Source organism: Anopheles stephensi, unplaced genomic scaffold (genome assembly GCF_013141755.1).
Source record: "Anopheles stephensi strain Indian unplaced genomic scaffold, UCI_ANSTEP_V1.0 ucontig431, whole genome shotgun sequence".
NCBI classification, from domain to species: domain Eukaryota; kingdom Metazoa; phylum Arthropoda; class Insecta; order Diptera; family Culicidae; genus Anopheles; species Anopheles stephensi.
In genome coordinates, this window is record NW_023405382.1 from 1 (window position 1) to 51,490 (window position 51,490).

Consider the following 51,490-nt stretch of genomic DNA (forward strand, 5'->3'; position numbering starts at 1 on the left):
GGCGATTTCGATTCCGGGGCGGCCACACTGCATGTGAAAGACCGAGCGCCGCGTGCCTAGACGGTGCGGCCACCGGACCACTTGAGAGAGGTGAAGGAAAGGTAGTGACAAAAAGCGCCAAAGTACATACGGTTGATTACACTGACACATTCTCACTGCGGCGCCGTACGCGAGAGCGTATGCTCTCCTGAGAATGCTCATCGACCGATCGAATGATTGCGAGAGCGAGACCGGTACAGGAATTAGAACGACACAGTCTAGCGAATGCTCTACCGTTGCTGAAAATGTCTCTTCGGAAAGGGGAGGGGGGAGTCGAGAGCGTAAAAAATGGCGAACGCATCGTGTGTAGCTGTTTGCTTCTGTGATTGTTGTTAAATGTAATGTATCGACCTTGGGCAGCTATGACACCATCAATAAAAGCGAGACTGACACGCGGGATCGCGCAGTCGTAGAAAGTAAGCCGCAAGCGACACACGCTGGTGTCTTCCTATTAATTATAACAATTGTAAGCTCATCGAGCAACTCAGCTTTAGTCTAAACGATCCCGTTCAGAAGGCGTTTGAGCAATTCATGGCGGCTTGGCTTCCTAAAATATTATGTCACACCCACGCGTCCGATAACCGTTCAGGCAAGGGAGTTAGCAGAGGTGTACAATAAACGCAACCGGGCCAGGATAGGCAACACCTTTTTATGTACCCATGTCGGCACATAAATAGCCAACGACCAACGACCAACGAGAACGAGGTGGCCATTACGGAGGATTACTTTACCGTTACGTTAGACCATTACGCATTTAAAATAATCAATAAATAGCCACTGCACGGCCACTGTTTCAATTACATAGAAATGTAGTTTTATTTCTATCTAAAGCTAGCTTTGGTTTCCTCCCATTCGCATTCCCATTCCGCATTCCAGGGACCAGCTTTGCCCGTGAACAACACAACACACATGGTTTGGTCTGATAATTGTACACAGTTTTGCGATTGTATCGAAGGATCGAATAAATTGCTTCACAAACTTCACCAACCACCCCCAACCCAGAAGCGGTTCCTTGACTGGGTTTTACCCGTAGCAGCAGTATATGGGCACCTGGGCAATACGCAGTGCCGGACAGACAGCACTGCACAACGAACACAACTTACACATCACCCACACACACACATACACCACACATCATTTGTTTATTTACACCCACACAAATCATTACCTTGCACCGTTCGATATTCAGACATTGTGCGAGAAGCGACCGCGTTGCCGGGCCAGTATGAATGCGGTGCGTTTATAATGCAGTGCTGGGTACGCGCGTGTTTGGCGCACTACTGTGAGGCGAAACTAACAACGACGCCGGTGATTCGCGATGCTGGGAAAAGGTGCGCCAGTGGGAATGATGGCTTGTACAGCGCGCACAGCTGCCAGTACTGCTCGCCGCCTGCGAAGGGCCCGATCAACGCGGCCAGCTTTGTATGGGCGTGCGTCTATACGGCAGTGCTGAAAATTCGTGATTTTTTCGCAACTACCCCCACGGGGGACTAAAAACGACGGCGGCGGGGGCAAAAGGAGTGGCAATGGGCGTGGTCTGGTTGTTTGTACAACGCGTACGTCGGTGCCATCACTGGCACCTGGCACTGGGTACAATAATATTACAATGTGCATGTTCATAGGCGACGACATAGTTTAAAAAAAAAAAGGATGACACTTATCGTCTGAAACCGTCGTCGTTGGTCTAAATAAACGCGTCCTCGAGGCGAAAAGGCGCGCACGCATTAAACGTCGGGTAAAAGGTCGGCCACACATTATGCTTAAGCGGCTGGAAAACAGAAACTCCACATAAAAAAAAAAACAAAAAAAAACAAAACGAAAGTTTCAAAAAAGCTTCAATAGAGTAGTAGTGACGGGATTTGATTCCCGGGGCGGCCCTGCCATGTGAAGACCGGCGCCGCTGTAGCGTCGGCCACCGGACCACTTGAGAGAGGTGAAGGAAAGGTAGTGACAAAAGCGCCAAAGTACATACGGTTGATACACTGACACATTCTCACTGCGGCGCCGTACGCGAGAGCGTATGCTCTCCTGAGAATGCTCATCGACCGATCGAATGATTGCGAGAGCGAGACCGGTACAGGAATTAGAACGACACAGTCTAGCGAATGCTCTACCGTTGCTGAAAATGTCTCTTTCGGAAAGGGGGAGGGGGGAGTCGAGAGCGTAAAAAATGGCGAACGCATCGTGTGTAGCTGTTTGCTTCTGTGATTGTTGTTAAATGTAATGTATCGACCTTGGGCAGCTATGACACCATCAATAAAAGCGAGACTGACACGGCGGGATCGCGCAGTCGTAGAAAGTAAGCCGCAAGCGACACACGCTGGTGTCTTCCTATTAATTATAACAATTGTAGCTCATCGAGCAAACTCAAGCTTTAGTCTAAACGATCCCGTTCAGAAGGCGTTTGAGCAATTCATGGCGCTTGGCTTCCTAAAATATTATGTCACACCCACGCGTCCGATAACCGTTCAGCAAGGGAGTTAGCAGAGGTGTACAATAAACGCAACCGGGCCAGGATAGGCAACACCTTTTTATGTACCCATGTCGGCACATAAATAGCCAACGACCAACGACCAACGAGAACGAGGTGGCCATTACGGAGGATTACTTTACCGTTACGTTAGACCATTACGCATTTAAATAATCAATAAATAGCCACTGCACGGCCACTGTTTCAATTACATAGAAATGTAGTTTTATTTCTATCTAAAGCTAGCTTTGGTTTCCTCCCATTCGCATTCCCATTCCGCATTCCAGGGACCAGCTTTGCCCGTGAACAACACAACACACATGGTTTGGTCTGATAATTGTACACAGTTTTGCGATTGTATCGAAGGATCGAATAAAATTGCTTCACAAACTTCACCAACCACCCCCAACCCAGAAGCGGGTTCCTTGACTGGGTTTTACCCGTAGCAGCAGTATATGGGCACCTGGGCAATACGCAGTGCCGGACAGACAGCACTGCACAACGAACACAACTTACACATCACCCACACACACACATACACACACATCATTTGTTTATTTACACCCACACAAATCATTACCTTGCACCGTTCGATATTCAGACATTGTGCGAGAAGCGACCGCGTTGCCGGGCCAGTATGAATGCGGTGCGTTTATAATGCAGTGCTGGGTACGCGCGTGTTTGGCGCACTACTGTGAGGCGAAACTAACAACGACGCCGGTGATTCGCGATGCTGGGAAAAGGTGCGCCAGTGGGAATGATGGCTTGTACAGCGCGCACAGCTGCCAGTACTGCTCGCCGCCTGCGAAGGGCCCGATCAACGCGGCCAGCTTTGTATGGGCGTGCGTCTATGCGGCAGTGTCGAAAATTCGTGATTTTTTCGCAACTACCCCCACGGGGGACTAAAAACGACGGCGGCGGGGGCAAAAGGAGTGGCAATGGGCGTGGTCTGGTTGTTTGTACAACGCGTACGTCGGTGCCATCACTGGCACCTGGCACTGGGTACAATAATATTACAATGTGCATGTTCATAGGCGACGACATAGTTTAAAAAAAAAAGGATGACACTTATCGTCTGAAACCGTCGTCGTTGGTCTAAATAAACGCGTCCTCGAGGCGAAAAGGCGCGCACGCATTAAACGTCGGGTAAAAGGTCGGCCACACATTATGCTTAAGCGGCTGGAAAACAGAAACTCCACATAAAAAAAAAACAAAAAAAAAACAAAACGAAAGTTTCAAAAAAGCTTCAATAGAGTAGTAGTGACGGGATTTGATTCCCGGGGCGGCCCTGCCATGTGAAGACCGGCGCCGCTGTAGCGTCGGCCACCGGACCACTTGAGAGAGGTGAAGGAAAGGTAGTGACAAAAGCGCCAAAGTACATACGGTTGATACACTGACACATTCTCACTGCGGCGCCGTACGCGAGAGCGTATGCTCTCCTGAGAATGCTCATCGACCGATCGAATGATTGCGAGAGCGAGACCGGTACAGGAATTAGAACGACACAGTCTAGCGAATGCTCTACCGTTGCTGAAAATGTCTCTTTCGGAAAGGGGGAGGGGGGAGTCGAGAGCGTAAAAAATGGCGAACGCATCGTGTGTAGCTGTTTGCTTCTGTGATTGTTGTTAAATGTAATGTATCGACCTTGGGCAGCTATGACACCATCAATAAAAGCGAGACTGACACGGCGGGATCGCGCAGTCGTAGAAAGTAAGCCGCAAGCGACACACGCTGGTGTCTTCCTATTAATTATAACAATTGTAAGCTCATCGAGCAAACTCAAGCTTTAGTCTAAACGATCCCGTTCAGAAGGCGTTTGAGCAATTCATGGCGCTTGGCTTCCTAAAATATTATGTCACACCCACGCGTCCGATAACCGTTCAGCAAGGGAGTTAGCAGAGGTGTACAATAAACGCAACCGGGCCAGGATAGGCAACACCTTTTTATGTACCCATGTCGGCACATAAATAGCCAACGACCAACGACCAACGAGAACGAGGTGGCCATTACGGAGGATTACTTTACCGTTACGTTAGACCATTACGCATTTAAAATAATCAATAAATAGCCACTGCACGGCCACTGTTTCAATTACATAGAAATGTAGTTTTATTTCTATCTAAAGCTAGCTTTGGTTTCCTCCCATTCGCATTCCCATTCCGCATTCCAGGGACCAGCTTTGCCCGTGAACAACACAACACACATGGTTTGGTCTGATAATTGTACACAGTTTTGCGATTGTATCGAAGGATCGAATAAAATTGCTTCACAAACTTCACCAACCACCCCCAACCCAGAAGCGGGTTCCTTGACTGGGTTTTACCCGTAGCAGCAGTATATGGGCACCTGGGCAATACGCAGTGCCGGACAGACAGCACTGCACAACGAACACAACTTACACATCACCCACACACACACATACACACACATCATTTGTTTATTTACACCCACACAAATCATTACCTTGCACCGTTCGATATTCAGACATTGTGCGAGAAGCGACCGCGTTGCCGGGCCAGTATGAATGCGGTGCGTTTATAATGCAGTGCTGGGTACGCGCGTGTTTGGCGCACTACTGTGAGGCGAAACTAACAACGACGCCGGTGATTCGCGATGCTGGGAAAAGGTGCGCCAGTGGGAATGATGGCTTGTACAGCGCGCACAGCTGCCAGTACTGCTCGCCGCCTGCGAAGGGCCCGATCAACGCGGCCAGCTTTGTATGGGCGTGCGTCTATACGGCAGTGCTGAAAATTCGTGATTTTTTCGCAACTACCCCCACGGGGGACTAAAAACGACGGCGGCGGGGGCAAAAGGAGTGGCAATGGGCGTGGTCTGGTTGTTTGTACAACGCGTACGTCGGTGCCATCACTGGCACCTGGCACTGGGTACAATAATATTACAATGTGCATGTTCATAGGCGACGACATAGTTTAAAAAAAAAAAGGATGACACTTATCGTCTGAAACCGTCGTCGTTGGTCTAAATAAACGCGTCCTCGAGGCGAAAAGGCGCGCACGCATTAAACGTCGGGTAAAAGGTCGGCCACACATTATGCTTAAGCGGCTGGAAAACAGAAACTCCACATAAAAAAAAAAACAAAAAAAAAACAAAACGAAAGTTTCAAAAAAGCTTCAATAGAGTAGTAGTGACGGGATTTGATTCCCGGGGCGGCCCTGCCATGTGAAGACCGGCGCCGCTGTAGCGTCGGCCACCGGACCACTTGAGAGAGGTGAAGGAAAGGTAGTGACAAAAGCGCCAAAGTACATACGGTTGATACACTGACACATTCTCACTGCGGCGCCGTACGCGAGAGCGTATGCTCTCCTGAGAATGCTCATCGACCGATCGAATGATTGCGAGAGCGAGACCGGTACAGGAATTAGAACGACACAGTCTAGCGAATGCTCTACCGTTGCTGAAAATGTCTCTTTCGGAAAGGGGGAGGGGGGAGTCGAGAGCGTAAAAAATGGCGAACGCATCGTGTGTAGCTGTTTGCTTCTGTGATTGTTGTTAAATGTAATGTATCGACCTTGGGCAGCTATGACACCATCAATAAAAGCGAGACTGACACGGCGGGATCGCGCAGTCGTAGAAAGTAAGCCGCAAGCGACACACGCTGGTGTCTTCCTATTAATTATAACAATTGTAAGCTCATCGAGCAAACTCAAGCTTTAGTCTAAACGATCCCGTTCAGAAGGCGTTTGAGCAATTCATGGCGCTTGGCTTCCTAAAATATTATGTCACACCCACGCGTCCGATAACCGTTCAGCAAGGGAGTTAGCAGAGGTGTACAATAAACGCAACCGGGCCAGGATAGGCAACACCTTTTTATGTACCCATGTCGGCACATAAATAGCCAACGACCAACGACCAACGAGAACGAGGTGGCCATTACGGAGGATTACTTTACCGTTACGTTAGACCATTACGCATTTAAAATAATCAATAAATAGCCACTGCACGGCCACTGTTTCAATTACATAGAAATGTAGTTTTATTTCTATCTAAAGCTAGCTTTGGTTTCCTCCCATTCGCATTCCCATTCCGCATTCCAGGGACCAGCTTTGCCCGTGAACAACACAACACACATGGTTTGGTCTGATAATTGTACACAGTTTTGCGATTGTATCGAAGGATCGAATAAAATTGCTTCACAAACTTCACCAACCACCCCCAACCCAGAAGCGGGTTCCTTGACTGGGTTTTACCCGTAGCAGCAGTATATGGGCACCTGGGCAATACGCAGTGCCGGACAGACAGCACTGCACAACGAACACAACTTACACATCACCCACACACACACATACACACACATCATTTGTTTATTTACACCCACACAAATCATTACCTTGCACCGTTCGATATTCAGACATTGTGCGAGAAGCGACCGCGTTGCCGGGCCAGTATGAATGCGGTGCGTTTATAATGCAGTGCTGGGTACGCGCGTGTTTGGCGCACTACTGTGAGGCGAAACTAACAACGACGCCGGTGATTCGCGATGCTGGGAAAAGGTGCGCCAGTGGGAATGATGGCTTGTACAGCGCGCACAGCTGCCAGTACTGCTCGCCGCCTGCGAAGGGCCCGATCAACGCGGCCAGCTTTGTATGGGCGTGCGTCTATGCGGCAGTGTCGAAAATTCGTGATTTTTTCGCAACTACCCCCACGGGGGACTAAAAACGACGGCGGCGGGGGCAAAAGGAGTGGCAATGGGCGTGGTCTGGTTGTTTGTACAACGCGTACGTCGGTGCCATCACTGGCACCTGGCACTGGGTACAATAATATTACAATGTGCATGTTCATAGGCGACGACATAGTTTAAAAAAAAAAAGGATGACACTTATCGTCTGAAACCGTCGTCGTTGGTCTAAATAAACGCGTCCTCGAGGCGAAAAGGCGCGCACGCATTAAACGTCGGGTAAAAGGTCGGCCACACATTATGCTTAAGCGGCTGGAAAACAGAAACTCCACATAAAAAAAAACAAAAAAAAAACAAAACGAAAGTTTCAAAAAAGCTTCAATAGAGTAGTAGTGACGGGATTTGATTCCCGGGGCGGCCCTGCCATGTGAAGACCGGCGCCGCTGTAGCGTCGGCCACCGGACCACTTGAGAGAGGTGAAGGAAAGGTAGTGACAAAAGCGCCAAAGTACATACGGTTGATACACTGACACATTCTCACTGCGGCGCCGTACGCGAGAGCGTATGCTCTCCTGAGAATGCTCATCGACCGATCGAATGATTGCGAGAGCGAGACCGGTACAGGAATTAGAACGACACAGGTTAGCGAATGCTCTACCGTTGCTGAAAATGTCTCTTTCGGAAAGGGGGAGGGGGGAGTCGAGAGCGTAAAAAATGGCGAACGCAGCGTGTGTAGCTGTTTGCTTCTGTGATTGTTGTTAAATGTAATGTATCGACCTTGGGCAGCTATGACACCATCAATAAAAGCGAGACTGACACGGCGGGATCGCGCAGTCGTAGAAAGTAAGCCGCAAGCGACACACGCTGGTGTCTTCCTATTAATTATAACAATTGTAAGCTCATCGAGCAAACTCAAGCTTTAGTCTAAACGATCCCGTTCAGAAGGCGTTTGAGCAATTCATGGCGCTTGGCTTCCTAAAATATTATGTCACACCCACGCGTCCGATAACCGTTCAGCAAGGGAGTTAGCAGAGGTGTACAATAAACGCAACCGGGCCAGGATAGGCAACACCTTTTTATGTACCCATGTCGGCACATAAATAGCCAACGACCAACGACCAACGAGAACGAGGTGGCCATTACGGAGGATTACTTTACCGTTACGTTAGACCATTACGCATTTAAAATAATCAATAAATAGCCACTGCACGGCCACTGTTTCAATTACATAGAAATGTAGTTTTATTTCTATCTAAAGCTAGCTTTGGTTTCCTCCCATTCGCATTCCCATTCCGCATTCCAGGGACCAGCTTTGCCCGTGAACAACACAACACACATGGTTTGGTCTGATAATTGTACACAGTTTTGCGATTGTATCGAAGGATCGAATAAAATTGCTTCACAAACTTCACCAACCACCCCCAACCCAGAAGCGGGTTCCTTGACTGGGTTTTACCCGTAGCAGCAGTATATGGGCACCTGGGCAATACGCAGTGCCGGACAGACAGCACTGCACAACGAACACAACTTACACATCACCCACACACACACATACACACACATCATTTGTTTATTTACACCCACACAAATCATTACCTTGCACCGTTCGATATTCAGACATTGTGCGAGAAGCGACCGCGTTGCCGGGCCAGTATGAATGCGGTGCGTTTATAATGCAGTGCTGGGTACGCGCGTGTTTGGCGCACTACTGTGAGGCGAAACTAACAACGACGCCGGTGATTCGCGATGCTGGGAAAAGGTGCGCCAGTGGGAATGATGGCTTGTACAGCGCGCACAGCTGCCAGTACTGCTCGCCGCCTGCGAAGGGCCCGATCAACGCGGCCAGCTTTGTATGGGCGTGCGTCTATGCGGCAGTGTCGAAAATTCGTGATTTTTTCGCAACTACCCCCACGGGGGACTAAAAACGACGGCGGCGGGGGCAAAAGGAGTGGCAATGGGCGTGGTCTGGTTGTTTGTACAACGCGTACGTCGGTGCCACCACTGGCACCTGGCACTGGGTACAATAATATTACAATGTGCATGTTCATAGGCGACGACATAGTTTAAAAAAAAAAACGATGACACTTAACGTCTGAAACCGTCGTCGTTGGTCAAAATAAACGCGTCCTCGAGGCGAAAAGGCGCGCACGCATTAAACGTCGGGTAAAAGGTCGGCCACACATTATGCTTAAGCGGCTGGAAAACAGAAACTCCACATAAAAAAAAAAAAGAAAAAAAAAACAAAACGAAAATTTCAAAAAGCTTCAGTAGAGTTAGTGATGGGATTTGATTCCCGGGGCGGCCCTGCCATGTGACGACCGGCGCCGCTGTAGCGTCGGCCACCGGACCACTTGTGCGAGGTGAAGGAAAGGTACTGAGAAAAGCGCCAAAGTACATACGGTTGATACACTGACACATTCTCACTGCGGCGCCGTACGCGAGAGCGTATGCTCTCCTGAGAATGCTCATCGACCGATCGAATGATTGCGAGAGCGAGACCGGTACAGGAATTAGAACGACACAGTCTAGCGAATGCTCTACCGTTGCTGAAAATGTCTCTTTCGGAAAGGGGGAGGGGGGAGTCGAGAGCGTAAAAAATGGCGAACGCATCGTGTGTAGCTGTTTGCTTCTGTGATTGTTGTTAAATGTAATGTATCGACCTTGGGCAGCTATGACACCATCAATAAAAGCGAGACTGACGCGGCGGGATCGCGCAGTCGTAGAAAGTAAGCCGCAAGCGACACACGCTGGTGTCTTCCTATTAATTCTAACAATTGTAAGCTCATCGAGCAAACTCAAGCTTTAGTCTAAACGATCCCGTTCAGAAGGCGTTTGAGCAATTTATGGCGCTTGGCTTCCTAAAATATTATGTCACACCCACGCGTCCGATAGCCGTTCAGCTAGGGAGTTAGCAGAGGTGTACAATAAACACAACCGGGCCAGGATAGGCAACACCTTTTTATGTACCCATGTCGGCACATAAATAGCCAACGACCAACGAGAACGAGAACGAGGTGGCCATTACGGAGGATTACTTTACTTTACCATTACGATAGACCATTACGCATTTAAAATAATCAATAAATAGCCACTGCACGGCCACTGTTTCAATTACATAGAAATGTAGTTTTATTTCTATCTAAAGCTAGCTTTGGTTTCCTTCCATTCGCATTACCATTCCGCTTTCCAGGGACCAGCTTTGCCCGTGAACAACACAACACACATGGTTTGGTCTGATAATTGTACACAGTTTTGCGATTGTATCGAAGGATCGAATAAAATTGCTTCACAAACTTTACCAACCACCCCCAACCCAGAAGCGGGTTCCTTGACTGGGTTTTACCCGTAGCAGCAGTATATGGGCACCTGGGCAATACGCAGTGCCGGACAGACAGCACTGCACAACGAACACAACTTACACATCACCCACACACACACACACACACACACATCATTTGTTTATTTACACCCACACAATTCATTACCTTGCACCGTTCGATATTCAGACATTGTGCGAGAAGCGACCGCGTTGCCGGGCCAGTATGAATGCGGTGCGTTTATAGTGCAGTGCCGGGTACGCGCGTGTTTGGCGCACTACTGTGAGGCGAAACTAACAACGACGCCGGTGATTCGCGATGCTGGGAAAAGGTGCGCCAGTGGGAATGATGGCTTGTACAGCGCGCACAGCTGCCAGTACTGCTCGCCGCCTGAGAAGGGCCCGCTCAACGCGGCCAGCTTTGTATGGGCGTGCGTCTATGCGGCAGTGTCGAAAATTCGTGATTTTTTCGCAACTACCCCCACGGGGGACTAAAAACGACGGCGGCGGTGGCAAAAGGAGTGGCAATGGGCGTGGTCTGGTTGTTTGTACAACGCGTACGTCGGTGCCATCACTGGTGCCGGTACAATAATATTACAATGTGCATGTTCATAGGCGACGACATAGTTTAAAAAAAAAACGATGACACTTAGCGTCTGAAACCGTCGTCGTTGGTCTAAATAAACGCGTCCTCGAGGCGAAAAGGCGCGCACGCATTAAACGTCGGGTAAAAGGTCGGCCACACATTATGCTTAAGCGACTGGAAAACAGAAACTCCACATAAAAAAAAAAGAAAAAAAATAACAAAACGAAAATTTCAAAAAAAGCTTCAGTAGAGTAGTGATGGGATTCGAATCCCGGGGCGGCCCTGCCATGTGAAGACCGGCGCCGCTGTAGCGTCGGCCACCGGACCACTTGAGAGAGGTGAAGCAAAGATAGTGACAAAAGCGCCAAAGTACATACGGTTGATACACTGACACATTCTCACTGCGGCGCCGTACGCGAGAGCGTATGCTCTCCTGAGAATGCCCATCGACCGATCGAATGATTGCGAGAGCGAGACCGGTACAGGAATTAGAACGACACAGTCTAGCGAATGCTCTACCGTTGCTGAAAATGTCTCTTTCGGAAAGGGGGAGGGGGGAGTCGAGAGCGTAAAAAATGGCGAACGCATCGTGTGTAGCTGTTTGCTTCTGTGATTGTTTTTAAATGTAATGTATCGACCTTGGGCAGCTATGACACCATCAATAAAAGCGAGATTGACGCGGTGGGATCGCGCTGTCGTAGAGAGTAAGCCGCAAGCGACACACGCTGGTGTCTTCCTATTAATTCTAACAATTGTAAGCTCATCGAGCAAACTCAAGCTTTAGTCTAAACGATCCCGTTCAGAAGGCGTTTGAGCAATTTATGGCGCTTGGCTTCCTAAAATATTATGTTACACCCACGCGTCCGATAAACATTCAGCTAGGGAGTTAGCAGAGGTGTACAATAAACGCAACCGGGCCGGGATAGGCAACACCTTTTTATGTACCTAGGATGTCCAAATAAATCGAAGCTCCGAAGGCAAACGCTGTTCTGTTAGGACAAACGCGACGCGGACCTAAACAGGTACAGCCTCCCACGTAGGATCTCACTAACACACTTCACCAATACAATTAATATTGTTAGCCTATAAGGATCTTTTTATCTGTTAGTAAACTTCACATGTAATAGTAATCCACACAGCGACAGTTCATTAGCCGACAGCCAGGCTTGTGCGAGCAGCGAACAAGTTTCAACAAGGAAGTGTTCGTCGAGATTATGGGGTCGTTAGACATCCTTCCACGGACACGGAGCGGAATCCACTAAGCGCAGGGGAGCTGCTTTTGAGCATTGCGCAATCGCTCAACCCACAGCGTGCCCCTGGTGACGGCAACAACATCCCGAACGTGGCCTTCATTGCAGCGATGACGGCCTTTCCCGGTGTCTTCAGGAGAGCGTTCCAGCACTATATTGATTCCCGGACCACTTCCCGGACGAGTGGCGGGATCGGGAGCTGCAACAAACGGACAGTAGTTAAGAACGTGTGGCAGTATTTGGCTGAATTTGCGAAAGTGAACGGTATGTGCGCTCTTACCCGATGCCCAAATCCTTGTTTCGTACATCGTCAAACGACGGCTAGATGTTCCGTTCCTGTGCGTTCCTGCGACGGAGCAAAAAAAAAAAAAAACATCACCGTGAGTATAATCAAGCACATCCGTTGGTGTCCGGAACACTTTGGTTGATGTTATTACCGTCATCGTTAGCGGAATGCGAAACTACTCACCCAACGTATGCACTGGACGTACCGCGCATTCACCATCCAGAAGTATCGTCTAGCAGAAGAGCGTGTGAAACAACAAGTACAGCACACTGCCTCCCCGCCAGACCGGCAGACATCCACGCGCACGAAACACTCTCCACACTCTCGCGATGGCCACTTGCACGCATCTCAGGCAGTCCTGGATGCTGGAGAGACTCAGCACACGCGCGTTGGTAAGCCTGGCAGGATGTGCACAGCAAACACAAATCACTCGCGCGAGCTTTCTTTCGTGTATTCGGTAACTGGATCGAGCGGAGGTAACAGGCTGCCCCCGAATTCTGTCCGGGGGGCAGGCCGCCCGCCTGTGGAGTTTTCAACGCCGAAAGACGTCGAATTAACGTCGAGCATACACTTTCAAACACTGTGTGTAACGGGCGAATGCGAGGCCGGCACACGGAACACGAAACACTAAATTGAAAACATGAGAAACACGGCAAATCTCTGTTTGCCTACTAGACGACATTAGATAATGACAGTGTGAATTGAAAACACATCTCAGCACACATTGGAAACCATCCATAGGAATAATTAATAAGTAAAAGTCAGGCATGCGTTGAAACCATTATTTAGCAAGCTGAAGTGTGCAACAGACGTTTTTTCCACTGTGTCTCATCTCAGCACCATATTTCATCGAAAATGGCCAGCCGTAAGATCGGAAACCGTCGTAATGATACGTCGTTGCACCTGGAACAACTGACGTGTGAACTGAAGAACAAACTGAACGAACTGCCGCGAGTGAGCAACGTGACATCAGATGACAACGGACCATGCACAGCGGCAGATTTAAGGGTTTGGGAGTACAAGAATTTCGTTTTTATGCCAGACGACATGAAGCGTTTTTACCTGTCGACCGATGGGATGCACACGAGCTGGACTTACAATTATTCGAAGCGCGCAAAATTACGTGTAGGCCACCTCTACATACCTAAATTGACGCAAATCCAGAACCTCGAACTGAAAGGACCGGGAACTGTGTTCGAGCTCGACCGCATAGGTGACAGGGGTTTCGTTTTACTCGTGTACAAGACAAACGTTACAACCCGTCCGGAAATTTATTTGTTGGAAGTGGGATCGTGGAAGTGGACACTGTTGGCGGACTCCTTTACGACCTACTTACGCATGAGCATCGAGCATCTCGGGCTACCATGTTGGCAGTTAGCCTTTGCCAGCTGTCGCCTGCCAGGGTGGGCTGAACAGCTGTTTTTGGTGCTGGCTCCACATTTGCTGTTGGACTATGACGAAATGCTAGGAGCGAAGAGCGCGCCGGTATACCAACGAGCGCAGCACCCGCTCAATGTGCTAGATCCGGCTAGATTTTGGACCACGGTACGACGCATGCGCTCGGCACATAAATAGCCAACGACCAACGAGAACGAGAACGAGGTGGCCATTACGGAGGATTACTTTACCATTACGATAGACCATTACGCATTTAAAATAAACAATAAATAGCCACTGCACGGCCACTGTTTCAATTACTGTTGTATCTTGTGATACAATATATATTTTATTCCTTTTCTAATTGTACACGTCTTTTGTGCCCGAGCCTGCAACGAAGAGTGCGCGGTTTTCTTGGCGTCCCCAGAAGCTGTCAAGCTTCAACCCGTTTATAACCCTACGCTCACGTCTCCAACATCCCCCTGCTTTAATTGCGATAATCGCTCATCCAAACAGGCTGCTTCTTTAATCGTGCTGATCGACGTGGAGCTGCATCCGAGCAGGTCTGCTGAGAGTTGTCGTTATCAGGCTCAACATGTTCCGTAGTCGTCGACGGAACTAAAGATGAGGATGCCGGCTCGATACTTCCAGGCATGTCCCAGGCATCCAACAATACATGCAGTGGAAGCTGTGTTTGCTGACGGTCGTCCGCTGCATGTCGTATTCTAAGCTGGTTTACGTGGTATCGTAGAGACCTACCGCAGATGTCAATCATGTACATCACGCTTCCCAGACGATCAGTCACTACTCCGGATACCCACTCCCAGCCATTCCGATGGTATCTTTTCACGTAGACCTTGTCGTTTACGCAGAAATTCCTTCCGACGATAGTGTCATTCACCGCTGGTTGTCTAGCAAAATTACGAGAAGATGGTCGCAAAAGCTCGAGAGCGGTTCGAACTTTCCTATTCAGCATCATCTCCCCCGGCGATTTCTGCTCCAGCGTCTTGTTCGGCGTGGTTCTGTATGCCAACAGAAATTCATCAAGGGCCTCATGCATTCCACCATTTCCTTCGCGGATCTTTTTAACAGCTCGCTTAAAGGTGTCCACGAACCTTTCAGCCTGCCCGTTCGATTGCGGATGATACGGCGCAGTTCGCACATGATGGATACCGTTCTGTATGCAGAAGTCCCCGAACTCCGAACTGGTAAACTGCGTACCATTGTCGCTGACAATCGTCTCTGGCATACCAAACCGTGCACACAGTCCTCGTAATATCTTAACCGTTACTTGTGCAGTTGTATGCTTTGTCGGTATTATTTCTGGCCATTTGGAATACGAGTCTACTGCCAGAAAATAATACTCTCCCTCGATGGGCCCGGCGTAATCAATATGAATACGCTGCCAGGGAGCGGTCGATTTTGGCCAATCCACCGGTGCACAGTGCTCTGGAGACTTCGCTGCACTTGCACACGGTTGACACGTTTTAACAACGTCCTCGATTTCACTGTCCATCTTTGGCCAATAAACGTATCCTCTTGCTAGTGCCTTCATACGAGTTACCCCAGGGTGTCCTCTGTGCAAGAGCTTCAGCACTCGATCTCGCATGTTTGCTGGAATCACAACCCGTTCTCCGAATAAGAGGCAATTTCCCACAGTGGATAAGGCCTCCCGCCGTACGAAGAATTGTTTCAGCTCTACACTTTTCTCTTCACCCATCGGCCAACCATTCTGGACGAACTGGAACACCTTCCGTAACATAGAATCTGTTTGTGTACCACGCTCCAAATCCTTGAAATTCAACGGCAGGGCTTGAGTTGCACTCGTCACCAGATGATTCATATCATCTTCAAGCTGGATACTAGCAATAACGTAATCCTCTTCTGGCTTTTCGTGACGATTCATCAATCTCGAGAGGATGTCCGCATTGCCAAACTTGTCTGTCGCTACGTATTCTATAGTGAAATCGTAAAGAAGAAGCGCTAATGCCCAACGCTGAAGCCTGTTCGCAGTGTACAACGGAATTCCTTTACGTGAGCCGAAGATTCTGAGGAGAGGTTGGTGATCAGTTTGTAGCGTGAATTTACGTCCGAACAGCATGCGGTGGAACTTCGTCACAGCGAACACAATTGCGAGACCCTCGCGATCTGGCTGACTATAGTTCATTTCCACCTTCGTTAACGCTCGCGCGGCATGCTGGATAACCTTTACACGCCCATCCGGAAACCGATGACTGATGGTAGCTCCCAAACCTACTAATGAAGCATCCGCTGACACGATTATATCCTTCGACGGATCATAGTGGGTCAGAAGTAGGTCGGAACTCAAAATCTCCTTAAATCTCTCAAAAGATTTCTGGCATTCGGCTGTCCACTTGAATTCGCCTCCCTTTTGCAACAAAAGGTCTAGAGGATACCGCAGATCTCGCATCTGTGGTACGAATTTCCCATAATAATTTATCGCACCAAGATACGATCGAACCTCACTCAGCTGCGATGGCGCTGGCATTTTCAAAATGGCTTCTATTTTCGACGGGTCCGGTCGTAGGCCTTGCCCATCCAGCAGATGTCCCAGGTATCGTATTTGGGGTTTCAAAAAGGAACATTTTTCCACACGTAGCTTAAACCCAAACTCCTCGATCCTTGACAAAACAGCTTGCAGATTCTTCAGATGGCTTTTCACATCTGCACCACCTACGATGATGTCATCCATATAACCCGCAACACCTTCCAGCCCACTCAACATAGAGTCCACGATCTGCTGGAATGCACCAGGTGCTGTTTTTACCCCCGGCGGTAGTCTGTTGAAACGGTAAAGCCCCTTGTGAGTGTTAATAGTTAACAACTCACGACTTTTCTCGCATACTTCCACTTGCAGGAAGGCCTCAGCCAAATCGATTTGGCTAAACACTACCGACTTCCCAATGGCTGTGAAGATGTCTTGAGGAATCGGCAACGGGTACTGGTGTGGCTGAAGTGCGTCATTAAGACCGGTCGAGTAGTCGCCACAAATTCGAACGGTTCCGTTTGCTTTCCTCACCACTACAATGGGTGCAGCCCATTCTGAGGAATCGGTTGGTGTAATAATACCGAGACGCTCCAACCTTCCCAACTCATCTTCGACCATTGTCTGCATCGCATACGCCACAGGGCGTTTCGGGCGGAAAACAGGGTTAACATTGTCTTTCAGCTGCAAGCTTACTTTTACCTTGTCACACCGACCAAGCTCGCTGGAGAATAACGCAGGAAATTGTTCTAAAACGGCCGCACCAGCATCTTTAGTGGAACTTATGATGTTGCAGAAGGCATCAAGTGGCTGTTTCCACAATCCGAAAACATCCATACTGTCTGTTCCAAATAACAACAGGTCCTCTTCCACAACACGCACTAACACCTGCTTACGCCGTCCATTGACTTCCATAATACCTTTCCATTCTCCCAGCAGCTTGAGTGTCTCACCATTGGCCGTCTTGGCTGACACTGTTGCACTGTCTAATTTCGGACTGCCTATTTGACGCCACGTACCCCTCGATATTATAGTGATATCGGCACCGGTATCTAACTGCAGTTGCAACCTACGTCCGTTTAAAATCACATCTACGTATTTGCGTTTGGCCTGGATTTTGTTAACCGTTACCACCTTAACGTTTGCGTTGCGAGACCGATAGCGGAAACGATTACGGTTCGCCGTCTTACAAAATCCCTCCTTATGGCCTACCTTATTGCAGTCCTTACATGCGTGCGTAGCAAATGAGCATTCCCTCGCGAAGTGTTTATCACCACACAGCCAGCAACTTACTGCTTTTTGTTCTTTATCACGCACAGGATTGCTGCGAAAATCTTTGACGCTTTTCCTAACAGCCCGTACCTCCTGCGAAGCGGTAGATATCAGCTTGCTGTCTTGGCGCAGGTTTAGCAGGCGTTGAGATTCACCACATAGTTGGTCCAGCGTTATGTTTACGTTGTCTTCCATCTTAGAGAGCAACCGTACTCGAATATCGGCATCCGCATCTCCCTTGAGTCCACACACGTATAACAAACATTTAATCTCCTCCTCTGCAATCCCCGCCAACTTAGCTTCCACGACCTTTTTATTAACACGGCACGCGTACGCTCGGTACTCCTCGTGTGACTCTTTCACCATCTGCAGGCACTTAAACCGTTTGCACACGGTAGATTCGCGGTCTCCAAACAGCTTTTTCAGCTTCTCCACGGTGGTGGTGAAATCGAAATCCTTCGGCTGTTTTGGCATGATGGAGCTTATGTAGCGCTCGTGCTCCGCTACACCTATCTTCCGAAGAAGAAGACGAAGCTTTGTTCCATCATCCAACCGTTTCGCGTCATCCAGGAATAACCCTTCATATCGAACAAACCAGCCTTCGAAGTTTGTTTCCTCTGTATGATGAAATTCCTTGATCTGTCCGGCGATGGCGTCTATCGCTTTTTCAGGACATTCGCTGTCCTTTGCCTTCATCACCGACATCACGCTGTTCAACAGCTGCTGTTGCTGATTTAACATTTGCTGCTGCTGCTTGAACATCTCGACGATCCATGCCGCGTTCGGTTCTACCGGTGTAGTCATTTTATATAACTCGTCGCCACTGTTGTATCTTGTGATACAATATATATTTTATTCCTTTTCTAATTGTACACGTCTTTTGTGCCCGAGCCTGCAACGAAGAGTGCGCGGTTTTCTTGGCGTCCCCAGAAGCTGTCAAGCTTCAACCCGTTTATAACCCTACGCTCACGTCTCCAACAATTACATAGAAATGTAGTTTTATTTCTATCTAAAGCTAGCTTTGGTTTCCTCCCATTCGCATTCCCATTCCGCATTCCAGGGACCAGCTTTGCCCGTGAACAACACAACACACATGGTTTGGTCTGATAATTGTACACAGTTTTGCGATTGTATCGAAGGATCGAATAAAATTGCTTCACAAACTTCACCAACCACCCCCAACCCAGAAGCGGGTTCCTTGACTGGGTTTTACCCGTAGCAGCAGTATATGGGCACCTGGGCAATACGCAGTGCCGGACAGACAGCACTGCACAACGAACACAACTTACACATCACCCACACACACACATACACACACATCATTTGTTTATTTACACCCACACAAATCATTACCTTGCACCGTTCGATATTCAGACATTGTGCGAGAAGCGACCGCGTTGCCGGGCCAGTATGAATGCGGTGCGTTTATAATGCAGTGCTGGGTACGCGCGTGTTTGGCGCACTACTGTGAGGCGAAACTAACAACGACGCCGGTGATTCGCGATGCTGGGAAAAGGTGCGCCAGTGGGAATGATGGCTTGTACAGCGCGCACAGCTGCCAGTACTGCTCGCCGCCTGCGAAGGGCCCGATCAACGCGGCCAGCTTTGTATGGGCGTGCGTCTATGCGGCAGTGTCGAAAATTCGTGATTTTTTCGCAACTACCCCCACGGGGGACTAAAAACGACGGCGGCGGGGGCAAAAGGAGTGGCAATGGGCGTGGTCTGGTTGTTTGTACAACGCGTACGTCGGTGCCACCACTGGCACCTGGCACTGGGTACAATAATATTACAATGTGCATGTTCATAGGCGACGACATAGTTTAAAAAAAAAAACGATGACACTTAACGTCTGAAACCGTCGTCGTTGGTCAAAATAAACGCGTCCTCGAGGCGAAAAGGCGCGCACGCATTAAACGTCGGGTAAAAGGTCGGCCACACATTATGCTTAAGCGGCTGGAAAACAGAAACTCCACATAAAAAAAAAAAAGAAAAAAAAAACAAAACGAAAATTTCAAAAAGCTTCAGTAGAGTTAGTGATGGGATTTGATTCCCGGGGCGGCCCTGCCATGTGACGACCGGCGCCGCTGTAGCGTCGGCCACCGGACCACTTGTGCGAGGTGAAGGAAAGGTACTGAGAAAAGCGCCAAAGTACATACGGTTGATACACTGACACATTCTCACTGCGGCGCCGTACGCGAGAGCGTATGCTCTCCTGAGAATGCTCATCGACCGATCGAATGATTGCGAGAGCGAGACCGGTACAGGAATTAGAACGACACAGTCTAGCGAATGCTCTACCGTTGCTGAAAATGTCTCTTTGGGAAAGGGGGAGGGGGGAGTCGAGAGCGTAAAAAATGGCGAACGCAGCGTGTGTAGCTGTTTGCTTCTGTGATTGTTGTTAAATGTAATGTATCGACCTTGGGCAGCTATGACACCATCAATAAAAGCGAGACTGACGCGGCGGGATCGCGCAGTCGTAGAAAGTAAGCCGCAAGCGACACACGCTGGTGTCTTCCTATTAATTCTAACAATTGTAAGCTCATCGAGCAAACTCAAGCTTTAGTCTAAACGATCCCGTTCAGAAGGCGTTTGAGCAATTTATGGCGCTTGGCTTCCTAAAATATTATGTCACACCCACGCGTCCGATAGCCGTTCAGCTAGGGAGTTAGCAGAGGTGTACAATAAACACAACCGGGCCAGGATAGGCAACACCTTTTTATGTACCCATGTCGGCACATAAATAGCCAACGACCAACGAGAACGAGAACGAGGTGGCCATTACGGAGGATTACTTTACTTTACCATTACGATAGACCATTACGCATTTAAAATAATCAATAAATAGCCACTGCACGGCCACTGTTTCAATTACATAGAAATGTAGTTTTATTTCTATCTAAAGCTAGCTTTGGTTTCCTTCCATTCGCATTACCATTCCGCTTTCCAGGGACCAGCTTTGCCCGTGAACAACACAACACACATGGTTTGGTCTGATAATTGTACACAGTTTTGCGATTGTATCGAAGGATCGAATAAAATTGCTTCACAAACTTTACCAACCACCCCCAACCCAGAAGCGGGTTCCTTGACTGGGTTTTACCCGTAGCAGCAGTATATGGGCACCTGGGCAATACGCAGTGCCGGACAGACAGCACTGCACAACGAACACAACTTACACATCACCCACACACACACACACACACACACATCATTTGTTTATTTACACCCACACAATTCATTACCTTGCACCGTTCGATATTCAGACATTGTGCGAGAAGCGACCGCGTTGCCGGGCCAGTATGAATGCGGTGCGTTTATAGTGCAGTGCCGGGTACGCGCGTGTTTGGCGCACTACTGTGAGGCGAAACTAACAACGACGCCGGTGATTCGCGATGCTGGGAAAAGGTGCGCCAGTGGGAATGATGGCTTGTACAGCGCGCACAGCTGCCAGTACTGCTCGCCGCCTGAGAAGGGCCCGCTCAACGCGGCCAGCTTTGTATGGGCGTGCGTCTATGCGGCAGTGTCGAAAATTCGTGATTTTTTCGCAACTACCCCCACGGGGGACTAAAAACGACGGCGGCGGTGGCAAAAGGAGTGGCAATGGGCGTGGTCTGGTTGTTTGTACAACGCGTACGTCGGTGCCATCACTGGTGCCGGTACAATAATATTACAATGTGCATGTTCATAGGCGACGACATAGTTTAAAAAAAAAACGATGACACTTAGCGTCTGAAACCGTCGTCGTTGGTCTAAATAAACGCGTCCTCGAGGCGAAAAGGCGCGCACGCATTAAACGTCGGGTAAAAGGTCGGCCACACATTATGCTTAAGCGACTGGAAAACAGAAACTCCACATAAAAAAAAAAGAAAAAAAATAACAAAACGAAAATTTCAAAAAAAGCTTCAGTAGAGTAGTGATGGGATTCGAATCCCGGGGCGGCCCTGCCATGTGAAGACCGGCGCCGCTGTAGCGTCGGCCACCGGACCACTTGAGAGAGGTGAAGCAAAGATAGTGACAAAAGCGCCAAAGTACATACGGTTGATACACTGACACATTCTCACTGCGGCGCCGTACGCGAGAGCGTATGCTCTCCTGAGAATGCCCATCGACCGATCGAATGATTGCGAGAGCGAGACCGGTACAGGAATTAGAACGACACAGTCTAGCGAATGCTCTACCGTTGCTGAAAATGTCTCTTTCGGAAAGGGGGAGGGGGGAGTCGAGAGCGTAAAAAATGGCGAACGCATCGTGTGTAGCTGTTTGCTTCTGTGATTGTTTTTAAATGTAATGTATCGACCTTGGGCAGCTATGACACCATCAATAAAAGCGAGATTGACGCGGTGGGATCGCGCTGTCGTAGAGAGTAAGCCGCAAGCGACACACGCTGGTGTCTTCCTATTAATTCTAACAATTGTAAGCTCATCGAGCAAACTCAAGCTTTAGTCTAAACGATCCCGTTCAGAAGGCGTTTGAGCAATTTATGGCGCTTGGCTTCCTAAAATATTATGTTACACCCACGCGTCCGATAAACATTCAGCTAGGGAGTTAGCAGAGGTGTACAATAAACGCAACCGGGCCGGGATAGGCAACACCTTTTTATGTACCTAGGATGTCCAAATAAATCGAAGCTCCGAAGGCAAACGCTGTTCTGTTAGGACAAACGCGACGCGGACCTAAACAGGTACAGCCTCCCACGTAGGATCTCACTAACACACTTCACCAATACAATTAATATTGTTAGCCTATAAGGATCTTTTTATCTGTTAGTAAACTTCACATGTAATAGTAATCCACACAGCGACAGTTCATTAGCCGACAGCCAGGCTTGTGCGAGCAGCGAACAAGTTTCAACAAGGAAGTGTTCGTCGAGATTATGGGGTCGTTAGACATCCTTCCACGGACACGGAGCGGAATCCACTAAGCGCAGGGGAGCTGCTTTTGAGCATTGCGCAATCGCTCAACCCACAGCGTGCCCCTGGTGACGGCAACAACATCCCGAACGTGGCCTTCATTGCAGCGATGACGGCCTTTCCCGGTGTCTTCAGGAGAGCGTTCCAGCACTATATTGATTCCCGGACCACTTCCCGGACGAGTGGCGGGATCGGGAGCTGCAACAAACGGACAGTAGTTAAGAACGTGTGGCAGTATTTGGCTGAATTTGCGAAAGTGAACGGTATGTGCGCTCTTACCCGATGCCCAAATCCTTGTTTCGTACATCGTCAAACGACGGCTAGATGTTCCGTTCCTGTGCGTTCCTGCGACGGAGCAAAAAAAAAAAAAACATCACCGTGAGTATAATCAAGCACATCCGTTGGTGTCCGGAACACTTTGGTTGATGTTATTACCGTCATCGTTAGCGGAATGCGAAACTACTCACCCAACGTATGCACTGGACGTACCGCGCATTCACCATCCAGAAGTATCGTCTAGCAGAAGAGCGTGTGAAACAACAAGTACAGCACACTGCCTCCCCGCCAGACCGGCAGACATCCACGCGCACGAAACACTCTCCACACTCTCGCGATGGCCACTTGCACGCATCTCAGGCAGTCCTGGATGCTGGAGAGACTCAGCACACGCGCGTTGGTAAGCCTGGCAGGATGTGCACAGCAAACACAAATCACTCGCGCGAGCTTTCTTTCGTGTATTCGGTAACTGGATCGAGCGGAGGTAACAGGCTGCCCCCGAATTCTGTCCGGGGGGCAGGCCGCCCGCCTGTGGAGTTTTCAACGCCGAAAGACGTCGAATTAACGTCGAGCATACACTTTCAAACACTGTGTGTAACGGGCGAATGCGAGGCCGGCACACGGAACACGAAACACTAAATTGAAAACATGAGAAACACGGCAAATCTCTGTTTGCCTACTAGACGACATTAGATAATGACAGTGTGAATTGAAAACACATCTCAGCACACATTGGAAACCATCCATAGGAATAATTAATAAGTAAAAGTCAGGCATGCGTTGAAACCATTATTTAGCAAGCTGAAGTGTGCAACAGACGTTTTTTCCACTGTGTCTCATCTCAGCACCATATTTCATCGAAAATGGCCAGCCGTAAGATCGGAAACCGTCGTAATGATACGTCGTTGCACCTGGAACAACTGACGTGTGAACTGAAGAACAAACTGAACGAACTGCCGCGAGTGAGCAACGTGACATCAGATGACAACGGACCATGCACAGCGGCAGATTTAAGGGTTTGGGAGTACAAGAATTTCGTTTTTATGCCAGACGACATGAAGCGTTTTTACCTGTCGACCGATGGGATGCACACGAGCTGGACTTACAATTATTCGAAGCGCGCAAAATTACGTGTAGGCCACCTCTACATACCTAAATTGACGCAAATCCAGAACCTCGAACTGAAAGGACCGGGAACTGTGTTCGAGCTCGACCGCATAGGTGACAGGGGTTTCGTTTTACTCGTGTACAAGACAAACGTTACAACCCGTCCGGAAATTTATTTGTTGGAAGTGGGATCGTGGAAGTGGACACTGTTGGCGGACTCCTTTACGACCTACTTACGCATGAGCATCGAGCATCTCGGGCTACCATGTTGGCAGTTAGCCTTTGCCAGCTGTCGCCTGCCAGGGTGGGCTGAACAGCTGTTTTTGGTGCTGGCTCCACATTTGCTGTTGGACTATGACGAAATGCTAGGAGCGAAGAGCGCGCCGGTATACCAACGAGCGCAGCACCCGCTCAATGTGCTAGATCCGGCTAGATTTTGGACCACGGTACGACGCATGCGCTCGGCACATAAATAGCCAACGACCAACGAGAACGAGAACGAGGTGGCCATTACGGAGGATTACTTTACCATTACGATAGACCATTACGCATTTAAAATAAACAATAAATAGCCACTGCACGGCCACTGTTTCAATTACTGTTGTATCTTGTGATACAATATATATTTTATTCCTTTTCTAATTGTACACGTCTTTTGTGCCCGAGCCTGCAACGAAGAGTGCGCGGTTTTCTTGGCGTCCCCAGAAGCTGTCAAGCTTCAACCCGTTTATAACCCTACGCTCACGTCTCCAACATCCCCCTGCTTTAATTGCGATAATCGCTCATCCAAACAGGCTGCTTCTTTAATCGTGCTGATCGACGTGGAGCTGCATCCGAGCAGGTCTGCTGAGAGTTGTCGTTATCAGGCTCAACATGTTCCGTAGTCGTCGACGGAACTAAAGATGAGGATGCCGGCTCGATACTTCCAGGCATGTCCCAGGCATCCAACAATACATGCAGTGGAAGCTGTGTTTGCTGACGGTCGTCCGCTGCATGTCGTATTCTAAGCTGGTTTACGTGGTATCGTAGAGACCTACCGCAGATGTCAATCATGTACATCACGCTTCCCAGACGATCAGTCACTACTCCGGATACCCACTCCCAGCCATTCCGATGGTATCTTTTCACGTAGACCTTGTCGTTTACGCAGAAATTCCTTCCGACGATAGTGTCATTCACCGCTGGTTGTCTAGCAAAATTACGAGAAGATGGTCGCAAAAGCTCGAGAGCGGTTCGAACTTTCCTATTCAGCATCATCTCCCCCGGCGATTTCTGCTCCAGCGTCTTGTTCGGCGTGGTTCTGTATGCCAACAGAAATTCATCAAGGGCCTCATGCATTCCACCATTTCCTTCGCGGATCTTTTTAACAGCTCGCTTAAAGGTGTCCACGAACCTTTCAGCCTGCCCGTTCGATTGCGGATGATACGGCGCAGTTCGCACATGATGGATACCGTTCTGTATGCAGAAGTCCCCGAACTCCGAACTGGTAAACTGCGTACCATTGTCGCTGACAATCGTCTCTGGCATACCAAACCGTGCACACAGTCCTCGTAATATCTTAACCGTTACTTGTGCAGTTGTATGCTTTGTCGGTATTATTTCTGGCCATTTGGAATACGAGTCTACTGCCAGAAAATAATACTCTCCCTCGATGGGCCCGGCGTAATCAATATGAATACGCTGCCAGGGAGCGGTCGATTTTGGCCAATCCACCGGTGCACAGTGCTCTGGAGACTTCGCTGCACTTGCACACGGTTGACACGTTTTAACAACGTCCTCGATTTCACTGTCCATCTTTGGCCAATAAACGTATCCTCTTGCTAGTGCCTTCATACGAGTTACCCCAGGGTGTCCTCTGTGCAAGAGCTTCAGCACTCGATCTCGCATGTTTGCTGGAATCACAACCCGTTCTCCGAATAAGAGGCAATTTCCCACAGTGGATAAGGCCTCCCGCCGTACGAAGAATTGTTTCAGCTCTACACTTTTCTCTTCACCCATCGGCCAACCATTCTGGACGAACTGGAACACCTTCCGTAACATAGAATCTGTTTGTGTACCACGCTCCAAATCCTTGAAATTCAACGGCAGGGCTTGAGTTGCACTCGTCACCAGATGATTCATATCATCTTCAAGCTGGATACTAGCAATAACGTAATCCTCTTCTGGCTTTTCGTGACGATTCATCAATCTCGAGAGGATGTCCGCATTGCCAAACTTGTCTGTCGCTACGTATTCTATAGTGAAATCGTAAAGAAGAAGCGCTAATGCCCAACGCTGAAGCCTGTTCGCAGTGTACAACGGAATTCCTTTACGTGAGCCGAAGATTCTGAGGAGAGGTTGGTGATCAGTTTGTAGCGTGAATTTACGTCCGAACAGCATGCGGTGGAACTTCGTCACAGCGAACACAATTGCGAGACCCTCGCGATCTGGCTGACTATAGTTCATTTCCACCTTCGTTAACGCTCGCGCGGCATGCTGGATAACCTTTACACGCCCATCCGGAAACCGATGACTGATGGTAGCTCCCAAACCTACTAATGAAGCATCCGCTGACACGATTATATCCTTCGACGGATCATAGTGGGTCAGAAGTAGGTCGGAACTCAAAATCTCCTTAAATCTCTCAAAAGATTTCTGGCATTCGGCTGTCCACTTGAATTCGCCTCCCTTTTGCAACAAAAGGTCTAGAGGATACCGCAGATCTCGCATCTGTGGTACGAATTTCCCATAATAATTTATCGCACCAAGATACGATCGAACCTCACTCAGCTGCGATGGCGCTGGCATTTTCAAAATGGCTTCTATTTTCGACGGGTCCGGTCGTAGGCCTTGCCCATCCAGCAGATGTCCCAGGTATCGTATTTGGGGTTTCAAAAAGGAACATTTTTCCACACGTAGCTTAAACCCAAACTCCTCGATCCTTGACAAAACAGCTTGCAGATTCTTCAGATGGCTTTTCACATCTGCACCACCTACGATGATGTCATCCATATAACCCGCAACACCTTCCAGCCCACTCAACATAGAGTCCACGATCTGCTGGAATGCACCAGGTGCTGTTTTTACCCCCGGCGGTAGTCTGTTGAAACGGTAAAGCCCCTTGTGAGTGTTAATAGTTAACAACTCACGACTTTTCTCGCATACTTCCACTTGCAGGAAGGCCTCAGCCAAATCGATTTGGCTAAACACTACCGACTTCCCAATGGCTGTGAAGATGTCTTGAGGAATCGGCAACGGGTACTGGTGTGGCTGAAGTGCGTCATTAAGACCGGTCGAGTAGTCGCCACAAATTCGAACGGTTCCGTTTGCTTTCCTCACCACTACAATGGGTGCAGCCCATTCTGAGGAATCGGTTGGTGTAATAATACCGAGACGCTCCAACCTTCCCAACTCATCTTCGACCATTGTCTGCATCGCATACGCCACAGGGCGTTTCGGGCGGAAAACAGGGTTAACATTGTCTTTCAGCTGCAAGCTTACTTTTACCTTGTCACACCGACCAAGCTCGCTGGAGAATAACGCAGGAAATTGTTCTAAAACGGCCGCACCAGCATCTTTAGTGGAACTTATGATGTTGCAGAAGGCATCAAGTGGCTGTTTCCACAATCCGAAAACATCCATACTGTCTGTTCCAAATAACAACAGGTCCTCTTCCACAACACGCACTAACACCTGCTTACGCCGTCCATTGACTTCCATAATACCTTTCCATTCTCCCAGCAGCTTGAGTGTCTCACCATTGGCCGTCTTGGCTGACACTGTTGCACTGTCTAATTTCGGACTGCCTATTTGACGCCACGTACCCCTCGATATTATAGTGATATCGGCACCGGTATCTAACTGCAGTTGCAACCTACGTCCGTTTAAAATCACATCTACGTATTTGCGTTTGGCCTGGATTTTGTTAACCGTTACCACCTTAACGTTTGCGTTGCGAGACCGATAGCGGAAACGATTACGGTTCGCCGTCTTACAAAATCCCTCCTTATGGCCTACCTTATTGCAGTCCTTACATGCGTGCGTAGCAAATGAGCATTCCCTCGCGAAGTGTTTATCACCACACAGCCAGCAACTTACTGCTTTTTGTTCTTTATCACGCACAGGATTGCTGCGAAAATCTTTGACGCTTTTCCTAACAGCCCGTACCTCCTGCGAAGCGGTAGATATCAGCTTGCTGTCTTGGCGCAGGTTTAGCAGGCGTTGAGATTCACCACATAGTTGGTCCAGCGTTATGTTTACGTTGTCTTCCATCTTAGAGAGCAACCGTACTCGAATATCGGCATCCGCATCTCCCTTGAGTCCACACACGTATAACAAACATTTAATCTCCTCCTCTGCAATCCCCGCCAACTTAGCTTCCACGACCTTTTTATTAACACGGCACGCGTACGCTCGGTACTCCTCGTGTGACTCTTTCACCATCTGCAGGCACTTAAACCGTTTGCACACGGTAGATTCGCGGTCTCCAAACAGCTTTTTCAGCTTCTCCACGGTGGTGGTGAAATCGAAATCCTTCGGCTGTTTTGGCATGATGGAGCTTATGTAGCGCTCGTGCTCCGCTACACCTATCTTCCGAAGAAGAAGACGAAGCTTTGTTCCATCATCCAACCGTTTCGCGTCATCCAGGAATAACCCTTCATATCGAACAAACCAGCCTTCGAAGTTTGTTTCCTCTGTATGATGAAATTCCTTGATCTGTCCGGCGATGGCGTCTATCGCTTTTTCAGGACATTCGCTGTCCTTTGCCTTCATCACCGACATCACGCTGTTCAACAGCTGCTGTTGCTGATTTAACATTTGCTGCTGCTGCTTGAACATCTCGACGATCCATGCCGCGTTCGGTTCTACCGGTGTAGTCATTTTATATAACTCGTCGCCACTGTTGTATCTTGTGATACAATATATATTTTATTCCTTTTCTAATTGTACACGTCTTTTGTGCCCGAGCCTGCAACGAAGAGTGCGCGGTTTTCTTGGCGTCCCCAGAAGCTGTCAAGCTTCAACCCGTTTATAACCCTACGCTCACGTCTCCAACAATTACATAGAAATGTAGTTTTATTTCTATCTAAAGCTAGCTTTGGTTTCCTCCCATTCGCATTCCCATTCCGCATTCCAGGGACCAGCTTTGCCCGTGAACAACACAACACACATGGTTTGGTCTGATAATTGTACACAGTTTTGCGATTGTATCGAAGGATCGAATAAAATTGCTTCACAAACTTCACCAACCACCCCCAACCCAGAAGCGGGTTCCTTGACTGGGTTTTACCCGTAGCAGCAGTATATGGGCACCTGGGCAATACGCAGTGCCGGACAGACAGCACTGCACAACGAACACAACTTACACATCACCCACACACACACATACACACACATCATTTGTTTATTTACACCCACACAAATCATTACCTTGCACCGTTCGATATTCAGACATTGTGCGAGAAGCGACCGCGTTGCCGGGCCAGTATGAATGCGGTGCGTTTATAATGCAGTGCTGGGTACGCGCGTGTTTGGCGCACTACTGTGAGGCGAAACTAACAACGACGCCGGTGATTCGCGATGCTGGGAAAAGGTGCGCCAGTGGGAATGATGGCTTGTACAGCGCGCACAGCTGCCAGTACTGCTCGCCGCCTGCGAAGGGCCCGATCAACGCGGCCAGCTTTGTATGGGCGTGCGTCTATGCGGCAGTGTCGAAAATTCGTGATTTTTTCGCAACTACCCCCACGGGGGACTAAAAACGACGGCGGCGGGGGCAAAAGGAGTGGCAATGGGCGTGGTCTGGTTGTTTGTACAACGCGTACGTCGGTGCCACCACTGGCACCTGGCACTGGGTACAATAATATTACAATGTGCATGTTCATAGGCGACGACATAGTTTAAAAAAAAAAACGATGACACTTAACGTCTGAAACCGTCGTCGTTGGTCAAAATAAACGCGTCCTCGAGGCGAAAAGGCGCGCACGCATTAAACGTCGGGTAAAAGGTCGGCCACACATTATGCTTAAGCGGCTGGAAAACAGAAACTCCACATAAAAAAAAAAAAGAAAAAAAAAACAAAACGAAAATTTCAAAAAGCTTCAGTAGAGTTAGTGATGGGATTTGATTCCCGGGGCGGCCCTGCCATGTGACGACCGGCGCCGCTGTAGCGTCGGCCACCGGACCACTTGTGCGAGGTGAAGGAAAGGTACTGAGAAAAGCGCCAAAGTACATACGGTTGATACACTGACACATTCTCACTGCGGCGCCGTACGCGAGAGCGTATGCTCTCCTGAGAATGCTCATCGACCGATCGAATGATTGCGAGAGCGAGACCGGTACAGGAATTAGAACGACACAGTCTAGCGAATGCTCTACCGTTGCTGAAAATGTCTCTTTGGGAAAGGGGGAGGGGGGAGTCGAGAGCGTAAAAAATGGCGAACGCAGCGTGTGTAGCTGTTTGCTTCTGTGATTGTTGTTAAATGTAATGTATCGACCTTGGGCAGCTATGACACCATCAATAAAAGCGAGACTGACGCGGCGGGATCGCGCAGTCGTAGAAAGTAAGCCGCAAGCGACACACGCTGGTGTCTTCCTATTAATTCTAACAATTGTAAGCTCATCGAGCAAACTCAAGCTTTAGTCTAAACGATCCCGTTCAGAAGGCGTTTGAGCAATTTATGGCGCTTGGCTTCCTAAAATATTATGTCACACCCACGCGTCCGATAGCCGTTCAGCTAGGGAGTTAGCAGAGGTGTACAATAAACACAACCGGGCCAGGATAGGCAACACCTTTTTATGTACCCATGTCGGCACATAAATAGCCAACGACCAACGAGAACGAGAACGAGGTGGCCATTACGGAGGATTACTTTACTTTACCATTACGATAGACCATTACGCATTTAAAATAATCAATAAATAGCCACTGCACGGCCACTGTTTCAATTACATAGAAATGTAGTTTTATTTCTATCTAAAGCTAGCTTTGGTTTCCTTCCATTCGCATTACCATTCCGCTTTCCAGGGACCAGCTTTGCCCGTGAACAACACAACACACATGGTTTGGTCTGATAATTGTACACAGTTTTGCGATTGTATCGAAGGATCGAATAAAATTGCTTCACAAACTTTACCAACCACCCCCAACCCAGAAGCGGGTTCCTTGACTGGGTTTTACCCGTAGCAGCAGTATATGGGCACCTGGGCAATACGCAGTGCCGGACAGACAGCACTGCACAACGAACACAACTTACACATCACCCACACACACACACACACACACACATCATTTGTTTATTTACACCCACACAATTCATTACCTTGCACCGTTCGATATTCAGACATTGTGCGAGAAGCGACCGCGTTGCCGGGCCAGTATGAATGCGGTGCGTTTATAGTGCAGTGCCGGGTACGCGCGTGTTTGGCGCACTACTGTGAGGCGAAACTAACAACGACGCCGGTGATTCGCGATGCTGGGAAAAGGTGCGCCAGTGGGAATGATGGCTTGTACAGCGCGCACAGCTGCCAGTACTGCTCGCCGCCTGAGAAGGGCCCGCTCAACGCGGCCAGCTTTGTATGGGCGTGCGTCTATGCGGCAGTGTCGAAAATTCGTGATTTTTTCGCAACTACCCCCACGGGGGACTAAAAACGACGGCGGCGGTGGCAAAAGGAGTGGCAATGGGCGTGGTCTGGTTGTTTGTACAACGCGTACGTCGGTGCCATCACTGGTGCCGGTACAATAATATTACAATGTGCATGTTCATAGGCGACGACATAGTTTAAAAAAAAAACGATGACACTTAGCGTCTGAAACCGTCGTCGTTGGTCTAAATAAACGCGTCCTCGAGGCGAAAAGGCGCGCACGCATTAAACGTCGGGTAAAAGGTCGGCCACACATTATGCTTAAGCGACTGGAAAACAGAAACTCCACATAAAAAAAAAAGAAAAAAAATAACAAAACGAAAATTTCAAAAAAAGCTTCAGTAGAGTAGTGATGGGATTCGAATCCCGGGGCGGCCCTGCCATGTGAAGACCGGCGCCGCTGTAGCGTCGGCCACCGGACCACTTGAGAGAGGTGAAGCAAAGATAGTGACAAAAGCGCCAAAGTACATACGGTTGATACACTGACACATTCTCACTGCGGCGCCGTACGCGAGAGCGTATGCTCTCCTGAGAATGCCCATCGACCGATCGAATGATTGCGAGAGCGAGACCGGTACAGGAATTAGAACGACACAGTCTAGCGAATGCTCTACCGTTGCTGAAAATGTCTCTTTCGGAAAGGGGGAGGGGGGAGTCGAGAGCGTAAAAAATGGCGAACGCATCGTGTGTAGCTGTTTGCTTCTGTGATTGTTTTTAAATGTAATGTATCGACCTTGGGCAGCTATGACACCATCAATAAAAGCGAGATTGACGCGGTGGGATCGCGCTGTCGTAGAGAGTAAGCCGCAAGCGACACACGCTGGTGTCTTCCTATTAATTCTAACAATTGTAAGCTCATCGAGCAAACTCAAGCTTTAGTCTAAACGATCCCGTTCAGAAGGCGTTTGAGCAATTTATGGCGCTTGGCTTCCTAAAATATTATGTTACACCCACGCGTCCGATAAACATTCAGCTAGGGAGTTAGCAGAGGTGTACAATAAACGCAACCGGGCCGGGATAGGCAACACCTTTTTATGTACCTAGGATGTCCAAATAAATCGAAGCTCCGAAGGCAAACGCTGTTCTGTTAGGACAAACGCGACGCGGACCTAAACAGGTACAGCCTCCCACGTAGGATCTCACTAACACACTTCACCAATACAATTAATATTGTTAGCCTATAAGGATCTTTTTATCTGTTAGTAAACTTCACATGTAATAGTAATCCACACAGCGACAGTTCATTAGCCGACAGCCAGGCTTGTGCGAGCAGCGAACAAGTTTCAACAAGGAAGTGTTCGTCGAGATTATGGGGTCGTTAGACATCCTTCCACGGACACGGAGCGGAATCCACTAAGCGCAGGGGAGCTGCTTTTGAGCATTGCGCAATCGCTCAACCCACAGCGTGCCCCTGGTGACGGCAACAACATCCCGAACGTGGCCTTCATTGCAGCGATGACGGCCTTTCCCGGTGTCTTCAGGAGAGCGTTCCAGCACTATATTGATTCCCGGACCACTTCCCGGACGAGTGGCGGGATCGGGAGCTGCAACAAACGGACAGTAGTTAAGAACGTGTGGCAGTATTTGGCTGAATTTGCGAAAGTGAACGGTATGTGCGCTCTTACCCGATGCCCAAATCCTTGTTTCGTACATCGTCAAACGACGGCTAGATGTTCCGTTCCTGTGCGTTCCTGCGACGGAGCAAAAAAAAAAAAAACATCACCGTGAGTATAATCAAGCACATCCGTTGGTGTCCGGAACACTTTGGTTGATGTTATTACCGTCATCGTTAGCGGAATGCGAAACTACTCACCCAACGTATGCACTGGACGTACCGCGCATTCACCATCCAGAAGTATCGTCTAGCAGAAGAGCGTGTGAAACAACAAGTACAGCACACTGCCTCCCCGCCAGACCGGCAGACATCCACGCGCACGAAACACTCTCCACACTCTCGCGATGGCCACTTGCACGCATCTCAGGCAGTCCTGGATGCTGGAGAGACTCAGCACACGCGCGTTGGTAAGCCTGGCAGGATGTGCACAGCAAACACAAATCACTCGCGCGAGCTTTCTTTCGTGTATTCGGTAACTGGATCGAGCGGAGGTAACAGGCTGCCCCCGAATTCTGTCCGGGGGGCAGGCCGCCCGCCTGTGGAGTTTTCAACGCCGAAAGACGTCGAATTAACGTCGAGCATACACTTTCAAACACTGTGTGTAACGGGCGAATGCGAGGCCGGCACACGGAACACGAAACACTAAATTGAAAACATGAGAAACACGGCAAATCTCTGTTTGCCTACTAGACGACATTAGATAATGACAGTGTGAATTGAAAACACATCTCAGCACACATTGGAAACCATCCATAGGAATAATTAATAAGTAAAAGTCAGGCATGCGTTGAAACCATTATTTAGCAAGCTGAAGTGTGCAACAGACGTTTTTTCCACTGTGTCTCATCTCAGCACCATATTTCATCGAAAATGGCCAGCCGTAAGATCGGAAACCGTCGTAATGATACGTCGTTGCACCTGGAACAACTGACGTGTGAACTGAAGAACAAACTGAACGAACTGCCGCGAGTGAGCAACGTGACATCAGATGACAACGGACCATGCACAGCGGCAGATTTAAGGGTTTGGGAGTACAAGAATTTCGTTTTTATGCCAGACGACATGAAGCGTTTTTACCTGTCGACCGATGGGATGCACACGAGCTGGACTTACAATTATTCGAAGCGCGCAAAATTACGTGTAGGCCACCTCTACATACCTAAATTGACGCAAATCCAGAACCTCGAACTGAAAGGACCGGGAACTGTGTTCGAGCTCGACCGCATAGGTGACAGGGGTTTCGTTTTACTCGTGTACAAGACAAACGTTACAACCCGTCCGGAAATTTATTTGTTGGAAGTGGGATCGTGGAAGTGGACACTGTTGGCGGACTCCTTTACGACCTACTTACGCATGAGCATCGAGCATCTCGGGCTACCATGTTGGCAGTTAGCCTTTGCCAGCTGTCGCCTGCCAGGGTGGGCTGAACAGCTGTTTTTGGTGCTGGCTCCACATTTGCTGTTGGACTATGACGAAATGCTAGGAGCGAAGAGCGCGCCGGTATACCAACGAGCGCAGCACCCGCTCAATGTGCTAGATCCGGCTAGATTTTGGACCACGGTACGACGCATGCGCTCGGCACATAAATAGCCAACGACCAACGAGAACGAGAACGAGGTGGCCATTACGGAGGATTACTTTACCATTACGATAGACCATTACGCATTTAAAATAAACAATAAATAGCCACTGCACGGCCACTGTTTCAATTACTGTTGTATCTTGTGATACAATATATATTTTATTCCTTTTCTAATTGTACACGTCTTTTGTGCCCGAGCCTGCAACGAAGAGTGCGCGGTTTTCTTGGCGTCCCCAGAAGCTGTCAAGCTTCAACCCGTTTATAACCCTACGCTCACGTCTCCAACATCCCCCTGCTTTAATTGCGATAATCGCTCATCCAAACAGGCTGCTTCTTTAATCGTGCTGATCGACGTGGAGCTGCATCCGAGCAGGTCTGCTGAGAGTTGTCGTTATCAGGCTCAACATGTTCCGTAGTCGTCGACGGAACTAAAGATGAGGATGCCGGCTCGATACTTCCAGGCATGTCCCAGGCATCCAACAATACATGCAGTGGAAGCTGTGTTTGCTGACGGTCGTCCGCTGCATGTCGTATTCTAAGCTGGTTTACGTGGTATCGTAGAGACCTACCGCAGATGTCAATCATGTACATCACGCTTCCCAGACGATCAGTCACTACTCCGGATACCCACTCCCAGCCATTCCGATGGTATCTTTTCACGTAGACCTTGTCGTTTACGCAGAAATTCCTTCCGACGATAGTGTCATTCACCGCTGGTTGTCTAGCAAAATTACGAGAAGATGGTCGCAAAAGCTCGAGAGCGGTTCGAACTTTCCTATTCAGCATCATCTCCCCCGGCGATTTCTGCTCCAGCGTCTTGTTCGGCGTGGTTCTGTATGCCAACAGAAATTCATCAAGGGCCTCATGCATTCCACCATTTCCTTCGCGGATCTTTTTAACAGCTCGCTTAAAGGTGTCCACGAACCTTTCAGCCTGCCCGTTCGATTGCGGATGATACGGCGCAGTTCGCACATGATGGATACCGTTCTGTATGCAGAAGTCCCCGAACTCCGAACTGGTAAACTGCGTACCATTGTCGCTGACAATCGTCTCTGGCATACCAAACCGTGCACACAGTCCTCGTAATATCTTAACCGTTACTTGTGCAGTTGTATGCTTTGTCGGTATTATTTCTGGCCATTTGGAATACGAGTCTACTGCCAGAAAATAATACTCTCCCTCGATGGGCCCGGCGTAATCAATATGAATACGCTGCCAGGGAGCGGTCGATTTTGGCCAATCCACCGGTGCACAGTGCTCTGGAGACTTCGCTGCACTTGCACACGGTTGACACGTTTTAACAACGTCCTCGATTTCACTGTCCATCTTTGGCCAATAAACGTATCCTCTTGCTAGTGCCTTCATACGAGTTACCCCAGGGTGTCCTCTGTGCAAGAGCTTCAGCACTCGATCTCGCATGTTTGCTGGAATCACAACCCGTTCTCCGAATAAGAGGCAATTTCCCACAGTGGATAAGGCCTCCCGCCGTACGAAGAATTGTTTCAGCTCTACACTTTTCTCTTCACCCATCGGCCAACCATTCTGGACGAACTGGAACACCTTCCGTAACATAGAATCTGTTTGTGTACCACGCTCCAAATCCTTGAAATTCAACGGCAGGGCTTGAGTTGCACTCGTCACCAGATGATTCATATCATCTTCAAGCTGGATACTAGCAATAACGTAATCCTCTTCTGGCTTTTCGTGACGATTCATCAATCTCGAGAGGATGTCCGCATTGCCAAACTTGTCTGTCGCTACGTATTCTATAGTGAAATCGTAAAGAAGAAGCGCTAATGCCCAACGCTGAAGCCTGTTCGCAGTGTACAACGGAATTCCTTTACGTGAGCCGAAGATTCTGAGGAGAGGTTGGTGATCAGTTTGTAGCGTGAATTTACGTCCGAACAGCATGCGGTGGAACTTCGTCACAGCGAACACAATTGCGAGACCCTCGCGATCTGGCTGACTATAGTTCATTTCCACCTTCGTTAACGCTCGCGCGGCATGCTGGATAACCTTTACACGCCCATCCGGAAACCGATGACTGATGGTAGCTCCCAAACCTACTAATGAAGCATCCGCTGACACGATTATATCCTTCGACGGATCATAGTGGGTCAGAAGTAGGTCGGAACTCAAAATCTCCTTAAATCTCTCAAAAGATTTCTGGCATTCGGCTGTCCACTTGAATTCGCCTCCCTTTTGCAACAAAAGGTCTAGAGGATACCGCAGATCTCGCATCTGTGGTACGAATTTCCCATAATAATTTATCGCACCAAGATACGATCGAACCTCACTCAGCTGCGATGGCGCTGGCATTTTCAAAATGGCTTCTATTTTCGACGGGTCCGGTCGTAGGCCTTGCCCATCCAGCAGATGTCCCAGGTATCGTATTTGGGGTTTCAAAAAGGAACATTTTTCCACACGTAGCTTAAACCCAAACTCCTCGATCCTTGACAAAACAGCTTGCAGATTCTTCAGATGGCTTTTCACATCTGCACCACCTACGATGATGTCATCCATATAACCCGCAACACCTTCCAGCCCACTCAACATAGAGTCCACGATCTGCTGGAATGCACCAGGTGCTGTTTTTACCCCCGGCGGTAGTCTGTTGAAACGGTAAAGCCCCTTGTGAGTGTTAATAGTTAACAACTCACGACTTTTCTCGCATACTTCCACTTGCAGGAAGGCCTCAGCCAAATCGATTTGGCTAAACACTACCGACTTCCCAATGGCTGTGAAGATGTCTTGAGGAATCGGCAACGGGTACTGGTGTGGCTGAAGTGCGTCATTAAGACCGGTCGAGTAGTCGCCACAAATTCGAACGGTTCCGTTTGCTTTCCTCACCACTACAATGGGTGCAGCCCATTCTGAGGAATCGGTTGGTGTAATAATACCGAGACGCTCCAACCTTCCCAACTCATCTTCGACCATTGTCTGCATCGCATACGCCACAGGGCGTTTCGGGCGGAAAACAGGGTTAACATTGTCTTTCAGCTGCAAGCTTACTTTTACCTTGTCACACCGACCAAGCTCGCTGGAGAATAACGCAGGAAATTGTTCTAAAACGGCCGCACCAGCATCTTTAGTGGAACTTATGATGTTGCAGAAGGCATCAAGTGGCTGTTTCCACAATCCGAAAACATCCATACTGTCTGTTCCAAATAACAACAGGTCCTCTTCCACAACACGCACTAACACCTGCTTACGCCGTCCATTGACTTCCATAATACCTTTCCATTCTCCCAGCAGCTTGAGTGTCTCACCATTGGCCGTCTTGGCTGACACTGTTGCACTGTCTAATTTCGGACTGCCTATTTGACGCCACGTACCCCTCGATATTATAGTGATATCGGCACCGGTATCTAACTGCAGTTGCAACCTACGTCCGTTTAAAATCACATCTACGTATTTGCGTTTGGCCTGGATTTTGTTAACCGTTACCACCTTAACGTTTGCGTTGCGAGACCGATAGCGGAAACGATTACGGTTCGCCGTCTTACAAAATCCCTCCTTATGGCCTACCTTATTGCAGTCCTTACATGCGTGCGTAGCAAATGAGCATTCCCTCGCGAAGTGTTTATCACCACACAGCCAGCAACTTACTGCTTTTTGTTCTTTATCACGCACAGGATTGCTGCGAAAATCTTTGACGCTTTTCCTAACAGCCCGTACCTCCTGCGAAGCGGTAGATATCAGCTTGCTGTCTTGGCGCAGGTTTAGCAGGCGTTGAGATTCACCACATAGTTGGTCCAGCGTTATGTTTACGTTGTCTTCCATCTTAGAGAGCAACCGTACTCGAATATCGGCATCCGCATCTCCCTTGAGTCCACACACGTATAACAAACATTTAATCTCCTCCTCTGCAATCCCCGCCAACTTAGCTTCCACGACCTTTTTATTAACACGGCACGCGTACGCTCGGTACTCCTCGTGTGACTCTTTCACCATCTGCAGGCACTTAAACCGTTTGCACACGGTAGATTCGCGGTCTCCAAACAGCTTTTTCAGCTTCTCCACGGTGGTGGTGAAATCGAAATCCTTCGGCTGTTTTGGCATGATGGAGCTTATGTAGCGCTCGTGCTCCGCTACACCTATCTTCCGAAGAAGAAGACGAAGCTTTGTTCCATCATCCAACCGTTTCGCGTCATCCAGGAATAACCCTTCATATCGAACAAACCAGCCTTCGAAGTTTGTTTCCTCTGTATGATGAAATTCCTTGATCTGTCCGGCGATGGCGTCTATCGCTTTTTCAGGACATTCGCTGTCCTTTGCCTTCATCACCGACATCACGCTGTTCAACAGCTGCTGTTGCTGATTTAACATTTGCTGCTGCTGCTTGAACATCTCGACGATCCATGCCGCGTTCGGTTCTACCGGTGTAGTCATTTTATATAACTCGTCGCCACTGTTGTATCTTGTGATACAATATATATTTTATTCCTTTTCTAATTGTACACGTCTTTTGTGCCCGAGCCTGCAACGAAGAGTGCGCGGTTTTCTTGGCGTCCCCAGAAGCTGTCAAGCTTCAACCCGTTTATAACCCTACGCTCACGTCTCCAACAATTACATAGAAATGTAGTTTTATTTCTATCTAAAGCTAGCTTTGGTTTCCTTCCATTCGCATTCCCATTCCGCTTTCCAGGGACCAGCTTTGCCCGTGAACAACACAACACACATGGTTTGGTCTGATAATTGTACACAGTTTTGCGATTGTATCGAAGGATCGAATAAAATTGCTTCACACACTTCACCAACCACCCCCAACCCAGAAGCGGGTTCCTTGACTGGGTTTTACCCGTAGCAGTATATGGGCACCTGGGCAATACACAGTGCCCGACAGACAGCACTGCGCAACGAGCACAACTTACACATCACCCACACACACACATACACACACACATCATTTGTTTATTTACGCCCACACAAATCATTACCTTGCACCGTTCGATATTCAGACATTGTGCGAGAAGCGACCGCGTTGCCGGGCCAGTATGAATGCGGTGCGTTTATAGTGCAGTGCCGGGTACGCGCGTGTTTGGCGCACTACTGTGAGGCGAAACTAACAACGACGCCGGTGATTCGCGATGCTGGGAAAAGGTGCGCCAGTGGGAATGATGGCTTGTACAGCGCGCACAGCTGCCAGTACTGCTCGCCGCCTGCGAAGGGCCCGATCAACGCGGCCAGCTTTGTATGGGCGTGCGTCTATGCGGCAGTGTCGAAAATTCGTGATTTTTTCGCAACTACCCCCACGGGGGACTAAAAACGACGGCGGCGGGGGCAAAAGGAGTGGCAATGGGCGTGGTCTGGTTGTTTGTACAACGCGTACGTCGGTGCCACCACTGGCACCTGGCACTGGGTACAATAATATTACAATGTGCATGTTCATAGGCGACGACATAGTTTAAAAAAAAAAACGATGACACTTAACGTCTGAAACCGTCGTCGTTGGTCAAAATAAACGCGTCCTCGAGGCGAAAAGGCGCGCACGCATTAAACGTCGGGTAAAAGGTCGGCCACACATTATGCTTAAGCGGCTGGAAAACAGAAACTCCACATAAAAAAAAAAAAGAAAAAAAAAACAAAACGAAAATTTCAAAAAGCTTCAGTAGAGTTAGTAGTGATGGGATTTGATTCCCGGGGCGGCCCTGCCATGTGACGACCGGCGCCGCTGTAGCGTCGGCCACCGGACCACTTGTGCGAGGTGAAGGAAAGGTACTGAGAAAAGCGCCAAAGTACATACGGTTGATACACTGACACATTCTCACTGCGGCGCCGTACGCGAGAGCGTATGCTCTCCTGAGAATGCTCATCGACCGATCGAATGATTGCGAGAGCGAGACCGGTACAGGAATTAGAACGACACAGTCTAGCGAATGCTCTACCGTTGCTGAAAATGTCTCTTTCGGAAAGGGGGAGGGGGGAGTCGAGAGCGTAAAAAATGGCGAACGCATCGTGTGTAGCTGTTTGCTTCTGTGATTGTTGTTAAATGTAATGTATCGACCTTGGGCAGCTATGACACCATCAATAAAAGCGAGACTGACGCGGCGGGATCGCGCAGTCGTAGAAAGTAAGCCGCAAGCGACACACGCTGGTGTCTTCCTATTAATTCTAACAATTGTAAGCTCATCGAGCAAACTCAAGCTTTAGTCTAAACGATCCCGTTCAGAAGGCGTTTGAGCAATTTATGGCGCTTGGCTTCCTAAAATATTATGTCACACCCACGCGTCCGATAGCCGTTCAGCTAGGGAGTTAGCAGAGGTGTACAATAAACACAACCGGGCCAGGATAGGCAACACCTTTTTATGTACCCATGTCGGCACATAAATAGCCAACGACCAACGAGAACGAGAACGAGGTGGCCATTACGGAGGATTACTTTACTTTACCATTACGATAGACCATTACGCATTTAAAATAATCAATAAATAGCCACTGCACGGCCACTGTTTCAATTACATAGAAATGTAGTTTTATTTCTATCTAAAGCTAGCTTTGGTTTCCTTCCATTCGCATTACCATTCCGCTTTCCAGGGACCAGCTTTGCCCGTGAACAACACAACACACATGGTTTGGTCTGATAATTGTACACAGTTTTGCGATTGTATCGAAGGATCGAATAAAATTGCTTCACAAACTTTACCAACCACCCCCAACCCAGAAGCGGGTTCCTTGACTGGGTTTTACCCGTAGCAGCAGTATATGGGCACCTGGGCAATACGCAGTGCCGGACAGACAGCACTGCACAACGAACACAACTTACACATCACCCACACACACACACACACACACACATCATTTGTTTATTTACACCCACACAATTCATTACCTTGCACCGTTCGATATTCAGACATTGTGCGAGAAGCGACCGCGTTGCCGGGCCAGTATGAATGCGGTGCGTTTATAGTGCAGTGCCGGGTACGCGCGTGTTTGGCGCACTACTGTGAGGCGAAACTAACAACGACGCCGGTGATTCGCGATGCTGGGAAAAGGTGCGCCAGTGGGAATGATGGCTTGTACAGCGCGCACAGCTGCCAGTACTGCTCGCCGCCTGCGAAGGGCCCGATCAACGCGGCCAGCTTTGTATGGGCGTGCGTCTATGCGGCAGTGTCGAAAATTCGTGATTTTTTCGCAACTACCCCCACGGGGGACTAAAAACGACGGCGGCGGGGGCAAAAGGAGTGGCAATGGGCGTGGTCTGGTTGTTTGTACAACGCGTACGTCGGTGCCACCACTGGCACCTGGCACTGGGTACAATAATATTACAATGTGCATGTTCATAGGCGACGACATAGTTTAAAAAAAAAAAACGATGACACTTAACGTCTGAAACCGTCGTCGTTGGTCAAAATAAACGCGTCCTCGAGGCGAAAAGGCGCGCACGCATTAAACGTCGGGTAAAAGGTCGGCCACACATTATGCTTAAGCGGCTGGAAAACAGAAACTCCACATAAAAAAAAAAAAGAAAAAAAAAACAAAACGAAAATTTCAAAAAGCTTCAGTAGAGTTAGTGATGGGATTTGATTCCCGGGGCGGCCCTGCCATGTGACGACCGGCGCCGCTGTAGCGTCGGCCACCGGACCACTTGTGCGAGGTGAAGGAAAGGTACTGAGAAAAGCGCCAAAGTACATACGGTTGATACACTGACACATTCTCACTGCGGCGCCGTACGCGAGAGCGTATGCTCTCCTGAGAATGCTCATCGACCGATCGAATGATTGCGAGAGCGAGACCGGTACAGGAATTAGAACGACACAGTCTAGCGAATGCTCTACCGTTGCTGAAAATGTCTCTTTCGGAAAGGGGGAGGGGGGAGTCGAGAGCGTAAAAAATGGCGAACGCATCGTGTGTAGCTGTTTGCTTCTGTGATTGTTGTTAAATGTAATGTATCGACCTTGGGCAGCTATGACACCATCAATAAAAGCGAGACTGACGCGGCGGGATCGCGCAGTCGTAGAAAGTAAGCCGCAAGCGACACACGCTGGTGTCTTCCTATTAATTCTAACAATTGTAAGCTCATCGAGCAAACTCAAGCTTTAGTCTAAACGATCCCGTTCAGAAGGCGTTTGAGCAATTTATGGCGCTTGGCTTCCTAAAATATTATGTCACACCCACGCGTCCGATAGCCGTTCAGCTAGGGAGTTAGCAGAGGTGTACAATAAACACAACCGGGCCAGGATAGGCAACACCTTTTTATGTACCCATGTCGGCACATAAATAGCCAACGACCAACGAGAACGAGAACGAGGTGGCCATTACGGAGGATTACTTTACTTTACCATTACGATAGACCATTACGCATTTAAAATAATCAATAAATAGCCACTGCACGGCCACTGTTTCAATTACATAGAAATGTAGTTTTATTTCTATCTAAAGCTAGCTTTGGTTTCCTTCCATTCGCATTACCATTCCGCTTTCCAGGGACCAGCTTTGCCCGTGAACAACACAACACACATGGTTTGGTCTGATAATTGTACACAGTTTTGCGATTGTATCGAAGGATCGAATAAAATTGCTTCACAAACTTTACCAACCACCCCCAACCCAGAAGCGGGTTCCTTGACTGGGTTTTACCCGTAGCAGCAGTATATGGGCACCTGGGCAATACGCAGTGCCGGACAGACAGCACTGCACAACGAACACAACTTACACATCACCCACACACACACACACACACACACATCATTTGTTTATTTACACCCACACAATTCATTACCTTGCACCGTTCGATATTCAGACATTGTGCGAGAAGCGACCGCGTTGCCGGGCCAGTATGAATGCGGTGCGTTTATAGTGCAGTGCCGGGTACGCGCGTGTTTGGCGCACTACTGTGAGGCGAAACTAACAACGACGCCGGTGATTCGCGATGCTGGGAAAAGGTGCGCCAGTGGGAATGATGGCTTGTACAGCGCGCACAGCTGCCAGTACTGCTCGCCGCCTGCGAAGGGCCCGATCAACGCGGCCAGCTTTGTATGGGCGTGCGTCTATGCGGCAGTGTCGAAAATTCGTGATTTTTTCGCAACTACCCCCACGGGGGACTAAAAACGACGGCGGCGGGGGCAAAAGGAGTGGCAATGGGCGTGGTCTGGTTGTTTGTACAACGCGTACGTCGGTGCCACCACTGGCACCTGGCACTGGGTACAATAATATTACAATGTGCATGTTCATAGGCGACGACATAGTTTAAAAAAAAAAACGATGACACTTAACGTCTGAAACCGTCGTCGTTGGTCAAAATAAACGCGTCCTCGAGGCGAAAAGGCGCGCACGCATTAAACGTCGGGTAAAAGGTCGGCCACACATTATGCTTAAGCGGCTGGAAAACAGAAACTCCACATAAAAAAAAAAAGAAAAAAAAAACAAAACGAAAATTTCAAAAAGCTTCAGTAGAGTTAGTAGTGATGGGATTTGATTCCCGGGGCGGCCCTGCCATGTGACGACCGGCGCCGCTGTAGCGTCGGCCACCGGACCACTTGTGCGAGGTGAAGGAAAGGTACTGAGAAAAGCGCCAAAGTACATACGGTTGATACACTGACACATTCTCACTGCGGCGCCGTACGCGAGAGCGTATGCTCTCCTGAGAATGCTCATCGACCGATCGAATGATTGCGAGAGCGAGACCGGTACAGGAATTAGAACGACACAGTCTAGCGAATGCTCTACCGTTGCTGAAAATGTCTCTTTCGGAAAGGGGGAGGGGGGAGTCGAGAGCGTAAAAAATGGCGAACGCATCGTGTGTAGCTGTTTGCTTCTGTGATTGTTGTTAAATGTAATGTATCGACCTTGGGCAGCTATGACACCATCAATAAAAGCGAGACTGACGCGGCGGGATCGCGCAGTCGTAGAAAGTAAGCCGCAAGCGACACACGCTGGTGTCTTCCTATTAATTCTAACAATTGTAAGCTCATCGAGCAAACTCAAGCTTTAGTCTAAACGATCCCGTTCAGAAGGCGTTTGAGCAATTTATGGCGCTTGGCTTCCTAAAATATTATGTCACACCCACGCGTCCGATAGCCGTTCAGCTAGGGAGTTAGCAGAGGTGTACAATAAACACAACCGGGCCAGGATAGGCAACACCTTTTATGTACCCATGTCGGCACATAAATAGCCAACGACCAACGAGAACGAGAACGAGGTGGCCATTACGGAGGATTACTTTACTTTACCATTACGATAGACCATTACGCATTTAAAATAATCAATAAATAGCCACTGCACGGCCACTGTTTCAATTACATAGAAATGTAGTTTTATTTCTATCTAAAGCTAGCTTTGGTTTCCTTCCATTCGCATTACCATTCCGCTTTCCAGGGACCAGCTTTGCCCGTGAACAACACAACACACATGGTTTGGTCTGATAATTGTACACAGTTTTGCGATTGTATCGAAGGATCGAATAAAATTGCTTCACAAACTTTACCAACCACCCCCAACCCAGAAGCGGGTTCCTTGACTGGGTTTTACCCGTAGCAGCAGTATATGGGCACCTGGGCAATACGCAGTGCCGGACAGACAGCACTGCACAACGAACACAACTTACACATCACCCACACACACACACACACACACACATCATTTGTTTATTTACACCCACACAATTCATTACCTTGCACCGTTCGATATTCAGACATTGTGCGAGAAGCGACCGCGTTGCCGGGCCAGTATGAATGCGGTGCGTTTATAGTGCAGTGCCGGGTACGCGCGTGTTTGGCGCACTACTGTGAGGCGAAACTAACAACGACGCCGGTGATTCGCGATGCTGGGAAAAGGTGCGCCAGTGGGAATGATGGCTTGTACAGCGCGCACAGCTGCCAGTACTGCTCGCCGCCTGCGAAGGGCCCGATCAACGCGGCCAGCTTTGTATGGGCGTGCGTCTATGCGGCAGTGTCGAAAATTCGTGATTTTTTCGCAACTACCCCCACGGGGGACTAAAAACGACGGCGGCGGGGGCAAAAGGAGTGGCAATGGGCGTGGTCTGGTTGTTTGTACAACGCGTACGTCGGTGCCACCACTGGCACCTGGCACTGGGTACAATAATATTACAATGTGCATGTTCATAGGCGACGACATAGTTTAAAAAAAAAAACGATGACACTTAACGTCTGAAACCGTCGTCGTTGGTCAAAATAAACGCGTCCTCGAGGCGAAAAGGCGCGCACGCATTAAACGTCGGGTAAAAGGTCGGCCACACATTATGCTTAAGCGGCTGGAAAACAGAAACTCCACATAAAAAAAAAAAAGAAAAAAAAAACAAAACGAAAATTTCAAAAAGCTTCAGTAGAGTTAGTGATGGGATTTGATTCCCGGGGCGGCCCTGCCATGTGACGACCGGCGCCGCTGTAGCGTCGGCCACCGGACCACTTGTGCGAGGTGAAGGAAAGGTACTGAGAAAAGCGCCAAAGTACATACGGTTGATACACTGACACATTCTCACTGCGGCGCCGTACGCGAGAGCGTATGCTCTCCTGAGAATGCTCATCGACCGATCGAATGATTGCGAGAGCGAGACCGGTACAGGAATTAGAACGACACAGTCTAGCGAATGCTCTACCGTTGCTGAAAATGTCTCTTTCGGAAAGGGGGAGGGGGGAGTCGAGAGCGTAAAAAATGGCGAACGCATCGTGTGTAGCTGTTTGCTTCTGTGATTGTTGTTAAATGTAATGTATCGACCTTGGGCAGCTATGACACCATCAATAAAAGCGAGACTGACGCGGCGGGATCGCGCAGTCGTAGAAAGTAAGCCGCAAGCGACACACGCTGGTGTCTTCCTATTAATTCTAACAATTGTAAGCTCATCGAGCAAACTCAAGCTTTAGTCTAAACGATCCCGTTCAGAAGGCGTTTGAGCAATTTATGGCGCTTGGCTTCCTAAAATATTATGTCACACCCACGCGTCCGATAGCCGTTCAGCTAGGGAGTTAGCAGAGGTGTACAATAAACACAACCGGGCCAGGATAGGCAACACCTTTTTATGTACCCATGTCGGCACATAAATAGCCAACGACCAACGAGAACGAGAACGAGGTGGCCATTACGGAGGATTACTTTACTTTACCATTACGATAGACCATTACGCATTTAAAATAATCAATAAATAGCCACTGCACGGCCACTGTTTCAATTACATAGAAATGTAGTTTTATTTCTATCTAAAGCTAGCTTTGGTTTCCTTCCATTCGCATTACCATTCCGCTTTCCAGGGACCAGCTTTGCCCGTGAACAACACAACACACATGGTTTGGTCTGATAATTGTACACAGTTTTGCGATTGTATCGAAGGATCGAATAAAATTGCTTCACAAACTTTACCAACCACCCCCAACCCAGAAGCGGGTTCCTTGACTGGGTTTTACCCGTAGCAGCAGTATATGGGCACCTGGGCAATACGCAGTGCCGGACAGACAGCACTGCACAACGAACACAACTTACACATCACCCACACACACACACACACACACACATCATTTGTTTATTTACACCCACACAATTCATTACCTTGCACCGTTCGATATTCAGACATTGTGCGAGAAGCGACCGCGTTGCCGGGCCAGTATGAATGCGGTGCGTTTATAGTGCAGTGCCGGGTACGCGCGTGTTTGGCGCACTACTGTGAGGCGAAACTAACAACGACGCCGGTGATTCGCGATGCTGGGAAAAGGTGCGCCAGTGGGAATGATGGCTTGTACAGCGCGCACAGCTGCCAGTACTGCTCGCCGCCTGCGAAGGGCCCGATCAACGCGGCCAGCTTTGTATGGGCGTGCGTCTATGCGGCAGTGTCGAAAATTCGTGATTTTTTCGCAACTACCCCCACGGGGGACTAAAAACGACGGCGGCGGGGGCAAAAGGAGTGGCAATGGGCGTGGTCTGGTTGTTTGTACAACGCGTACGTCGGTGCCATCACTGGCACCTGGCACTGGGTACAATAATATTACAATGTGCATGTTCATAGGCGACGACATAGTTTAAAAAAAAACGATGACACTTAACGTCCGAAACCGTCGTCGTTGGTCTAAATAAACGCGTCCTCGAGGCGAAAAGGCGCGCACGCATTAAACGTCGGGTAAAAGGTCGGCCACACATTATGCTTAAGCGGCTGGAAAACAGAAACTCCACATAAAAAAAAAAGAAAAAAAAACAAAACGAAAGTTTCAAAAAGCTTCAGTAGAGTGAGTGAGTAGTGAGTGATGGGAATTGAACCCCGGGGCGGCCCTGCCATGTGAAGACCGGCGCCGCTGTAGCGTCGGCCACCGGACCACTTGAGAGAGGCAAAGGAAAGGTAGTGAGAAAAGCGCCAAAGTACATACGGTTGATACACTGACACATTCTCACTGCGGCGCCGTACGCGAGAGCGTATGCTCTCCTGAGAATGCTCATCGACCGATCGAATGATTGCGAGAGCGAGACCGGTACAGGAATTAGAACGACACAGTCTAGCGAATGCTCTACCGTTGCTGAAAATGTCTCTTTCGGAAAGGGGGAGGGGGGAGTCGAGAGCGTAAAAAATGGCGAACGCATCGTGTGTAGCTGTTTGCTTCTGTGATTGTTGTTAAATGTAATGTATCGACCTTGGGCAGCTATGACACCATCAATAAAAGCGAGACTGACGCGGCGGGATCGCGCAGTCGTAGAAAGTAAGCCGCAAGCGACACACGCTGGTGTCTTCCTATTAATTCTAACAATTGTAAGCTCATCGAGCAAACTCAAGCTTTAGTCTAAACGATCCCGTTCAGAAGGCGTTTGAGCAATTTATGGCGCTTGGCTTCCTAAAATATTATGTCACACCCACGCGTCCGATAGCCGTTCAGCTAGGGAGTTAGCAGAGGTGTACAATAAACACAACCGGGCCAGGATAGGCAACACCTTTTTATGTACCCATGTCGGCACATAAATAGCCAACGACCAACGAGAACGAGAACGAGGTGGCCATTACGGAGGATTACTTTACTTTACCATTACGATAGACCATTACGCATTTAAAATAATCAATAAATAGCCACTGCACGGCCACTGTTTCAATTACATAGAAATGTAGTTTTATTTCTATCTAAAGCTAGCTTTGGTTTCCTTCCATTCGCATTACCATTCCGCTTTCCAGGGACCAGCTTTGCCCGTGAACAACACAACACACATGGTTTGGTCTGATAATTGTACACAGTTTTGCGATTGTATCGAAGGATCGAATAAAATTGCTTCACAAACTTTACCAACCACCCCCACCCAGAAGCGGGTTCCTTGACTGGGTTTTACCCGTAGCAGCAGTATATGGGCACCTGGGCAATACGCAGTGCCGGACAGACAGCACTGCACAACGAACACAACTTACACATCACCCACACACACACACACACACACACATCATTTGTTTATTTACACCCACACAATTCATTACCTTGCACCGTTCGATATTCAGACATTGTGCGAGAAGCGACCGCGTTGCCGGGCCAGTATGAATGCGGTGCGTTTATAGTGCAGTGCCGGGTACGCGCGTGTTTGGCGCACTACTGTGAGGCGAAACTAACAACGACGCCGGTGATTCGCGATGCTGGGAAAAGGTGCGCCAGTGGGAATGATGGCTTGTACAGCGCGCACAGCTGCCAGTACTGCTCGCCGCCTGAGAAGGGCCCGCTCAACGGGGCCAGCTTTGTATGGGCGTGCGTCTATGCGGCAGTGTCGAAAATTCGTGATTTTTTCGCAACTACCCCCACGGGGGACTAAAAACGACGGCGGCGGTGGCAAAAGGAGTGGCAATGGGCGTGGTCTGGTTGTTTGTACAACGCGTACGTCGGTGCCATCACTGGTGCCGGTACAATAATATTACAATGTGCATGTTCATAGGCGACGACATAGTTTACCGTCGTCGTTGGTCTAAATAAACGCGTCCTCGAGGCGAAAAGGCGCGCACGCATTAAACGTCGGGTAAAAGGTTGGCCACACATTATGCTTAAGCGACTGGAAACAGAAACTCCACATAAAAAAAAAAAAACAAAACGAAAGTTTCCAAAAGCTTTCCAAAATGTGCTCAGCTGGCTACATTCGGACCACAGACGATATATCAGTTCGTGGCGTTTCGCGTAGGTGAGCTGCTCGAAAGCAACTGATCTAGTCAATGGCGCTGGATACCAACGAAGATGAACGTGGCTGACGATGGGACGAAATGGGCTAAGACGCAGGGCCTATCGGCACAAGGACGATCGTTTAGGGGACCGCCGTTTCTCTGGGAACCGGAAAATGCGTGGCCTGCTCGCGTCGACCCCGAGAAAGATACGTCGGAAGAACTTCGAAAGATCGTCCATCACCACCAAATTACAGAACCGCTCATCGTTCTCGACCGGTTCTCGAAGTGGAAACGGGTGCTTCGTACCGTAGCGTTGGTGATTCGCTCGCGCATAATATCCGTCGTCGCGTCACGCAGAAGGCCACATTGATTGGGCCACTGACCCAAGATGAGCTAGCGGAAGCCGAACGGTGATAATCCGGGGCATTCAACGAAGGGCCTACAAACAGCGAAATCGTCAGCTTGCGCAAACAGACCCCGCAAAAGCATCCGTGGAAAAGGGGGGTCGAGAAGAAAAGCAGCATCTATAAGCTCTCGCCTATTCTGGACGACCACGGGATCCTGAGAGTGGGGGGACGTTTGACGGAATGCGTAGGCATCAACGATTCCTCACGGAACCCGATCATCCTTCCTCGGCGAGACTACGGAACCGATCTCATTATTCGGGAGCAACACGAAAGGTACAAACACGGCAACCACAACACGGTTTTGAGCGAATTAAGGATGCGGTACCACATCCCTAACTGCTGGGGGAATATCGACGCGTTAGGAGAGATTGTCAGTGGTGCAAAGTGAACAACGCGCGACCGGAGCCACCGCTAATGGGTAATTTACCACAACAAAGAACCGCATTTTATTAACGTGCCTTTTCCTTCACAGGGATCGACTACTTCGGCCGTTTTTAGTAGCTGTCGGTCGCAGAGTAGAGAAGCGGTGGGGGGTTATATTTGCCTGCCTCACGTCGAGAGCTGTACATCTCGAGATAGCGGCGTCCCTCACCACAGCGTCATGCATACTGGCGTTTCGCAGATTCATCGCATCGCTTCGTCGTGCCTCTCGTGAGTTGAAGGAAGCTTTGGAAGAGGTTGATCACGACGTTCTGATGACCGAGCACTGCGGACCGCGGATGAAGTGGACATTTAACCCGCCAGGGGCGCCTCACTTTGTCGGCTGCTGGGAGCGTTTGGTACGTTCCGTGAAGAAGGCACTGAATCAGTTCGTGTTCACCAAGCGCCCTACGGATGAAGTAATGCTGTCAACGTTCACGGAGATCGAACTCATCCTTAATTCGAGACCACTTACCTACGTGCCCCTGAACGACGAACTGGCTGACCTATAACACCTAATCACCTGCTCCTTGGGAGCTCTGATGGAAGCAAACCACCGGCAGTTTTCTGTGATAGCCCTGCTACAATCCGGTCGTCGTGGCGAATGGCGCAGCATTCAGCAGATTTATTCTGGAAGAAATGATTAGCAGAATACTTACCCGCACTTACCCGACGAACCAAGTGGTTCGAACCAGTGCGACCGATCGAAGTTGGTGATCTAGTTGTGATAGCGGATATCAATCTTCTAAGAAATT

General features: G+C 49.0%; 4 protein-coding genes across 4 annotated transcripts; all 4 read right to left on the minus strand.

The window, feature by feature from the left end:
- Positions 1-18,367: 18,367 nt before the first annotated feature.
- On the minus strand, positions 18,368-26,699 carry LOC118517019 (uncharacterized protein K02A2.6-like). The gene is made up of 2 exons (XM_036062872.1): positions 24,765-26,699; positions 18,368-18,696 (listed from the first exon to the last, which is right to left on the minus strand). The coding sequence occupies exon 1, from the start codon at positions 26,473-26,475 to the stop codon at positions 24,796-24,798; it is 1,680 nt and encodes a 559-aa protein (XP_035918765.1). The 5' UTR covers positions 26,476-26,699; the 3' UTR covers positions 18,368-18,696; positions 24,765-24,795.
- A 393-nt stretch (positions 26,700-27,092) lies between these two features.
- LOC118517016 (uncharacterized protein K02A2.6-like) lies at positions 27,093-28,890 on the minus strand. The gene is made up of 3 exons (XM_036062868.1): positions 28,177-28,890; positions 27,159-27,279; positions 27,093-27,109 (listed from the first exon to the last, which is right to left on the minus strand). The coding sequence occupies exons 1-3, from the start codon at positions 28,888-28,890 to the stop codon at positions 27,093-27,095; spliced, it is 852 nt and encodes a 283-aa protein (XP_035918761.1).
- On the minus strand, positions 28,717-37,048 carry LOC118517018 (uncharacterized protein K02A2.6-like). The gene is made up of 2 exons (XM_036062871.1): positions 35,114-37,048; positions 28,717-29,045 (listed from the first exon to the last, which is right to left on the minus strand). Exon 1 carries the CDS (start codon positions 36,822-36,824, stop codon positions 35,145-35,147), a length of 1,680 nt encoding a protein of 559 aa, XP_035918764.1. The 5' UTR covers positions 36,825-37,048; the 3' UTR covers positions 28,717-29,045; positions 35,114-35,144.
- A 393-nt stretch (positions 37,049-37,441) lies between these two features.
- LOC118517017 (uncharacterized protein K02A2.6-like) lies at positions 37,442-39,239 on the minus strand. The gene is made up of 3 exons (XM_036062869.1): positions 38,526-39,239; positions 37,508-37,628; positions 37,442-37,458 (listed from the first exon to the last, which is right to left on the minus strand). Exons 1-3 carry the CDS (start codon positions 39,237-39,239, stop codon positions 37,442-37,444), a joined length of 852 nt encoding a protein of 283 aa, XP_035918762.1.
- Positions 39,240-51,490: the final 12,251 nt, after the last annotated feature.

Bases quoted from the DNA above. Each gene is read 5' to 3' on its own strand.
- LOC118517017 (XM_036062869.1), bottom strand. From the start codon at position 39,239: ATGACTACACCGGTAGAACCGAACGCGGCATGGATCGTCGAGATGTTC. The intron at 37,629-38,525 runs GTACGGGCTGTT...GACGCACTTCAG, and splicing joins TATCTACCGCTTCGCAGGAG to CCACACCAGTACCCGTTGCC.
- LOC118517019 (XM_036062872.1), bottom strand. From the start codon at position 26,475: ATGAACTATAGTCAGCCAGATCGCGAGGGTCTCGCAATTGTGTTCGCT.
- LOC118517016 (XM_036062868.1), bottom strand. From the start codon at position 28,890: ATGACTACACCGGTAGAACCGAACGCGGCATGGATCGTCGAGATGTTC. The intron at 27,280-28,176 runs GTACGGGCTGTT...GACGCACTTCAG, and splicing joins TATCTACCGCTTCGCAGGAG to CCACACCAGTACCCGTTGCC.
- LOC118517018 (XM_036062871.1), bottom strand. From the start codon at position 36,824: ATGAACTATAGTCAGCCAGATCGCGAGGGTCTCGCAATTGTGTTCGCT.